Source organism: Oenanthe melanoleuca, unplaced genomic scaffold (genome assembly GCF_029582105.1).
Source record: "Oenanthe melanoleuca isolate GR-GAL-2019-014 unplaced genomic scaffold, OMel1.0 S024, whole genome shotgun sequence".
NCBI classification, from domain to species: domain Eukaryota; kingdom Metazoa; phylum Chordata; class Aves; order Passeriformes; family Muscicapidae; genus Oenanthe; species Oenanthe melanoleuca.
In genome coordinates this window covers 12372-84093 of record NW_026612673.1, presented here as the reverse complement: position 1 = coordinate 84093, position 71722 = coordinate 12372, and the positions used below count along the sequence as shown (strand labels likewise).

The following is a 71722-nucleotide window of genomic DNA, read 5'->3' as shown; positions in this document are numbered from 1 at the left end:
AACAAGAACATTTGCCCTTTTCCTTTTGACAAAAACACCCACCCTCCCAGTTTCCTAATAGCAGTTAGGAGAAAGTATTTGTCACTGCAAGGGTAGCCAGCGATCAAAGTGGTGGCAGCTGGGGTTTTGGAGAAATCCTGATTTGTTCCTACTTTAATCAGACACAGCCCATTCTCAGGCACAGGGCACTGCACTCAAACAGGGCTCTAGCTCTCTCTGAAATGAAACTCACTTAACCCGTACGGTAATGTCTATTTAGAGGAGGCTTTTGGCACTCAAAGAACAGCCGGGGCTCCAAGTGGTGCCAGTCTCCATTTGCGAGATATTCTTGAATGTTTGGAATTTTAGCTGGTAGAAACAGAGTCTCAGGACCAGGGCCATGGACGCAAACATTGGCCCTTTTCCTTTTGACAAAAACATTCAACCTCCCAGAGTCCTAATAGCAGTTAGGGGTAAGTATTTGTCACTGCAAAGGGTAGCCAGCGTTCCAAGTGGTGGCAGCTGGGGTTTTGGAGAAATCCTGATTTGTTCCTACTTTAAGCAGACACAGCCCATTCTCAGACACAGGGCCCTGGACAAAAGCAGGGCTCTATTCCTTTCTGGAATGAGAATCACTTAGCCTGGATTGTAATGTCTATGTAGAGGAGGCTTTTGGCACTCAAAGAACAGCCAAGGTCCCAAGTGGTGCCAGTTCGCATTTGCGAGATATTCTTGAATGTTTGGAATTTTAGCTGGTAGAAGCAGAGTCTCAGGCACAGGGCCATGGACGCAAACATTGGCCCTTTTCCTTTTGACAAAAACATTCACCCTCCCAGAGTCCTAATAGCAGTTAGGGGGAAGTATTTGTCAATGCAAAGGTAGCCAGTGTTCTAAATGGTGGCAGCTGGAGTTTTGGAGCAGTCCTGATTTGTTCCTCCTTTAAGCAGACAGAGCCCATTGTCAGGCACAGGGCCCTGCAAACAAACAGGGCTCTAGCCCTCGCTGAAATGAAACTCACTTAACCTGTATGGTAATGTCTATTTAGAGGAGGCTTTTGGCACTTAAAGAACAGCCAGGATTCTATGTGGTGCCAGTATGCATCTGCCAGATATCCTGCACTGTCTGTAATTTTAGATCAATTAAGCCAATATTCCGGCACATGGCCCTGGACGCAAACAGGGCTCTATTTCTCTCTGAAATGAAACACCCTTAACCTGTACAGTAATGTCTATTTCGAGGTGGCTTTTCGCACTCAATGAACAGCAAGGGTCCCAAGTGGTGCCAGTTTGCATTTGAGAGATATTCTTGAATGTTTGGAATTTTAGCTGGTAGAAGCAGAGTCTCAGGCACAGGGCCATGGACGCAAACATTGGCCCTTTTCCTTTTGACAAAAACATTCACCCTCCCAGAGTCCTAATAGCAGTTAGGGGGAAGTATTTGTCACTGCAAGGGTAGCCAGTGTTCTAAATGGTGGCAGCTGGAGTTTTGGAGCAGTCCTGATTTGTTCCTCCTTTAAGCAGACAGAGCCCATTCTCAGGCACATGGCCCTGGACACAAACAGGGCTCTATTTCCCTCTGAAATGAAACTCACTTCACATGTACTGTAATGTCTATTTAGAGGAGGCTAATGGTACTCAAAGAACATCCAGGGCTCTAAGTGGTGCCAGTCTGCATCAGAGAGATATCTTGCACTCTTTGGAATTTTAGCTCCAATAAGCCAATTCTCAGGCACAGGGCCATGGACATGAACATTGGCCCTTTTCCTTTTGAAAAAAAACACCCATCCTCCCAATTTCCTAATAGCAGCTTAGAGGAAGTATCTGTCACCACAATGTCAGCCAGCGTTCTAAGTCGAGGAGGCTGGAGCTTTGGAGAACTTCTGAATTGTTCCTGCTCTAAGAAGGCAGAGCCCATTAGCAGGCACAGAGCCCTGGACACAAACAGGGCTCTAGCTCTCTCTGAAATGAAACTCACTTAACCTGTATGGTAATGTCTATTTAGAGGAGGCTTTTGTCAATCAAAGAACAGCCAGGGCTTGTAGTGGTGCCAGTTGGCATCTGCAAGATATCCTGCACAGTTTGTAATTGCAGCTGGCAGAAGCAGAATCCCAGACACAAAGCAATGAATACGAACATTTCCCCTTTTCCTTTTGGAAAAAACACCCACCCTCCCAGTTTGCTAATAGCAGTTTAGAAGAAGTATTTGTCACTCCAAAGTTAGCCAGCGTTCTAAGTGCTGGAAGCTGGAGTTTTGCCAAAATCCTGATTTGTTCCTACTTAAACCAGACAGAGCCCATTCTCAGACACCGGGCCCTGCACACAAACAGGGTTCTATTTCTCTCTGAAATGAAACTCACTTCACATGTACTGAAATGTCTATTTAGAGGAGGCTTTTGGCACACAAAGGACAGCCAGGGTTCTTTGTGATGCCACTATGCATCTGCTAAACATCCAGCACTGTTTGGAATTTTAGCTGGCAGAAGCCAAGTCTTAGGCACAGGCTGTGAATAAGAACATTGGCCCTTTTCCTTTTGAAATAAAACACGCACCCTCCCAGTTTCCTAATAGCAGTTCAGAGGAAGTATTTGTCACTGCAAAGGTAGCCAGCAATCAAACTGGTGGCAGCTGGGGTTTTGGAGAAGTCCTGATTTGTTCCCACTTAAAGCAGATACATCCCATTCTTAGACGCAGGGCCCTGCACACAAACAGGGCTCTATTTCTCTCTGAAATGAAACTCACTTCACATGTACTGTAATGTCTATTTAGAGGAGGCTTTTGGCACTCAAAGAACAGCCAGGGTCCCAAGTGGTGCCAGTCTGCATTTGCGAGATATTCTTGAATGTTTGGAATTTTAGCTGGTAGAAGCAGAGTCTCAGGAACAGGGCCATGGACACAAACATTGGCCCTTTTCCTTTTGACAAAAACATTCACCCTCCCAGAGTCCTAATAGCAGTTAGGGGGAAGTATTTGTCACTGCAAAGGTAACCAGTGTTCTAAATGGTGGCAGCTGGAGTTTTGGAGTAGTCCTGATTTGTTTGTACTATAAGCAGACACAGCCCATTATCAGGCACAGGGCACTGCACACAAACAGGGCTCTAGCTCTCTCTGAAATGAAACTCACTTAACCTGTATGGTAATGTCTATTTAGAGGAGGCTTTTGGCACTCAAGGAACAGCCAGGATTCTATGTGGTGCCAGTATGCATCTGCAAGATATCCTGCAATGTCTGGAACTCTAGCTCAAAGAAGCCAAATTTCAGGCACATGGCCCTGGACATAAACAGGGCTCTATTCCTTTCTGAAATGTGAATCACTTCGCCTGGATTGTAATTTCTATTTAGAGGAGGCTTTTGGCACTCAAAGAACAGCCAGGGTCCCAAGTGGTGCCAGTTCGCATTTGCGAGATATTCTTGAATGTTTGGAATTTTAGCTGGTAGAAGCAGTCTCAGGAACAGGGCCATGGACGCAAACATTGGCCCTTTCCTTTTGACAAAAACATTCACCCTCCCAGAGTCCTAATAGCAGTTAGGGGGAAGTATTTGTCACTGCAAAGGTAGCCAGTGTTCTAAATGGTGGCAGCTAGAGTTTTGGAGCAGTCCTGATTTGTTCCTCCTTTAAGCAGACAGAGCCCATTGTCAGGCACAGGGCCCTGCACATAAACAGGGCTCTATCTCTCTCTGAAATGAAACTCACTTAACCTGTATGGTAATGTCTATTTAGAGGAGGCTTTTGGCACTCAAGGAACAGCCAGGATTCTATGTGGTGCCAGTATGCATCTGCTAAATATCCAGCACTGTTTGGAATTTTAGCTGGCAGAAGCCAAGTCTCAGGCACAGGGCCGTGAACAAGAACATTTGCCCTTTTCCTTTTGACAAAAACACCCACCCTCCCAGTTTCCTAATAGCAGTTAGGAGAAAGTATTTGTCACTGCAAGGGTAGCCAGCGATCAAAGTGGTGGCAGCTGGGGTTTTGGAGAAATCCTGATTTGTTCCTACTTTAATCAGACACAGCCCATTCTCAGGCACAGGGCACTGCACTCAAACAGGGCTCTAGCTCTCTCTGAAATGAAACTCACTTAACCCGTACGGTAATGTCTATTTAGAGGAGGCTTTTGGCACTCAAAGAACAGCCGGGGCTCCAAGTGGTGCCAGTCTCCATTTGCGAGATATTCTTGAATGTTTGGAATTTTAGCTGGTAGAAACAGAGTCTCAGGACCAGGGCCATGGACGCAAACATTGGCCCTTTTCCTTTTGACAAAAACATTCAACCTCCCAGAGTCCTAATAGCAGTTAGGGGTAAGTATTTGTCACTGCAAAGGGTAGCCAGCGTTCCAAGTGGTGGCAGCTGGGGTTTTGGAGAAATCCTGATTTGTTCCTACTTTAAGCAGACACAGCCCATTCTCAGACACAGGGCCCTGGACAAAAGCAGGGCTCTATTCCTTTCTGGAATGAGAATCACTTAGCCTGGATTGTAATGTCTATGTAGAGGAGGCTTTTGGCACTCAAAGAACAGCCAAGGTCCCAAGTGGTGCCAGTTCGCATTTGCGAGATATTCTTGAATGTTTGGAATTTTAGCTGGTAGAAGCAGAGTCTCAGGCACAGGGCCATGGACGCAAACATTGGCCCTTTTCCTTTTGACAAAAACATTCACCCTCCCAGAGTCCTAATAGCAGTTAGGGGGAAGTATTTGTCAATGCAAAGGTAGCCAGTGTTCTAAATGGTGGCAGCTGGAGTTTTGGAGCAGTCCTGATTTGTTCCTCCTTTAAGCAGACAGAGCCCATTGTCAGGCACAGGGCCCTGCAAACAAACAGGGCTCTAGCCCTCGCTGAAATGAAACTCACTTAACCTGTATGGTAATGTCTATTTAGAGGAGGCTTTTGGCACTTAAAGAACAGCCAGGATTCTATGTGGTGCCAGTATGCATCTGCCAGATATCCTGCACTGTCTGTAATTTTAGATCAATTAAGCCAATATTCCGGCACATGGCCCTGGACGCAAACAGGGCTCTATTTCTCTCTGAAATGAAACACCCTTAACCTGTACAGTAATGTCTATTTCGAGGTGGCTTTTCGCACTCAATGAACAGCAAGGGTCCCAAGTGGTGCCAGTTTGCATTTGAGAGATATTCTTGAATGTTTGGAATTTTAGCTGGTAGAAGCAGAGTCTCAGGCACAGGGCCATGGACGCAAACATTGGCCCTTTTCCTTTTGACAAAAACATTCACCCTCCCAGAGTCCTAATAGCAGTTAGGGGGAAGTATTTGTCACTGCAAGGGTAGCCAGTGTTCTAAATGGTGGCAGCTGGAGTTTTGGAGCAGTCCTGATTTGTTCCTCCTTTAAGCAGACAGAGCCCATTCTCAGGCACATGGCCCTGGACACAAACAGGGCTCTATTTCCCTCTGAAATGAAACTCACTTCACATGTACTGTAATGTCTATTTAGAGGAGGCTAATGGTACTCAAAGAACATCCAGGGCTCTAAGTGGTGCCAGTCTGCATCAGAGAGATATCTTGCACTCTTTGGAATTTTAGCTCCAATAAGCCAATTCTCAGGCACAGGGCCATGGACATGAACATTGGCCCTTTTCCTTTTGAAAAAAAACACCCATCCTCCCAATTTCCTAATAGCAGCTTAGAGGAAGTATCTGTCACCACAATGTCAGCCAGCGTTCTAAGTCGAGGAGGCTGGAGCTTTGGAGAACTTCTGAATTGTTCCTGCTCTAAGAAGGCAGAGCCCATTAGCAGGCACAGAGCCCTGGACACAAACAGGGCTCTAGCTCTCTCTGAAATGAAACTCACTTAACCTGTATGGTAATGTCTATTTAGAGGAGGCTTTTGTCAATCAAAGAACAGCCAGGGCTTGTAGTGGTGCCAGTTGGCATCTGCAAGATATCCTGCACAGTTTGTAATTGCAGCTGGCAGAAGCAGAATCCCAGACACAAAGCAATGAATACGAACATTTCCCCTTTTCCTTTTGGAAAAAACACCCACCCTCCCAGTTTGCTAATAGCAGTTTAGAAGAAGTATTTGTCACTCCAAAGTTAGCCAGCGTTCTAAGTGCTGGAAGCTGGAGTTTTGCCAAAATCCTGATTTGTTCCTACTTAAACCAGACAGAGCCCATTCTCAGACACCGGGCCCTGCACACAAACAGGGTTCTATTTCTCTCTGAAATGAACTCACTTCACATGTACTGAAATGTCTATTTAGAGGAGGCTTTTGGCACACAAAGGACAGCCAGGGTTCTTTGTGATGCCACTATGCATCTGCTAAACATCCAGCACTGTTTGGAATTTTTAGCTGGCAGAAGCCAAGTCTTAGGCACAGGCTGTGAATAAGAACATTGGCCCTTTTCCTTTTGAAAAAACACGCACCCTCCCAGTTTCCTAATAGCAGTTCAGAGGAAGTATTTGTCACTGCAAAGGTAGCCAGCAATCAAACTGGTGGCAGCTGGGGTTTTGGAGAAGTCCTGATTTGTTCCCACTTAAAGCAGATACATCCCATTCTTAGACGCAGGGCCCTGCACACAAACAGGGCTCTATTTCTCTCTGAAATGAAACTCACTTCACCGATGTTGTAATGTCTATTTAGAGGAGGCTTTTGGCACTCAAAGAACAGCCAGGGTCCCAAGTGGTGCCAGTCTGCATTTGCGAGATATTTTGAATGTTTGGAATTTTAGCTGGTAGAAGCAGAGTCTCAGGAACAGGGCCATGGACACAAACATTGGCCCTTTTCCTTTTGACAAAAACATTCACCCTCCCAGAGTCCTAATAGCAGTTAGGGGGAAGTATTTGTCACTGCAAAGGTAACCAGTGTTCTAAATGGTGGCAGCTGGAGTTTTGGAGTAGTCCTGATTTGTTTGTACTATAAGCAGACACAGCCCATTATCAGGCACAGGGCACTGCACACAAACAGGGCTCTAGCTCTCTCTGAAATGAAACTCACTTAACCTGTATGGTAATGTCTATTTAGAGGAGGCTTTTGGCACTCAAGGAACAGCCAGGATTCTATGTGGTGCCAGTATGCATCTGCAAGATATCCTGCAATGTCTGGAACTCTAGCTCAAAGAAGCCAAATTTCAGGCACATGGCCCTGGACATAAACAGGGCTCTATTCCTTTCTGAAATGTGAATCACTTCGCCTGGATTGTAATTTCTATTTAGAGGAGGCTTTTGGCACTCAAAGAACAGCCAGGGTCCCAAGTGGTGCCAGTTCGCATTTGCGAGATATTCTTGAATGTTTGGAATTTTAGCTGGTAGAAGCAGTCTCAGGAACAGGGCCATGGACGCAAACATTGGCCCTTTCCTTTTGACAAAAACATTCACCCTCCCAGAGTCCTAATAGCAGTTAGGGGGAAGTATTTGTCACTGCAAAGGTAGCCAGTGTTCTAAATGGTGGCAGCTAGAGTTTTGGAGCAGTCCTGATTTGTTCCTCCTTTAAGCAGACAGAGCCCATTGTCAGGCACAGGGCCCTGCACATAAACAGGGCTCTATCTCTCTCTGAAATGAAACTCACTTAACCTGTATGGTAATGTCTATTTAGAGGAGGCTTTTGGCACTCAAGGAACAGCCAGGATTCTATGTGGTGCCAGTATGCATCTGCTAAATATCCAGCACTGTTTGGAATTTTAGCTGGCAGAAGCCAAGTCTCAGGCACAGGGCCGTGAACAAGAACATTTGCCCTTTTCCTTTTGACAAAAACACCCACCCTCCCAGTTTCCTAATAGCAGTTAGGAGAAAGTATTTGTCACTGCAAGGGTAGCCAGCGATCAAAGTGGTGGCAGCTGGGGTTTTGGAGAAATCCTGATTTGTTCCTACTTTAATCAGACACAGCCCATTCTCAGGCACAGGGCACTGCACTCAAACAGGGCTCTAGCTCTCTCTGAAATGAAACTCACTTAACCCGTACGGTAATGTCTATTTAGAGGAGGCTTTTGGCACTCAAAGAACAGCCGGGGCTCCAAGTGGTGCCAGTCTCCATTTGCGAGATATTCTTGAATGTTTGGAATTTTAGCTGGTAGAAACAGAGTCTCAGGACCAGGGCCATGGACGCAAACATTGGCCCTTTTCCTTTTGACAAAAACATTCAACCTCCCAGAGTCCTAATAGCAGTTAGGGGTAAGTATTTGTCACTGCAAAGGGTAGCCAGCGTTCCAAGTGGTGGCAGCTGGGGTTTTGGAGAAATCCTGATTTGTTCCTACTTTAAGCAGACACAGCCCATTCTCAGACACAGGGCCCTGGACAAAAGCAGGGCTCTATTCCTTTCTGGAATGAGAATCACTTAGCCTGGATTGTAATGTCTATGTAGAGGAGGCTTTTGGCACTCAAAGAACAGCCAAGGTCCCAAGTGGTGCCAGTTCGCATTTGCGAGATATTCTTGAATGTTTGGAATTTTAGCTGGTAGAAGCAGAGTCTCAGGCACAGGGCCATGGACGCAAACATTGGCCCTTTTCCTTTTGACAAAAACATTCACCCTCCCAGAGTCCTAATAGCAGTTAGGGGGAAGTATTTGTCAATGCAAAGGTAGCCAGTGTTCTAAATGGTGGCAGCTGGAGTTTTGGAGCAGTCCTGATTTGTTCCTCCTTTAAGCAGACAGAGCCCATTGTCAGGCACAGGGCCCTGCAAACAAACAGGGCTCTAGCCCTCGCTGAAATGAAACTCACTTAACCTGTATGGTAATGTCTATTTAGAGGAGGCTTTTGGCACTTAAAGAACAGCCAGGATTCTATGTGGTGCCAGTATGCATCTGCCAGATATCCTGCACTGTCTGTAATTTTAGATCAATTAAGCCAATATTCCGGCACATGGCCCTGGACGCAAACAGGGCTCTATTTCTCTCTGAAATGAAACACCCTTAACCTGTACAGTAATGTCTATTTCGAGGTGGCTTTTCGCACTCAATGAACAGCAAGGGTCCCAAGTGGTGCCAGTTTGCATTTGAGAGATATTCTTGAATGTTTGGAATTTTAGCTGGTAGAAGCAGAGTCTCAGGCACAGGGCCATGGACGCAAACATTGGCCCTTTTCCTTTTGACAAAAACATTCACCCTCCCAGAGTCCTAATAGCAGTTAGGGGGAAGTATTTGTCACTGCAAGGGTAGCCAGTGTTCTAAATGGTGGCAGCTGGAGTTTTGGAGCAGTCCTGATTTGTTCCTCCTTTAAGCAGACAGAGCCCATTCTCAGGCACATGGCCCTGGACACAAACAGGGCTCTATTTCCCTCTGAAATGAAACTCACTTCACATGTACTGTAATGTCTATTTAGAGGAGGCTAATGGTACTCAAAGAACATCCAGGGCTCTAAGTGGTGCCAGTCTGCATCAGAGAGATATCTTGCACTCTTTGGAATTTTAGCTCCAATAAGCCAATTCTCAGGCACAGGGCCATGGACATGAACATTGGCCCTTTTCCTTTTGAAAAAAAACACCCATCCTCCCAATTTCCTAATAGCAGCTTAGAGGAAGTATCTGTCACCACAATGTCAGCCAGCGTTCTAAGTCGAGGAGGCTGGAGCTTTGGAGAACTTCTGAATTGTTCCTGCTCTAAGAAGGCAGAGCCCATTAGCAGGCACAGAGCCCTGGACACAAACAGGGCTCTAGCTCTCTCTGAAATGAAACTCACTTAACCTGTATGGTAATGTCTATTTAGAGGAGGCTTTTGTCAATCAAAGAACAGCCAGGGCTTGTAGTGGTGCCAGTTGGCATCTGCAAGATATCCTGCACAGTTTGTAATTGCAGCTGGCAGAAGCAGAATCCCAGACACAAAGCAATGAATACGAACATTTCCCCTTTTCCTTTTGGAAAAAACACCCACCCTCCCAGTTTGCTAATAGCAGTTTAGAAGAAGTATTTGTCACTCCAAAGTTAGCCAGCGTTCTAAGTGCTGGAAGCTGGAGTTTTGCCAAAATCCTGATTTGTTCCTACTTAAACCAGACAGAGCCCATTCTCAGACACCGGGCCCTGCACACAAACAGGGTTCTATTTCTCTCTGAAATGAAACTCACTTCACATGTACTGAAATGTCTATTTAGAGGAGGCTTTTGGCACACAAAGGACAGCCAGGGTTCTTTGTGATGCCACTATGCATCTGCTAAACATCCAGCACTGTTTGGAATTTTAGCTGGCAGAAGCCAAGTCTTAGGCACAGGCTGTGAATAAGAACATTGGCCCTTTTCCTTTTGAAATAAAACACGCACCCTCCCAGTTTCCTAATAGCAGTTCAGAGGAAGTATTTGTCACTGCAAAGGTAGCCAGCAATCAAACTGGTGGCAGCTGGGGTTTTGGAGAAGTCCTGATTTGTTCCCACTTAAAGCAGATACATCCCATTCTTAGACGCAGGGCCCTGCACACAAACAGGGCTCTATTTCTCTCTGAAATGAAACTCACTTCACATGTACTGTAATGTCTATTTAGAGGAGGCTTTTGGCACTCAAAGAACAGCCAGGGTCCCAAGTGGTGCCAGTCTGCATTTGCGAGATATTCTTGAATGTTTGGAATTTTAGCTGGTAGAAGCAGAGTCTCAGGAACAGGGCCATGGACACAAACATTGGCCCTTTTCCTTTTGACAAAAACATTCACCCTCCCAGAGTCCTAATAGCAGTTAGGGGGAAGTATTTGTCACTGCAAAGGTAACCAGTGTTCTAAATGGTGGCAGCTGGAGTTTTGGAGTAGTCCTGATTTGTTTGTACTATAAGCAGACACAGCCCATTATCAGGCACAGGGCACTGCACACAAACAGGGCTCTAGCTCTCTCTGAAATGAAACTCACTTAACCTGTATGGTAATGTCTATTTAGAGGAGGCTTTTGGCACTCAAGGAACAGCCAGGATTCTATGTGGTGCCAGTATGCATCTGCAAGATATCCTGCAATGTCTGGAACTCTAGCTCAAAGAAGCCAAATTTCAGGCACATGGCCCTGGACATAAACAGGGCTCTATTCCTTTCTGAAATGTGAATCACTTCGCCTGGATTGTAATTTCTATTTAGAGGAGGCTTTTGGCACTCAAAGAACAGCCAGGGTCCCAAGTGGTGCCAGTTCGCATTTGCGAGATATTCTTGAATGTTTGGAATTTTAGCTGGTAGAAGCAGTCTCAGGAACAGGGCCATGGACGCAAACATTGGCCCTTTCCTTTTGACAAAAACATTCACCCTCCCAGAGTCCTAATAGCAGTTAGGGGGAAGTATTTGTCACTGCAAAGGTAGCCAGTGTTCTAAATGGTGGCAGCTAGAGTTTTGGAGCAGTCCTGATTTGTTCCTCCTTTAAGCAGACAGAGCCCATTGTCAGGCACAGGGCCCTGCACATAAACAGGGCTCTATCTCTCTCTGAAATGAAACTCACTTAACCTGTATGGTAATGTCTATTTAGAGGAGGCTTTTGGCACTCAAGGAACAGCCAGGATTCTATGTGGTGCCAGTATGCATCTGCTAAATATCCAGCACTGTTTGGAATTTTAGCTGGCAGAAGCCAAGTCTCAGGCACAGGGCCGTGAACAAGAACATTTGCCCTTTTCCTTTTGACAAAAACACCCACCCTCCCAGTTTCCTAATAGCAGTTAGGAGAAAGTATTTGTCACTGCAAGGGTAGCCAGCGATCAAAGTGGTGGCAGCTGGGGTTTTGGAGAAATCCTGATTTGTTCCTACTTTAATCAGACACAGCCCATTCTCAGGCACAGGGCACTGCACTCAAACAGGGCTCTAGCTCTCTCTGAAATGAAACTCACTTAACCCGTACGGTAATGTCTATTTAGAGGAGGCTTTTGGCACTCAAAGAACAGCCGGGGCTCCAAGTGGTGCCAGTCTCCATTTGCGAGATATTCTTGAATGTTTGGAATTTTAGCTGGTAGAAACAGAGTCTCAGGACCAGGGCCATGGACGCAAACATTGGCCCTTTTCCTTTTGACAAAAACATTCAACCTCCCAGAGTCCTAATAGCAGTTAGGGGTAAGTATTTGTCACTGCAAAGGGTAGCCAGCGTTCCAAGTGGTGGCAGCTGGGGTTTTGGAGAAATCCTGATTTGTTCCTACTTTAAGCAGACACAGCCCATTCTCAGACACAGGGCCCTGGACAAAAGCAGGGCTCTATTCCTTTCTGGAATGAGAATCACTTAGCCTGGATTGTAATGTCTATGTAGAGGAGGCTTTTGGCACTCAAAGAACAGCCAAGGTCCCAAGTGGTGCCAGTTCGCATTTGCGAGATATTCTTGAATGTTTGGAATTTTAGCTGGTAGAAGCAGAGTCTCAGGCACAGGGCCATGGACGCAAACATTGGCCCTTTTCCTTTTGACAAAAACATTCACCCTCCCAGAGTCCTAATAGCAGTTAGGGGGAAGTATTTGTCAATGCAAAGGTAGCCAGTGTTCTAAATGGTGGCAGCTGGAGTTTTGGAGCAGTCCTGATTTGTTCCTCCTTTAAGCAGACAGAGCCCATTGTCAGGCACAGGGCCCTGCAAACAAACAGGGCTCTAGCCCTCGCTGAAATGAAACTCACTTAACCTGTATGGTAATGTCTATTTAGAGGAGGCTTTTGGCACTTAAAGAACAGCCAGGATTCTATGTGGTGCCAGTATGCATCTGCCAGATATCCTGCACTGTCTGTAATTTTAGATCAATTAAGCCAATATTCCGGCACATGGCCCTGGACGCAAACAGGGCTCTATTTCTCTCTGAAATGAAACACCCTTAACCTGTACAGTAATGTCTATTTCGAGGTGGCTTTTCGCACTCAATGAACAGCAAGGGTCCCAAGTGGTGCCAGTTTGCATTTGAGAGATATTCTTGAATGTTTGGAATTTTAGCTGGTAGAAGCAGAGTCTCAGGCACAGGGCCATGGACGCAAACATTGGCCCTTTTCCTTTTGACAAAAACATTCACCCTCCCAGAGTCCTAATAGCAGTTAGGGGGAAGTATTTGTCACTGCAAGGGTAGCCAGTGTTCTAAATGGTGGCAGCTGGAGTTTTGGAGCAGTCCTGATTTGTTCCTCCTTTAAGCAGACAGAGCCCATTCTCAGGCACATGGCCCTGGACACAAACAGGGCTCTATTTCCCTCTGAAATGAAACTCACTTCACATGTACTGTAATGTCTATTTAGAGGAGGCTAATGGTACTCAAAGAACATCCAGGGCTCTAAGTGGTGCCAGTCTGCATCAGAGAGATATCTTGCACTCTTTGGAATTTTAGCTCCAATAAGCCAATTCTCAGGCACAGGGCCATGGACATGAACATTGGCCCTTTTCCTTTTGAAAAAAACACCCATCCTCCCAATTTCCTAATAGCAGCTTAGAGGAAGTATCTGTCACCACAATGTCAGCCAGCGTTCTAAGTCGAGGAGGCTGGAGCTTTGGAGAACTTCTGAATTGTTCCTGCTCTAAGAAGGCAGAGCCCATTAGCAGGCACAGAGCCCTGGACACAAACAGGGCTCTAGCTCTCTCTGAAATGAAACTCACTTAACCTGTATGGTAATGTCTATTTAGAGGAGGCTTTTGTCAATCAAAGAACAGCCAGGGCTTGTAGTGGTGCCAGTTGGCATCTGCAAGATATCCTGCACAGTTTGTAATTGCAGCTGGCAGAAGCAGAATCCCAGACACAAAGCAATGAATACGAACATTTGCCCCTTTTCCTTTTGGAAAAAACACCCACCCTCCCAGTTTGCTAATAGCAGTTTAGAAGAAGTATTTGTCACTCCAAAGTTAGCCAGCGTTCTAAGTGCTGGAAGCTGGAGTTTTGCCAAAATCCTGATTTGTTCCTACTTAAACCAGACAGAGCCCATTCTCAGACACCGGGCCCTGCACACAAACAGGGTTCTATTTCTCTCTGAAATGAAACTCACTTCACATGTACTGAAATGTCTATTTAGAGGAGGCTTTTGGCACACAAAGGACAGCCAGGGTTCTTTGTGATGCCACTATGCATCTGCTAAACATCCAGCACTGTTTGGAATTTTAGCTGGCAGAAGCCAAGTCTTAGGCACAGGCTGTGAATAAGAACATTGGCCCTTTTCCTTTTGAAATAAAACACGCACCCTCCCAGTTTCCTAATAGCAGTTCAGAGGAAGTATTTGTCACTGCAAAGGTAGCCAGCAATCAAACTGGTGGCAGCTGGGGTTTTGGAGAAGTCCTGATTTGTTCCCACTTAAAGCAGATACATCCCATTCTTAGACGCAGGGCCCTGCACACAAACAGGGCTCTATTTCTCTCTGAAATGAAACTCACTTCACATGTACTGTAATGTCTATTTAGAGGAGGCTTTTGGCACTCAAAGAACAGCCAGGGTCCCAAGTGGTGCCAGTCTGCATTTGCGAGATATTCTTGAATGTTTGGAATTTTAGCTGGTAGAAGCAGAGTCTCAGGAACAGGGCCATGGACACAAACATTGGCCCTTTTCCTTTTGACAAAAACATTCACCCTCCCAGAGTCCTAATAGCAGTTAGGGGGAAGTATTTGTCACTGCAAAGGTAACCAGTGTTCTAAATGGTGGCAGCTGGAGTTTTGGAGTAGTCCTGATTTGTTTGTACTATAAGCAGACACAGCCCATTATCAGGCACAGGGCACTGCACACAAACAGGGCTCTAGCTCTCTCTGAAATGAAACTCACTTAACCTGTATGGTAATGTCTATTTAGAGGAGGCTTTTGGCACTCAAGGAACAGCCAGGATTCTATGTGGTGCCAGTATGCATCTGCAAGATATCCTGCAATGTCTGGAACTCTAGCTCAAAGAAGCCAAATTTCAGGCACATGGCCCTGGACATAAACAGGGCTCTATTCCTTTCTGAAATGTGAATCACTTCGCCTGGATTGTAATTTCTATTTAGAGGAGGCTTTTGGCACTCAAAGAACAGCCAGGGTCCCAAGTGGTGCCAGTTCGCATTTGCGAGATATTCTTGAATGTTTGGAATTTTAGCTGGTAGAAGCAGTCTCAGGAACAGGGCCATGGACGCAAACATTGGCCCTTTCCTTTTGACAAAAACATTCACCCTCCCAGAGTCCTAATAGCAGTTAGGGGGAAGTATTTGTCACTGCAAAGGTAGCCAGTGTTCTAAATGGTGGCAGCTAGAGTTTTGGAGCAGTCCTGATTTGTTCCTCCTTTAAGCAGACAGAGCCCATTGTCAGGCACAGGGCCCTGCACATAAACAGGGCTCTATCTCTCTCTGAAATGAAACTCACTTAACCTGTATGGTAATGTCTATTTAGAGGAGGCTTTTGGCACTCAAGGAACAGCCAGGATTCTATGTGGTGCCAGTATGCATCTGCTAAATATCCAGCACTGTTTGGAATTTTAGCTGGCAGAAGCCAAGTCTCAGGCACAGGGCCGTGAACAAGAACATTTGCCCTTTTCCTTTTGACAAAAACACCCACCCTCCCAGTTTCCTAATAGCAGTTAGGAGAAAGTATTTGTCACTGCAAGGGTAGCCAGCGATCAAAGTGGTGGCAGCTGGGGTTTTGGAGAAATCCTGATTTGTTCCTACTTTAATCAGACACAGCCCATTCTCAGGCACAGGGCACTGCACTCAAACAGGGCTCTAGCTCTCTCTGAAATGAAACTCACTTAACCCGTACGGTAATGTCTATTTAGAGGAGGCTTTTGGCACTCAAAGAACAGCCGGGGCTCCAAGTGGTGCCAGTCTCCATTTGCGAGATATTCTTGAATGTTTGGAATTTTAGCTGGTAGAAACAGAGTCTCAGGACCAGGGCCATGGACGCAAACATTGGCCCTTTTCCTTTTGACAAAAACATTCAACCTCCCAGAGTCCTAATAGCAGTTAGGGGTAAGTATTTGTCACTGCAAAGGGTAGCCAGCGTTCCAAGTGGTGGCAGCTGGGGTTTTGGAGAAATCCTGATTTGTTCCTACTTTAAGCAGACACAGCCCATTCTCAGACACAGGGCCCTGGACAAAAGCAGGGCTCTATTCCTTTCTGGAATGAGAATCACTTAGCCTGGATTGTAATGTCTATGTAGAGGAGGCTTTTGGCACTCAAAGAACAGCCAAGGTCCCAAGTGGTGCCAGTTCGCATTTGCGAGATATTCTTGAATGTTTGGAATTTTAGCTGGTAGAAGCAGAGTCTCAGGCACAGGGCCATGGACGCAAACATTGGCCCTTTTCCTTTTGACAAAAACATTCACCCTCCCAGAGTCCTAATAGCAGTTAGGGGGAAGTATTTGTCAATGCAAAGGTAGCCAGTGTTCTAAATGGTGGCAGCTGGAGTTTTGGAGCAGTCCTGATTTGTTCCTCCTTTAAGCAGACAGAGCCCATTGTCAGGCACAGGGCCCTGCAAACAAACAAGGCTCTAGCCCTCGCTGAAATGAAACTCACTTAACCTGTATGGTAATGTCTATTTAGAGGAGGCTTTTGGCACTTAAAGAACAGCCAGGATTCTATGTGGTGCCAGTATGCATCTGCCAGATATCCTGCACTGTCTGTAATTTTAGATCAATTAAGCCAATATTCCGGCACATGGCCCTGGACGCAAACAGGGCTCTATTTCTCTCTGAAATGAAACACCCTTAACCTGTACAGTAATGTCTATTTCGAGGTGGCTTTTCGCACTCAATGAACAGCAAGGGTCCCAAGTGGTGCCAGTTTGCATTTGAGAGATATTCTTGAATGTTTGGAATTTTAGCTGGTAGAAGCAGAGTCTCAGGCACAGGGCCATGGACGCAAACATTGGCCCTTTTCCTTTTGACAAAAACATTCACCCTCCCAGAGTCCTAATAGCAGTTAGGGGGAAGTATTTGTCACTGCAAGGGTAGCCAGTGTTCTAAATGGTGGCAGCTGGAGTTTTGGAGCAGTCCTGATTTGTTCCTCCTTTAAGCAGACAGAGCCCATTCTCAGGCACATGGCCCTGGACACAAACAGGGCTCTATTTCCCTCTGAAATGAAACTCACTTCACATGTACTGTAATGTCTATTTAGAGGAGGCTAATGGTACTCAAAGAACATCCAGGGCTCTAAGTGGTGCCAGTCTGCATCAGAGAGATATCTTGCACTCTTTGGAATTTTAGCTCCAATAAGCCAATTCTCAGGCACAGGGCCATGGACATGAACATTGGCCCTTTTCCTTTTGAAAAAAAACACCCATCCTCCCAATTTCCTAATAGCAGCTTAGAGGAAGTATCTGTCACCACAATGTCAGCCAGCGTTCTAAGTCAAGGAGGCTGGAGCTTTGGAGAACTTCTGAATTGTTCCTGCTCTAAGAAGGCAGAGCCCATTAGCAGGCACAGAGCCCTGGACACAAACAGGGCTCTAGCTCTCTCTGAAATGAAACTCACTTAACCTGTATGGTAATGTCTATTTAGAGGAGGCTTTTGTCAATCAAAGAACAGCCAGGGCTTGTAGTGGTGCCAGTTGGCATCTGCAAGATATCCTGCACAGTTTGTAATTGCAGCTGGCAGAAGCAGAATCCCAGACACAAAGCAATGAATACGAACATTTGCCCCTTTTCCTTTTGGAAAAAACACTCACCCTCCTAGTTTGCTAATAGCAGTTTAGAAGAAGTATTTGTCACTCCAAAGGTAGCCAGCGTTCCAAGTGGTGGCAGCTGGGGTTTTGGAGAAATCCTGATTTGTTCCTACTTAAAGCAGACAGCGCCCAATCTCAGACACCAGGCCCTGCACACAAACAGGGCTCTAGCTCTCTCTGAAATGAAACTCACTTAACCTGTATGGTAATGTCTATTTAGAGGAGGCTTTTGGCACTCAAGGAACAGCCAGGATTCTATGTGGTGCCAGTATGCATCTGCAAGATATCCTGCACTCTTTGGAATTCTAGCTCAAAGAAGCCAAATTTCAGGCACATGGCCCTGGACACAAACAGGGCTCTATTTCCCTCTGAAATGAAACTCGCTTCACATGTACTGTAATGTCTATTTAGAGGAGGCTTTTGGCACTCAAAGAACAGTCAGGGCTCTAAGTGGTGCCAGTTTGCATTTGCGACACATTCTTGAATGTTTGGAATTTTAGCTGGTAGAAGCAGAGTCTCAGGCACAGGGCCATGGACGCAAACATTGGCCCTTTTCCTTTTGACAAAAACATTCACCCTCCCAGAGTCCTAATAGCAGTTAGGGGGAAGTATTTGTCAATGCAAAGGTAGCCAGTGTTCTAAATGGCGGCAGCTGAAATTTTGGAGTGGTCCTGATTTGTTCCTCCTTTAAGCAGACAGAGCCCATTCTCAGGCACAGGGCCCTGCACTGAAACAGGGTTCTATTTCTCTCTGAAATGAAACTCGCTTCACATGTACTGTAATGTCTATTTAGAGGAGGCTTTTGGCACACAAAGGACAGCCAGGGTTCTTTGTGATGCCAGTATGCATCTGCTAAATATCCAGCACTGTTTGGAATTTTAGCTGGCAGAAGCCAAGTCTCAGGCACAGGGCCGTGAACAAGAACATTTGCCCTTTTCCTTTTGAAAAAAACACCCACCCTCCCAGTTTCCTAATACCAGTTAGGAGAAAGTATTTGTCACTGCAAGGGTAGCCAGCGATCAAAGTGGTGGCAGCTGGGGTTTTGGAAAAATCATGATTTGTTCCTACTTTAAGCAGACACAGCCCATTCTCAGGCACAGGGCCTGCACACAAACAGGGCTCTAGCTCTCTCTGAAATGAAACTCACTTAACCCGGATGGTAATGTCTATTTAGAGGAGGCTTTTGGCACTCAAGGAACAGCCAGGATTCTATGTGGTGCCAGTATGCATCTGCAAAATATCCTGCACTCTTTGGAATTCTAGTTCAAAGAAGCCAAATTTCAGGCACATGGCCCTGGACACAAACAGGGCTCTATTTCCCTCTGAAATGAAACTCACTTCACATGTACTGTAATGTCTATTTAGAGGAGGCTAATGGTACTCAAAGAACATCCAGAGCTCTAAGTGGTGCCAGTCTGCATCAGAGAGATATCTTGCACTCTTTGGAATTTTAGCTCCAATAAGCCAATTCTCAGGCACAGGGCCATGGACATGAACATTGGCCCTTTTCCTTTTGAAAAAAACACCCATCCTCCCAGTTTCCTAATAGCAGCTTAGAGGAAGTATCTGTCACCCCAATGTCAGCCAGCGTTCTAAGTCAAGGAGGCTGGAGCTTTGGAGAACTTCTGAATTGTTCCTGCTCTAAGAAGGCAGAGCCCATTAGCAGGCACAGAGCCCTGGACACAAACAGGGCTCTAGCTCTCTCTGAAATGAAACTCACTTAACCTGTATGGTAATGTCTATTTAGAGGAGGCTTTTGTCAATCAAAGAACAGCCAGGGCTTGTAGTGGTGCCAGTTGGCATCTGCAAGATATCCTGCACAGTTTGTAATTGCAGCTGGCAGAAGCAGAATCCCAGACACAAAGCAATGAATACGAACATTTCCCCTTTTCCTTTTGGAAAAAAACACCCACCCTCCCAGTTTCCTAATAGCAGTTAGGAGAAAGTATTTGTCACTGCAAAGGTAGCCAGTGATCAAAGTGGTGGGAGCTGGGGTTTTGGAGCAGTCCTGATTTGTTCCTACTTAAAGCAGACAGAGCCCAATCTCAGACACCAGGCCCTGCACACAAACAGGGCTCTAGCTCTCTCTGAAATGAAACTCACTTAACCTGTATGGTAATGTCTATTTAGAGGAGGCGAATGGCACTCAAAGAACAGCCAGGGCTCTAAGTGGTGCCAGTCTGCATCAGAGAGAGATCTTGCACTGTTTGGAATTTTAGCTCAAATAAGCCAATTCTCAGGCAAGGGGCCACGGATACGAACATTGGCCCTTTTTCTTTTGAAAAAAACTCTCACCCTCCCAGTTTCCTAATAGCAGTTAGGGGGAAGTATTTTTCACTCCAAAGGTAGCCAGCATTCCAAGCGGTGGCAGCTGGGGTTTTGGAGAAATCCTGATTTGTTCCTACTTTAAGCATACACAGCCCATTCTCAGGCACAGGGCACTGCACTCAAACAGGGCTCTAGCTCTCTCTGAAATGAAACTCACTTAACCCGTACGGTAATGTCTATTTAGAGGAGGCTTTTGGCACCCAAAGAACAGCCCGGGTCCCAAGTGGTGCCAGTCTGCATTTGCGAGATATTCTTGAATGTTTGGAATTTTAGCTGGTAGAAGCAGAGTCTCAGGCCCAGGGCCATGGACGCAAACATTGGTCCTTTTCCTTTTGACAAAAACATTCACCCTCCCAGAGTCCTAATAGCAGTTAGGGGGAAGTATTTGTCAATGCAAAGGTAGCCAGTGTTCTAAATGGTGGCAGCTGGAGTTTTGGAGTAGTCCTGATTTGTTTGTACTTTAAGCAGACAGAGCCCGGTCTCAGGCACAAACAGGGCTCTAGCTCTCTCTGAAATGAAACTCACTTAACCTGTATGGTAATGTCTATTTAGAGGAGGCTTTTGGCACTCAAAGAACAGCCAGGATTCTACGTGGTGCCAGTATGCATCTGCGAGAGAGCCTGCACTGTTTGGAATTTTAACTCAAATAAGCCAATTTTCAGGCACAGGGCCCTGGACACAAACAGGGCTCTATTTCTCTCTGAAATGAAACCCACATCGCTTGTGTCCTGGTTTGAAGGACGGGTGTCTGCCAATCAAGGCAGAAGTTTTCCTTTGATACAGAGACCTGAATTCCACTCCCCCCAAGTATTATAAACGTTTGAGTCAAGGACTCTGAGGCAGAGATATGGGGGTAGGAATAACAGCCCTTTTACTAATATATCTAACCGAACAAGCAGAAACAACAGCAGTTTTTAAAATTACCAACGATACGGAACAGATATATTCACCCGACCGAAATCGAGAGGAAATGTTTCTTGGGCTTTAAGACCCTGAAAGAACTTTAAAGTAAAATAAGTCACCTTTTTCTTCTGTTTTTTTCTTCTTTCAGGCACTGGCCTCGCCTCTGCAGATGCGTGCTGAGCTCTCGCTGCGTGCAGGGGACCGTCAGGCCTGAATGACTGTGATTCCGTATTCTCACTGGGCAATCAGAAATAATTATTAATTAGACCACAGAAATGCTTTCTGAAGCCTTTCCCCTTTGCTTCCCTTTGCCGATATGTCTTCTCTTTTTGCCTTTGAACTTACAGCTGTTCCCTGATGCTTTCCCCTGCCTCACTTCTGTGTAGCTCCTAACTGGGCAAAACTGGGTTAACTTAAAGGGGGGAAGACTTGACAATTTTAGCTGGATTTTTCTAAAATTTCTAATGATACTGAAATTATTTCCGGTTGTCCGGTGAGAAGAACGCAAACTCACGGCCGCTCAGGGCTGACGGTCGCTGAGGGAAATCTGACGCGGTATTAATAAGTAACCTTTCCTGGGGCCAGTCGTCGCCCCGGTCCTCCGCCTTTGGCAAATTTTTGCAGTGAATAGGTTAAGAGTTAGAACTTGGATCCAAATTTCTGACGGCTTTTCTTGGGGAGGGAATAGAGAAATTTTCTAAGTGCCTAGCAAGTAGTTCTGAAACAACAGATGAAATTGAGATGTTAGCCTATTTTTATATAGATGCTGAAAACAGTCAGGTTGAGGTTTGAGCCTTCTTTGTTTAGACAATACTAAATGCCACAAATACCAAAGAACTAACAGACATTTTGTCCTAAGCCTGGCAGCAAAGGTCTAAAGATAAGGGTTACAGATAAGAAAGCCATAAAACATAGTAATTTGGTAGTTTCTATAGATTGCGTGCAAATATGAGGAAATTAGTATATTGTATTAGATTGGTTATTGGAAAATTAGAATATTCATTATAGAAGAATACTTATTGTATTGTGAATGGAAAATTGCTCTCTCTTACCTCTTACCTCCGATTTCTAATCTCTCTCTCTCACCCCCTTATCTCTTACTCTCCATGCTCCACACTCTTTCTTACACCCACACCCTCATAATAAACTGCAAACCTGAAGAACAGAAAATAGTAAGCTCGTAAGTCTGTCCAGCAACCGTACAACAACCCGACTCCCATGGCTTTTTTTAGAAAGATACTGGACGGTGAATTGTACAACAATTAAAAATTGCACAAAGAATAACAGGCCTGCGCCAAACCTAACCACCCCCATCGTTGCTCCGTCCTAATTTTGGAAGAAATAGCGATAGAGTTGATAAATACTCTCCTTCCGTGCTATTCGGTCCTTTACTGCGCATCCCCGGAGAGCATTTACTCCGCCTTTTGTTCTTGACGGCACCTCTCTCTCCAGCACAAATCCCGCTGGTCGCGGACACAGACGGAGCAGACCTAAAGCAATGGTTCCGGCAGCGCCTGCAATTCCGAGCACCCCGTTCCCTGGAATGCTCGTCCGAGCGCTCGTGGCGGTCTCGCCTTGGCCCGGACTCTCTGTCCTCCGAGGGAGGACGCGGCTCTGGTGCCCCGTTTCCTCTTGCTCCTGCTGACCTGCAAGGCCACGGGTAAACGTAGTCCTTCGGACCTTGCGTCCCTGAACGCCAGGAGAGCTGGCGTTTCACCCGGATCCCAGATTCCCTAGGCGGCCACTCCCAGCAGGGAGGAAAAGAGGAACCCAGCATCTCTCTGACTTACCCCACAGTACGGGCAGGACCAGGAGCCCTCCAGCGCAGACCCCTGGTGCTGAAGCCTCTTGGCTTTGGCTGCTGAAACGCCACGTCTTTTGGCAAAGATGAGAGGACTGTAATGATTTTTCCTGTCCTAAAAGAGAGGAGGAAAAGAAAATTAAGTCCTCTGCAGGAGTCGCAGAATCCCGGCTTTCGCATTTCTGCTCTGATTGCTCGCTGTGGGGTTATATCCAGGTGACACCAATTCAAATACAAAAATGCCTTTTCCCAGCATTTTTATTCCAAACTATTTCAGACATTAAAAGGATGATAATTTTTCTTATTGCGTTCTTTGCTTAATTTTAACAGAACCATTTGAATCCCGACACCGCTTGTCAGTTATTCAATCCTTTACCGCTTGACTTTGCACAGAGGGACGCCCGGGATGCTGTGTCATGAGAAATCCCAACGCGTGATACGGAAAGGTTTCGAGGTGCTCCGGAACGCGGCCGATCGTACGTTTGTTAGGCCGCTCCAATTCTGTCGCATCAACCTGAGCTGTCCAGGTGAGGCAAAGGCTCTCCTTCGTCCTAGGGAATCGCTGTCTGAGATTACAGATGTCCATCTGGGGCAGCACCTGAAAACAATGTGGGAAAGGCAAAATGAGAATGTTTTCTGTCAGAAAATGAGTAATAATAATAATCAGAACTTCTGGACAGATTTAGTAACATCACTGCCTTTACCAAATAAAACCAATAAAATAGTTAAACTATAAAAAATATTTTAATATTTCTATTCCCATATTTATAATTTATATTCATACATTATACATTATATTTGCATTATTAATATTATACATTTAATATGAATTTATTACTTGTATTTGTTTATACTTAATATTTATATAATTTTATTTTTTTATTACACTTATTTTATATTTAGTTTATTAAAAAACCCTTCTCTAACCAAATAAAACCAATACAACATTTATTTAAGCTATAGTTAGGAAACGTATAAATATAAAAAAATACCTGTCTTCTACACCCAGCCATCCCTGTGAAGGATCTGGCACCCTTGTGTCCTCTGGGGGAGGGCACTCGGCAAGACCCCCCAATTCCCCACTCATCTGCTCCTTCACCGCAGCGTGGCTCCCTCTCCTCGGGACCTTGGGGTGCCCCAAATGACATGGGAGCCCCCGAGTCCCCATCCCCTCCCCCCTCAGCCTTTTTCCTCACCCCCAAAGAAGGCACAGAATGACTCCAACTGCCCCGAGCAGGAGCACGACACTTTATTTGAACCCTTCCCAGGGGTTCGTGACTTTTTTCAAGTAAGGTGAAGCCAAGGCGTAACACTCATCCGCCATGTGCAATTCTTACACCTTGTAAACGACTCACCGTCGCTTTGACCGCTTCCTTACGCCACAGGTCTCGGGGCTGCTCAGGAACGCGGTTCCTGAGAGCCTCGAAAAAATCCTCCTGCCTGACGAAAAGCCCGGGCCCTGGACAGTCTGCGCCCTAAATCGCAGACCGGCCGGGACAGAGGGGAAAAAAGCCCAGCCGGGAGGGGGAAAACAAAAGCCCTGGCTGGGGATTTTTAATTCTAAATGTAAAAATGAATTGGAAAACCTGAAAGGCAACAGTCATACACACAAGGTTAGAAACAGTCAGCACACGCACTCGCGCAGATTGATGCAAGCCGCGGGCGATGGATGCAAACTCTGACAGACAGACAAACAGTCACACGCTCTCTGGCTGACGGCAAACCTTACTTGAAACACTATACAAAAGAGGATGCTTGAACAAGTCTTGCAGCCGTTGGTCTTCAACTTCGAACAGTGGATTCCGGAAAAAGCAGTAGCATCTGTGGCTGCAGAGACGGATATCGGCCTCAGGGACTTATGACACAATGGGAGGACATCGACAAGTGTTTACTAGAGAGCTAGGAGATATCCCCACACATCAATACCCAAAATCCCACGGAAAGAGATCAAACACAAAGTTTACAGCTGTTCTACCTAAACCTGATTATGTGCCAGGGCAGGGCACCTCCACCGGTAAGCACGTAGGAGGCCTGTCCAAGTAAGCACACGTAGGAATTCTGTCAAACTAAGCACACATGAGAACCCTGTCAAAGTAAGAACACATAGAAACCCTGCCCAAGCAACCATATACAAGCCCTGTAAAGTAAGCACACACAGAAGCCCTATCAAATTAAGCGCATATTCAGGCTCTGTAAACACATACGAGCCCTGTCAAAATAAGCACGGATGGGAGACCTGTATAAGGAAGCACGTATAGGAGTCCTGTGAAACGAAGCACACATTGGAGCCCTGTCAAAGGACACACACAGAAGAGCCCTGTCAAATTAAGCACATATTCAGGCCCTGTAAAGTGAACACATACAAGCCCTGTCCAAGTAAACACAGAGTCCTGTCAAACTAAGCACACATAGGAGCCCTGACCAAAGAAGAACACATAAAAGCCCTGCCAAACTAAGCCCATATAAAAGCTATGTCTAAGTTAGCACATAGGAGCCCTGTCAAAGTAAGCATATATTCAAGCCCTGTAAAGCAAGCACATGCGAGCCCGGTCCAAGTTAGCGCACATAGGAGCCTGCACAAGTAAGCACATATTCAGGCCCGCTAAACTAAGCACACATTCAGCCCTGTAAACTAAGCACATATTCAGACCCTGTAAACTAAGCACATATTCAGGCCCTGTAAACTAAATACACACAGGAGCCTACCCATGTAAGCACATATTCAGACCCTGTAAAATAAGCACATATTCAGGCCCTGTAAACTAAGCACATATTCAGACCCTCTCCAAGTTAGCACACATAGAAGCCCTGTCAAATTAAGCACACACTCAGGCCCTGAGAACTCAGCACACACTGAGGCCCTGAGAACTGAGCACACACTCAGGCCCTGAGAACTCAGCACACACAGGAGCCTGCCCAAGTAAGCATATATTCAGGCCCTGTAAACTAAGCACATATTCAGGCCCTGTAAACTAAATACACACAGGAGCCTGCCCATGTAAGCACATATTCAGACCCTGTAAACTACGCACATATTCAGGCCCTGTAAACTAAATACACACAGGAGCCTACCCATGTAAGCACATATTCAGGCCCTGTAAACTAAGCACATATTCAGGCCCTGTAAACTAAGCACATATTCAGGCCCTGTAAACTAAATACACACAGGAGCCTGCCCATGTAAGCACATATCCAGGCCCTATAAACTAAATACACACAAGAGCCTGCCCATGTAAGCACATATTCAGGCCCTGTAAACTAAGCACATATTCAGGCCCTGTAAACTAAATACACACAGGAGCCTGCCCATGTAAGCACATATTCAGGCCCTCTAAACTAAGCACATATTCAGGCCCTGTAAACCAAATACACACAGGAGCCTGCCCATGTAAGCACATATTCAGGCCCTGTAAACTAAGCACATATTCAGGCCCTGTAAACTAAATACACACAGGAGCCTGCCCATGTAAGCACATATTCAGGCCCTGTAAACTAAGCACATATTCAGGCCCTGTAAACTAAATACACACAGGAGCCTGCCCATGTAAGCACACATTCAGACCCTGTAAACTAAGCACACATTCAGACCCTGTAAACTAAGCACATATTCAGGCCCTGTAAACTAAGCACATATTCAGGCCCTGTAAACTAAGCACATATTCAGGCCCTGTAAACTAAATACACACAGGAGCCTGCCCATGTAAGCACATCTCCAGGCCCTGAAAACTAAATACACACAAAAGCCTGCCCATGTAAGCACATATTCAGGCCCTGTAAACTAAATACACCAGGAGCCTGCCCATGTAAGCACATCTCCAGGCCCTGAAAACTAAATAACACAGGAGCCTGCCCATGTAAGCACATATTCAGGCCCTGTAAACTAAGCACATATTCAGGCCCTGTAAACTAAATACACGCAGGAGCCTGCCCATGTAAGCACATATTCAGGCCTGTAAACTAAGCACATATTCAGGCCCTGTAAACTAAATACACACAGGAGCCTGCCCATGTAAGCACATATTCAGGCCCTGTAAACTAAGCACATATTCAGGCCCTGTAAACTAAGCACATATTCAGGCCCTGTAAACTAAGCACATATTCAGGCCCTGTAAACTATGCACATATTCAGGCCCTGTAAACTAAATACACACAGGAGCCTGCCCATGTAAGCACATATTCAGGCCCTGTAAACTAAGCACATATTCAGGCCCTGTAAACTAAGCACATATTCAGGCCCTGTAAACTAAATACACACAGGAGCCTGCCCATGTAAGCACATATTCAGGCCTGTAAACTAAGCACATATTCAGGCCCTGTAAACTAAATATACACAGGAGCCTGCCCATATAAGCACATATTCAGGCCCTGTAAACTAAGCACATATTCAGGCCCTGTAAACTAAGCACATATTCAGGCCCTGTAAACTAAATACACACAGGAGCCTGCCCATGTAAGCACATATTCAGGCCCTGTAAACTAAATACACACAGGAGCCTACCCATGTAAGCACATATTCAGGCCCTGTAAACTAAGCACATATTCAGGCCCTGTAAACTAAATACACACAGGAGCCTGCCCATGTAAGCACATATTCAGGCCCTGTAAACTAAGCACATATTCAGGCCCTGTAACCTAAGCACATATTCAGGCCCTGTAACCTAAATACACACAGGAGCCTGCCCATGTAAGCACATATTCAGGCCCTGTAAACTAAGCACATATTCAGGCCCTGTAAACTAAATACACACAGGAGCCTGCCCATGTAAGCACATATTCAGGCCCTGTAAACTAAGCACATATTCAGGCCCTGTAACCTAAGCACATATTCAGGCCCTGTAACCTAAATACACACAGGAGCCTGCCCATGTAAGCACATATTCAGGCCCTGTAAACTAAGCACATATTCAGGCCCTGTAAACTAAGCACATATTCAGGCCCTGTAAACTAAATACACACAGGAGCCTGCCCATGTAAGCACATATTCAGGCCCTGTAAACTAAGCACATATTCAGGCCCTGTAAACTAAATACACACAGGAGCCTGCCCATGTAAGCACATATTCAGGCCCTGTAAACTAAGCACATATTCAGGCCCTGTAAACTAAGCACATATTCAGGCCCTGTAAACTAAGCACATATTCAGGCCCTGTAAACTAAATACACACAGGAGCCTGCCCATGTAAGCACATCTCCAGGCCCTGTAAACTAAGCACATATTCAGGCCCTGTAAACTAAGCACATATTCAGGCCCTGTAAACTAAATACACACAGGATCCTGCCCATGTAAGCACATATTCAGGCCCTGTAAACTAAATACACACAGGATCCTGCCCATGTAAGCACATATTCAGGCCCTGTAAACTAAATACACACAGGATCCTGCCCATGTAAGCACATATTCAGGCCCTGTAAACTAAGCACATATTCAGGCCCTGTAAACCAAGCACATATTCAGGCCCTGTAAACTAAATACACACAGGAGCCTGCCCATGTAAGCACATATCCAGGCCCTGTAAACTAAATACACACAGGAGCCTGCCCATGGAAGCACATATTCAGACCCTGTAAACTAAGCACATAATCAGGCCCTGTAAACTAAGCACATATTCAGGCCCTGTAAACTAAGCACATATTCAGGCCCTGTAAGCTAAATACACACAGGAGCCTGCCCATGTAAGCACATATCCAGGCCCTGTAAACTAAATACACACAGGAGCCTGCCCATGAAAGCACATATTCAGGCCCTGTAAACTAAATACATACAGGAGCCTGCCCATGTAAGCACATATTCAGGCCCTGTAAACTAAGCACATATTCAGGCCCTGTAAACTAAATACACACAGGAGCCTGCCCATGTAAGCACATATTCAGGCCCTGTAAACTAAGCACATATTCAGGCCCTGTAAACTAAATACACACAGGAGCCTGCCCATGTAAGCACATATTCAGGCCCTGTAAACTAAGCACATATTCAGGCCCTGTAAACTAAGCACATATTCAGGCCCTGTAAACTAAATACACACAGGAGCCTGCCCATGTAAGCACATATTCAGGCCCTGTAAACTAAGCACATATTCAGGCCCTGTAAACTAAATACACACAGGAGCCTGCCCATGTAAGCACATATTCAGGCCCTGTAAACTAAGCACATATTCAGGCCCTGTAAACTAAGCACATATTCAGGCCCTGTAAACTAAATACACACAGGAGCCTGCCCATGTAAGCACATATTCAGGCCCTGTAAACTAAGCACATATTCAGGCCCTGTAAACTAAATACACACAGGAGCCTGCCCATGTAAGCACATATTCAGGCCCTGTAAACTAAGCACATATTCAGGCCCTGTAAACTAAATACACACAGGAGCCTGCCCATGTAAGCACATATTCAGGCCCTGTAAACTAAGCACATATTCAGGCCCTGTAAACTAAATACACACAGGATCCTGCCCATGTAAGCACATATTCAGGCCCTGTAAACTAAATACACACAGGATCCTGCCCATGTAAGCACATTTTCAGGCCCTGTAAACTAAATACACACAGGATCCTGCCCATGTAAGCACATTTTCAGGCCCTGTAAACTAAGCACATATTCAGGCCCTGTAAACCAGCACATATTCAGGCCCTGTAAACCAAGCACATATTCAGGCCCTGTAAACTAAATACACACAGGAGCCTGCCCATGTAAGCACATATTCAGGCCCTGTAAACTAAATACACACAGGAGCCTGCCCATGGAAGCACATATTCAGGCCCTGTAAACTAAGCACATATTCAGGCCCTGTAAACTAAGCACATATTCAGGCCCTGTAAACTAAGCACATATTCAGGCCCTGTAAACTAAATACACACAGCAGCCTGCCCATGTAAGCACATATTCAGACCCTGTAAACTAAGCACATAATCAGGCCCTGTAAACTAAGCACATATTCAGGCCCTGTAAACTAAGCACATATTCAGGCCCTGTAAGCTAAATACACACAGGAGCCTGCCCATGTAAGCACATATCCAGGCCCTGTAAACTAAATACACACAGGAGCCTGCCCATGAAAGCACATATTCAGGCCCTATAAACTAAGCACATATTCAGGCCCTGTAAACTAAATACACACAGGACCCTGCCATGTAAGCACATATTGAGACCCTGTAAACTAAGCACATATTCAGGCCCTGTAAACTAGGCACATATTCAGGCCCTGTAAACTAAGCACATATTCAGGCCCTGTAAACTAAATACATACAGGAGCCTGCCCATGTAAGCACATATTCAGGCCCTGTAAACTAAGCACATATTCAGGCCCTGTAAACTAAATACACAGGAGCCTACCCATGTAAGCACATATTCAGGCCCTGTAAACTAAGCACATATTCAGGCCCTGTAAACTAAGCACATATTCAGGCCCTGTAAATTAAATACACACAGGAGCCTGCCCATTTAAGCACATATTCAGGCCCTGTAAACTAAATACACACAGGAGCCTGCCCATGTAAGCACATATTCAGGCCCTGTAAACTAAGGACATATTCAGGCCCTGTAAACTAAATACACACAGGAGCCTGCCCATGTAAGCACATATTCAGGCCCTGTAAACTAAGCACATATTCAGGCCCTGTAAACTAAGCACATATTCAGGCCCTGTAAACTAAATACACACAGGAGCCTGCCCATGTAAGGACATATTCAGGCCCTGTAAACTAAGCACATATTCAGGCCCAGTAAACTAAGCACATATTCAGGCCCAGTAAACTAAGCACATATTCAGGCCCTGTAAACTAAGCACATATTCAGGCCCTGTAAACTAAATACACACAGGAGCCTGCCCATGTAAGCACATATTCAGGCCCTGTAAACTAAGCACATATTCAGGCCCTGTAAACTAAACACACACAGGAGCCTGCCCATGTAAGCACATATTCAGGCCCTGTAAACTAAGCACATATTCAGGCCCAGTAAACTAAGCACATATTCAGGCCCAGGAAACTAAATATACACAGGAGCCTGCCCATGTAAGCACATATTCAGGCCCTGTAAACTAAGCACATATTCAGGCCCTGTAAACTAAGCACATATTCAGGCCCTGTAAACTAAATACACACAGGAGCCTGCCCATGTAAGCACATATTCAGGCCCTGTAACCTAAGCACATATTCAGGCCCTGTAACCTAAGCACATATTCAGGCCCAGTAAACTAAGCACATATTCAGGCCCTGTAAACTAAGCACATATTCAGGCCCTGTAAACTAAGCACATATTCAGGCCCTGTAAACTAAATACACACAGGAGCCTACCCATGTAAGCACATATTCAGGCCCTGTAACCTAAGCACATATTCAGGCCCTGTAACCTAAGCACATATTCAGGCCCTGTAACCTAAGCACATATTCAGGCCCTGTAACCTAAGCACATATTCAGGCCCTGTAACCTAAGCACATATTCAGGCCCTGCAAACTAAATACACACAGGAGCCTGCCCATGTAAGCACATATTCAGGCCCTGTAAACTATGGTCAGATCCACTGCCGTTTATATGAATACACACAGGAGCCTGCCCATGTAAGCACATATTCAGGCCCTGTAAACTAAGCACATATTCAGGCCCTGTAAACTAAATACACACAGCAGCCTGCCCATGTAAGCACATATTCAGGCCCTGTAAACTAAGCACGTATTCAGGCCCTGTAAACTAAGCACATATTCAGGCCCTGTAAACTAAATACACACAGGAGCCTGCCCATGTAAGCACATATTCAGGCCCTGTAAACTAAGCACATATTCAGGCCCTGTAAACTAAGCACATATTCAGGCCCTGTAAACCAAGCACATATTCAGGCCCTGTAAACCAAGCACATATTCAGGCCCTGTAAACTAAATACACACAGGAGCCTGCCCATGTAAGCACATATCCAGGCCCTGTAAACTAAATACACACAGGAGCCTGCTCATGTAAGCACATATTCAGGCCCTGTAAACTAAGCACATATTCAGGCCCTGTAAACTAAGCACATATTCAGGCCCTGTAAACTAAATACACACAGGAGCCTGCCCATGTAAGCACATATTCAGGCCCTGTAAACTAAGCACATATTCAGGCCCTGTAAACTAAATACACACAGGAGCCTACCCATGTAAGCACATATTCAGGCCCTGTAAACTAAGCACATATTCAGGCCCTGTAAACTAAGCACATATTCAGGCCCTGTAAACTAAGCACATATTCAGGCCCTGTAAACTAAATACACACAGGAGCCTGCCCATGTAAGCACATATTCAGGCCCTGTAAACTATGCACATATTCAGGCCCTGTAAACTAAATACACACAGGAGCCTGCCCATGTAAGCACATATTCAGGCCCTGTAAACTAAGCACATATTCAGGCCCTGTAAACTAAGCACATATTCAGGCCCTGTAAACTAAATACACACAGGAGCCTGCCCATGTAAGCACATATTCAGGCCCTGTAACCTAAGCACATATTCAGGCCCTGTAACCTAAGCACATCTCCAGGCCCTGTAACCTAAGCACATATTCAGGCCCTGTAACCTAAGCACATATTCAGGCCCTGTAAACTAAATACACACAGGAGCCTGCCCATGTAAGCACATATTCAGGCCCTGTAAACTAAATACACACAGGATCCTGCCCATGTAAGCACATATTCAGGCCCTGTAAACTAAATACACACAGGAGCCTGCCCATGTAAGCACATATTCAGGCCCTGTAAACTAAGCACATATTCAGGCCCTGTAAACTAAATACACACAGGAGCCTGCCCATGTAAGCACATATTCAGGCCCTGTAAACTAAGCACATATTCAGGCCCTGTAAACTAAATACACACAGGAGCCTGCCCATTTAAGCACATATTCAGGCCCTGTAAACTAAGCACATATTCAGGCCCTGTAAACTAAATACACACAGGAGCCTGCCCATGTAAGCACATATTCAGGCCCTGTAAACTAAGCACATATTCAGGCCCTGTAAACTAAATACACACAGGAGCCTGCCCATGTAAGCACATATTCAGGCCCTGTAAACTAAGCACATATTCAGGCCCTGTAAACTAAGCACATATTCAGGCCCTGTAAACTAAATACACACAGGAGCCTGCCCATTTAAGCACATATTCAGGCCCTGTAAACTAAATACACACAGGAGCCTGCCCATGTAAGCACATATTCAGGCCCTGTAAACTAAGCACATATTCAGGCCCTGTAAACTAAATACACACAGGAGCCTGCCCATGTAAGCACATATTCAGGCCCTGTAAACTAAGCACATATTCAGGCCCTGTAAACTAAATACACACAGGAGCCTGCCCATGTAAGCACATATTCAGGCCCTGTAAACTAAGCACATATTCAGGCCCTGTAAACTAAATACACACAGGAGCCTGCCCATGTAAGCACATATTCAGGCCCTGTAAACTAAGCACATATTCAGGCCCTGTAAACTAAGCACATATTCAGGCCCTGTAAACTAAATACACACAGGAGCCTGCCCATGTAAGCACATATTCAGGCCCTGTAAACTAAGCACATATTCAGGCCCTGTAAACTAAGCACATATTCAGGCCCTGTAAACTAAGCACATATTCAGGCCCTGAAAACTAAGCACATACTCAGGCCCTGAAAACTAAGCACATACTCAGGCCCTGAAAACTAAGCACATACTCAGGCCCTGAAAACTAGGCACGCATAGGAGCCTGCCCAGGTAAGCACACATAGAAGCCCTGTCAATGAAAAAACACATAGGAGCTCTCTCAAATTAGGCACATATTCAGGCCCTGTAAAGTAAACACATATAAGCCCTGACCAAGTTAGCACATATAGCAGCCCTGTCCAAGTAAGCACAGAGTCCTGTCAAACTAAGCACCACATAGGAGTCTGCCCAGGTAAGCACACATAGGAGTCTGCCCAGGTAAGCACACATAGGACCCCTGTCATGCTAAATACATTGGAGCCCTGTCAAAGCTGCCTCAAAAATCCCTCCTTACAAATCCAGACCCAGCATCCCATTCTCATCCCTCTGTGGGTTGGAATCCTTCACTTACCTGTCAGACATCGGGGTGCAGAGAATGCCACCTTGTCAACTGGGAAACTGCTGCCATCACCTGGCCGTTTTCTCTTAGTCAGCTGCAATAAAGAAAACCAAACATCAGTACATGCTCTTAGCAGCACATCGGCCAAAACCGGATAATTCCCCTATTCACCACCGCCCAAGAATGCCCGGGTACTCAGGGCGCATGCTTCGGCCACCCTCTGAGGCTCTGCACCGTTTGCACCCACACGACTCTGCCAGTCCCCTTAAAATCACAGGTGGAGGGGCATTCCCCGCAGTTTAAACACACACAATAACAGAAGAGCAGTTACTTTCCTCAATTAAAATTTTTTTTGTCCTCATAGCCCCCAATTTTTTCTGGGGGCACCAGGGAGGGTCGGCAAGATGAAACTGAAAAGGGAAAATACACTAGTTCCCACTAAAAAGTCACATGGGCTCACCTGTTCAGAAGCTGCTTCCTCTCAGAAAGATTTGTTCCTCGGCACCTTCCTGAAGCCATGCTCTGCATGCCAGCGCTCCACCAGATCCTGTGAGGTGCTCTCACCTCTGTTCTGGGAGGTACCCCCGGGAGCCCACCATAAGCTCCTCTCCTCCAGCAGCTTTATATCAAAGAGAGCAGGGAAACCCTCCCCCTAAAACAGCCCCCAGCAGGACCTGCCCCCTCGTCATGCTCACTGCAAACACCTGGGACTGCTCACGCTAAGTAGTCACACCTGGGGCTGCTCTGGTCCCTCTCATCACCCTGAGTGCTCCCAGCTAGGGCTCCTGAGGGGCACAGCCCGGCACAGCACGGCGGGGGCGGAGTCCGGTCGGAGCAGGGGAGGGGCGGTGCCTGGCGGGGGGCAGGCAGCCCAAAAACGGCCCGGGGTTCTTCATTTCCCGCCCTTTCTGCCGCCCTCTTTGGAAGGTCAGTCGAAGAACGACCGAGGTGCCATCATGGGAGTGGCATGAAGTGACTTCCCCCCTTCCTCGTCGCCGTTTTTGTTGTGGCCGAAGCCGCTTTCGGTCCGCCGCCGTCTTTGCTGCCGCGGGGTGGCGGCAGGCAGCGACCGGGACGCCTGCTTGTTTCCACCCCGCTCGCCCACCCGCTGTCCCCTGCCCCGGTGCGATCGCGCCTCCATCCCCGCGCCGAAACCGGCCCCGCCGCTGACATCCCTCTCATCCATCGCTCCCTTTGCACCGCGAACTGCCCTTCTCCCCTGCCCTCTAGGTACGGACACCGCGCCGCTCTGTAGCCGCAGAGCGCCCCACGACCCGACAGCTGCGCTGCCCCGAGGAACGGCTGCAGCACCGGGCTGTGCTCCAGGACAAGACGGCAGCACTGCCGCAGAACGCAGCCCGGGGCTACTGGGCGTTGGGGACAGGGACGCGAAAGCACAAAGCAACGAATCCCATCCCTTCCAAAAACCCCCTAAATGAGTGCCCCAAACCTATTCGTATTTATAATCTATACGTAGTTTATTAATTCAATTAATGTTGCACTATAACACATCTACAATATTATTTTTATTAATTATATACATAATCTTTATGTTGGTAACATCTATTTCTATTCAATGCACATCTAAATCTTTATATATATTTGTATTTTTTAAATTTAGTATTATTTATTTAAAAGCTCCACCTCTAAGGAAATACAAACACAAAACCCTTTATTTTAAACGATATTTAAATATATGTTTTTATTTCTATTTTTCATATTTATATCTATAATTCATATACCTATATAAGAATATTTTATTGATATATAAGAATATAAGAATATATTTTATTGATATCCTATATATTTATCTATTTATTTATACATATCCTTACATGTATTTATATATGCAGATATACTTCTAATTTTATATGTCTTTGTATGCTTATTGTATATTTGGATATTTATTTTGCTTATATTATTAAAAAAAAAAACCCTGCCTTTAGCAAATAAAACCAATAATATATTTCACCCATACAAAATATTTTTGTATTTCTATTCTCATATTTATAATTTATATTCATACATTATACATTATATTGCATTATTATTATACATTTAATATAAATTTGTTACTTGTTCATATTTTATATTTATATCGTTTTATTTTTCTATAATACTTATTTTATATTTAGATTATGTATTAAAAAAAACTTCTCTAACCAAATAAAACAAATAAAACATTTATTTAAGCTATAGTTAGGTAGTTTTTATATTTATATTTTCCTTCTACACCCAGCTCTACCTGTGAAGGATGGCACCCAGCACCACCCCCCCATTCCCCACTCACCTGCTCCTTCACCGCAGCATGGCTCCCTCTCCTTGGGACCTTGGGGTGCCCCAAAGGACACGGGAGGCCCCGAATCTCCACCCCCTGTCCCCCTCAGCCTTTTTTCCTCACCCTCCAAAGAAGGCACAGAACGACTACAACTGCCTCGGGCAGGAGCACGGCACTTTATTCGAACCCTTCCCATGGTCCATCCCCCCAAAAAGGGACTCTGCTCACGCAAGGAAGTGGGGGACAGCCCCCCAGAAGGGCTGAAGTTCCTTCTCAGCCCCGCAGACACAGGCAACAAGGGGCAGAAGAAGAAGACGACCAGCAGAGAGGACACAGCAAGAAAACTAAGATCAAGGCGCAGAATGAAATGGAAAAAAACAAAAAATCCAAAAACACCTGGGATGGTGAATGGGCCGCACAGAGAGGGATTAAAAAAGAACAGGGACAGCAAATGGGACACACCCATGGGAACCACCGGCACGGGGAGCTCCACAGAGCCACACAGAATAAAACAGGAACACGAGCGAGGCATGGAGAAGGACGCAGAATGAAACACGGTGCCAAATACGCAGCAAGGACTGAGGGATACAAAGAGGGAAACAAGAACCCGCAGAGGAATCGACCGCGGCACGTGCCGGGGCGGGCAAACGCGGCCAAGGAGCAGCACAGAGAGAGAGCATGGAGACAGAGAGGCATGGCCAGCAGGACAGAGGCTCACCAAGAGAGGGGACGGTCAGGGAGGAGCACTGGGCAGCAGGTGCACACAGGTACAGGCAAAGGGACAGTGACAGGGACAAAGAAACACAGTCACGGTGCAGGACTGAGGGACAAGGAGAGGAAGAAAGGAGAAATAAAGATGCAGGCAGCAAGTGAGACAGAGAGAGAGGCAAAAAGTAGGACAGAACAGGGAGAGGGATTGAATAAGAGATATTACATAAATATTGAGTATTCATTTCAAAAAAGAAAAAGAAGAACAAGAGAGAGAGAAGCAGTGAAAGGGAATGGGATGGGGAGCACACAGGCCAAGAAAGGAACACCAAAGACACAGCGGACAGAGAGGAGAGAAGGGGTGGAAAATTGAATATAAAGCAGGAAGAGGAACAGCAGCAGACCCAGGAATATTTATTACAGAGTGTGGCTGCTGAACCTGTCAGGAAAGCACCAGCTCCGACAGAACAGGGCACGGGCACGGCTCGGCCTGGGACTCATCGATTCACATCTGTCTCATAAAGGCCGTGATAAAACATGAGGTGAAAGCTGAATGGTTGATGTGCTGCAGCTTGGGTCCTGCTCAGCCCTCATCCCAGCCCGTGATGCCAGTGAACACACTGATGCTCTTCTCAGCATCCAAATTCCTTCTTCAAGTTTCTTCAAGCTAGGGGAAGGAAAACAAACAAACAAAAAAAAACAAAAAAACAAAAAAACAAAAAAACAAAAAAAAAAACAAAAAAAAAAAAAAAAAAACACAAAAACCAAAAAAAAAGCACCACACCAAAAACAACAACAAAAAATCCCAAAAGAAAACAAACAAACAAAAAAACCACAAATAACAATCCAAAACAAATCCGCAGCACCTTCAGCACCTTATTGCATAATAAACTTGTACAATTATAACTTTTAAATTCTCTTCTTTGTATCTGAAGTTCCCCATATTCCCTAAAGCAGAGTAACAAACCAGGCATCTGTAAAGAAGCTGTCTGGGTTAAAAGACACTGAGCCTCCTGCCAACAAAACTATTTAGTGTTCACCTCTGCTACATCCAGCTGTAGCTAATTGTATACTTATGATTATAGTGCCCGCCACAGGAATTTGGAAGGAATTATGCTACTCAGAGCTAATACAAATGATGCACTCTAAAAATGAGTGCAACAGGAAAATGTAATGCTATTAAAATGATAAAATACTTGAACCTCAGGGGGAAAAAAAAAATCTCAGTATCAAAGCTCTTTGTATTTTGCATGCACATTTCCATCTAAGAAAAGCATTTGCTGGTTACAATAGGCTTCTTCATAGCCTAATAGCAAACATGAAGTTTGCCTAACTCCATTTGAATCAGGGATATAAAAGCAGATCAAGCAAGTGACAAATGAGAGAGCTATTCCTAGACTGCAGCAGACACCAACAATGAATTATGAGCGGGTTCCAGCCTCAGCCTGGCATGGCTGGGTTTTTCCTTGGACCTACCTCAATTAAACGAGTTTTAAGCTTTTGATGCCTGCAAGTTGGTGTTCTTCTCACTGGGGCAATTGGAAATAATTTCAGTATCATTAGAAAATTTTAGAAAAATCCAGCTAAAAGTTTCACCTCTGTCCCCTCTAAGTTATCCCAGTTTTCCCCAGCTAGGAGCTGCACAGAAGTGAGACAGGGGAAATGACATCAGGGAACAGCTGTAAAGTTAAAGGCAGAAAGAGAAGACTTACCAGCAAAGGGCAGGAAAAGAGAAAGGTTTCAGAAAAGATTTTGGTGGTCTAATTAATGATCATTTCTGATTCGCCAGTGAGAAGAACACGAACACCCAGCCAGTCAGGCCTCACAGTCCCCTGCAGTGAGAGCTCAGCGCACATCCACAGAGGCAAGTCCAGCACCTGAAAGAAAAAAAAAAAAAAAAAAAGAATAAATAACCAGAAGAAAAAGGTGACAGGGCAGCACAAAGATTGTTCTCTGTGCAGTGCCCAGACTCGGGGCTCGCTCTCAGCTTTGCTAGTTCCCGTGAATTATCCCACAGCCCCCAATTATCTGCTCAGTTCCTGCTGCCATAACCTCACAGTGCCTCACGGAGGGTGGATATTCCCGTGCAGAGCTGCCCCTTGAACGCCAGCTGTGCCAGGAACGGGCAGAGCGTCCAAGGAAGCTCAGCAGCAGGGACAGGGACAGGCATCTGTTCCAAAGAATTGGCTATTTAAAGCCCTCATCCCCCAGCCCCACCCATGTCCCTGGGGGCACTTGACAGAGCTGCCTGGAGTCCAGCTGATTTAGCCCCCCTGAGCCGGGGCTCCAGGTGATATTTTCAAGCAGGAGAAGGCAGGGCCGGGGGTGCTCCCGTCCCGTGCCAAGGCAGCTCCCCGTGCCCACGGGAGGACATCTCTCCCTGCAGCAGCTCAGCTCCTTTCAGGGCCTCAGCAGTGGCCTCTGCAAGTTCTTTTCCCTCAGCAAAGGGTGCACATCCCTGCCTTCAGCACACCTCCAGTGGGACCCACCTGGGAAAGCTTTCCATCCCTTCTGCACTTCCAGCTGGCTCCCTGGAAACTCCCACCTTCGTCCAAACAAAACTTCATCCCACCTGAACCTTTGATTTGAAGGCATCTCTGCAGGCTGTCGGTTGGCATTTAATAGCTGTGAGGCAAGATTGCCTTGGCTTTAGTGCTGCTGCTGCTGAACGAGGCCTCAGGCAGGAAGGGAAGGGAAGGCAATTGGGGTGGACAGGACATACCTGGCAGCTGCCTGGGAGCTCTGGGAGGCTGGAACCAGGAATTGCTGTCTGAGCCCCTCTGCACGCAGCCCGTGCCACCATCACCAGGACACGCCAGCTGCTCCTTGGGCTGCTTTTGGGCTGTCAGTGGCCTGTATCCAGGCTGAAGCATCTCCAGGAGCCTGTTCAGAGCAGCCCCTGGCCCAGGAGCCACGGGCATCCATGCGGACAAAACCCTGGTACTGGGACTGTCCATGCCTCAAAACCCATCCTGCTGACAAAACCCTGGTACTGGGACTGTCCATGCCTCAAAAACCATCGTGCTGAGTAAACCGTGGTACTGGGACTGTCCATGCCCCAAAAACCATCCTGCTGACAAAACCCTGGTACTGGGACTGTCCATGCCCAACCTCTGTGGATGAATGTCATCTTGTTGGCTGGGACCAAGGAAAAAAATCCAGCTGGGGGGAAAAAAAAACCCAAACTCTTGGCTGGGGACTCTTTATTCTAAATTTAAAAATGAGTTGAGAAAGGTAAAAGGTAAAAACCATATGCACAAGGTTAGAAGCAGTCAGCACACACACTGGCACAGGCAGACATAAGCAGACAGACACAGACACAGACTCTCCAGACAGACACAGACTCTCCCAGACACACGCTCCCCCTGTCACACTCTGCAGCTGACAGGCTGACTGCAACCCTCACTTGGAACGCTGCATGAAGAGGATGCTTCAACACATCCCCCGGCTGCTGCTCTTCAACACCCAACGGGAGATTCCAGGGAAATCAGCATAATTGGTGACTGCAGAGATGGGAATCCACCTCAGGGACCTGAGAGACAGCAGGAGCTGGTCAGGTAGAGGTTATCCCCACACATTTCCTACCCAAAACCCCACAGAAAAGAGAGGAACAATAAAGTTCTGTAACTATTCTACCCAAGCGGGTGCCAGGGCAGCTCCGAGCTAAGGGGCACAATAAAGGCCCATACAGTAGAGATGCACACAGTAAAGGTACATGCAACATAAACCAAGACAGCTACATACAGTATAAGCCAAGGTAGGTACGTACACCATGGATGAGGACTGGAGATAACTCTCTGGAGGATTAAGTCTCAAGCCCAAGATAGAACCTATGGAACTAGTGAGGGCACATAAGGAGGGTCTAACACACTCCCTACAGAAGGCCAAGAGAATGGCACGTGAAAAGCAGGCACTACCAAAGCTGAGAAGGAAGATGGATGAGAAGATCTTGTGTACTTCTTTCCGTCTCAAAAAGCAAAAAGGTAAATGTGCTGGAATAAGCACAATGCAGGAAAGTACACGAGTAGAGTCTGGCTACCATGGCTTGGAAGGATGCTGATAAAGCATGGAGATGTGACAAAGGTAACACAGATGGACACAAAGGACAGACCAAGGACACAGATTACACAAGAGACACCAGTTATTTACCCAGAGCTGGAAGGAACTGGAGCAGCCATCAAGTGCAGCATCTCAGAGCCAGAGCTGGAATGAAGAACGTGCCACAGAGCTGGAGGCTCAGCGAGCTGGACTGGGAAACATCTGCAAGTGAAACAAGCAGAAGGAACAGAAATCATCTGGGCCCTGAGATATCCTGGGCTGTATCCCTTGAGATGGGGAGAGAAAGGGGAAAAAGTAAAGGAGTTCAGGGAGAAGGAAGGAGGGGCAGGGGGGAGAGGAGAGGAGGTTTTGGGAGGCACAAGGGGGGAAAGAAGAGGAATACGCAGAGAAGGAAGGAGGGCTAGAGCGGGGGAGAGGGGTAGAAGCCAAAGCCCCACAGCTCACCTGGGAGCCCGAACAAGCAGCTCCTCCTCTCACCCTACTCGGCGTCAGCAAACGGTGGCCGGGTGGTTTCCAGGCATTAAATCACCTCGGCCCCAGCCCCGGGCCCGCCCTGCTTCATCCCGGTTCCTCCCGGGCTCTGCCTTCTGGGACTGCCCGGTCCCGCCCCTGTCCTGCCCCGTTCATGGGCACGCGGGACGTCCCGGTCACGAACTGCAGCAGCCGGATCCGCTTCTCAGCGTCCATCAGCAGCACAGCCTGGGGGCAGAGACACCCTCAGCACTGCAGGAGCCCCTCTGTGCCAGCAGCCTCAGGGCACTATGGGCTGCCTCTGCTCCATCTGAGCAGGAGCTGCACCTGCCCTCACCTGAGCCAGGAGGGAGCAGCTCTGGCCCCAGCACAACCACCCACCCTGAGCAGTTCTCATACAGAAAAATGATTGCAAAAAAGGGCAGGGACTTTCACCTACAGGACCAGCGAGGGCTGGTGCCCAGTCTTACCTTCCAGAACCACCGGATAACAGGGTGATTTGGGCAGTAACCATTTTTGTAGATGGTGTGTTGTCTCCAGACGCTGACATCCACGCCACCAAGGCCACACATCAGTAACTGCAGGCAAGCAGAAGGGTGGGATGTGTCCCTGACCTCACAGGGTACAAGGTGCCACTGCCCCTCAGGGCTCTGACCTTCAGGCACTTATGCACACCCAGGGGAGAGTCCGAGCATCCCCAGAGTATCCCAGCTGCTGCAGAAGGGCTGCACACTGCCACAGTGTGACACAACTTCCACGTCTTTGGCTCAGATGGGACTGGCAGAGGGTGGCACTGATCCACTAGGCTGCTTCCAGGCTTCCAGAGGCACACCCCCCACCACCCTCCTGAGTGCAGCTCTTCTCATGTCATGAACAGATTTATTAATTAGGAAGAAACATCTGATTTCCAGCCGTGTCCGCACGTTCCCCCAGGGAGAGAGACAGATGACTGAAAAGCCCAGAACATGGCACATCTGTCAGAGAGCTGCCAGCTTGGGGCACCAAATTGACTCACCTCCAGCTCATTTTCATCAAAAATTTTAATCGGGTCGATAGGAAGCAGTTCTGTGAATCCCTAAAAAGAAGAGCAAAGTTAAAACTCTCATCCCACATAAATCCTAATTTAAAAAATCAATGACCAAATTACTTCAAGCTCAAATAATTAAACTTGAACGAGAATGACCTTATTCCCATAAGGGAAAGATGATATATTCTCACACAAGATAAAACTGTCAAATCACAAAACATCATGTATTCTATTTGCATTCCCTGCCAAGCTCCCCACTCCCTTTACACAGACACCAGTGGGTAAGAAATCTGTGTTAAAAACAATCCCTGGTTTTGGGAAAGAAAGGAGCTAAAGAGCCTCGCCTCCAGAAAGGCATTCATTTCTTTCTGCACTCTGTTGACAAATCGCCACTGGATGACCAGGCTGCAGAAAGAAACAAAACCCCACCAGAAAAACAAACTCATTAGCAGGTCTCAGCCAAGGGCTCAAAGGTTTCAGCAACCCCAAATGCTTTCAAGTTTGTCATTTACAACTTCAGGTAACTAAGCAGCTTCCACCAGCTACTCCAATTTATTGGCTGGTGACTGATGGAATTTTGAAGAGACAAACCAAAAAGCCCAGTGACTTTGACCAAATCACAGTGGGAATTTTTTCACTCCTGTAGGTACCTACGTGAGCAGACATTTTATTCTTCCAGAGCAATGAGCAATTAAAAATTCCCAGCAAAGTCTGCAAGCTCTGAGGAGAGCTGTCAGGACACAGCACCTCGCCTATAAAGAAAGAAATAAACTGCAGCATCAAAGGGACACCTTGCTTTCAGCACCAGCCACCCGCAGCACAAACACCTCACAGGTGCAGGCATCAAAAGTCAATTCCAGGCATGGAATTGCTCCAGGTCCAGGCACTGGAAATGAATTCCCAGTTTGCATGAATGTAGCAATTGTAACCATCTTTCACTTTGGAAAAGGCCCTGATTTAAAATGCCAGCAGGTATTAATGAATTCAGCATTTTACATCCTGGTAGGTAGAAGAACTGAGAAATCTGAAAATGAAACCTAATTTCAGATCTGGCCAGTTTTGGTAGGATTGCTGGCACTGGACTCCTGGCTCTGGTCTGTGACTGGCAGAGGAGGACACTGGGATGAGGGCCAGGCTGGAGAGCACCTTCTGGCTCATCTCGGCTTGAGCCAGGTGTTGGAGAAGGACGTTTCCATGGGGGGAATTTCAGGAGATCAAAGCACGTCATTTAATTTACTCCTTGTTCTTGTACCTGACGGGATATAACCAATGTTAACAGTAAGGTTTTTCCCCAATGATCCCTGATGCTCTTGTGCAGTACAAGCTCCAGGGATTGCAGCAGGGCCAATTCTAACCCAGCTGCTCTTTCTTCCCCCCCAGGCACATTCCATCACGGTACTTACTCAATGTATTCCCGCTTGTTTTCATTTGTTACCATGATTTCGGACCCGTTGGGCTTCAGGTCCACTTGATATGTCTGCCTTTCAAAAGACCAAAGGCTGTTATTTGAGGACATCTTTCTCCCAGAACCCACTCTCCCTGAGCAGTGTTTCACAAGCAGGATCAGGCAATCATGAGCAAATTGATTTACACTTTTGAACAAACCTGCGCTGACAGAAGGGAAAACTGGCAGAGAGGGGCTGGCTATTTACTGATCATTTTATTACAATTATTATTTATAATAATGAAATTATATATTTATATAAAATAGAACCACAAAATAGGTACTTTATATACACAAAATTATAATAGCTATTATTTGTAATACAAGAAGATAAATCACATACTGGAACTGCCCAAAGCCAACCAGTGGGTTACAAAACCTCTCTATTCTGTGGCTCCTAGTTCTCCATGAAATCCATAACCTTCGGGTGCTTCAGGAAAAAGGCAGCACTGGAAAGTGGATCAGAATATTTTTGACAGGACACTGAATGCATGGTTTGAAATGCTGAAGTCAGTTTTTATAAAAGGCCCTACAGTCCCCAGCTCCAGTTCTATCTGGAGCCAGGATCTAGGGCTCAGAAGTAAACAAAGGGACAATGCAAAAAAAGGTCATAAAAACCTCTAAGCAAACTAATTAAATTTAATGTCTACAACACTTTCATTTGTCATGGAGAAAGAGCCCCATAGGCTGTGACCCTTTTCAACCTGGCAGCTTCCCCCTGGCACACCAGCTGTGACAGGCACTACAGAGAGGACCTGGTGTCCTTCTGCTGCTCTCTCCTGACAGCACCTTCAGCTTCAGGAACCAGAGAGTCCCTGAGCATGTCCCAGCTGGACTGTGGGACACCTTCATCCCTCCTTCACTGCGAGTATTTCACTCAGCTGCATATCCAGCTTGTCCCAGAGGTGCCACAGCTCCCTGACAGGAGCTGGCAGCCCCGCTCCCAGCTGGGAACACAGCCAGCTGAGCTCGTTGCTGCTTTCACCACCACCAGACTGTCAGCACTGAGCTACTTGTTGGCAACCACCAGTCCTAAGATGCAAGTAACCTTTACGTACCTGCCCAAAGTTTTCCTCATCTATGCAAAACGTGAGATCCAGCTCGGTGGGGTCATTTTCCAGGATCCACTTCAGAGAGTTGTAGTATTCACTATCCTAGGGCAGATCACAGGCAGTTTGAAAATGGGCAATTAGTGCAGAGCTGTGGAAAGCCAGGGGCCTGTGAGCACTGGCACAGGTTCAATGGGCTCTTACCACTGACTCCATGTCCTTCAGGGTTATGGGCTTCCCCAGCATCATCTTGTAGAAAGGTCTGATGAAGAAGCCTGGGAGAGAGAGGACAGATTACCTGCCCTGCCCTGCACCGCACATTCCAGAAAGGTGGAATGCTTGAGGGCACCACCCCTGGCATTTCCTGTTACCTCCTGACTGTAACAGTCCTGCAGCTGCAACGGCATCAGAGCAGCTCAGCTTTATTTTATTATGGCACAGAAAGTCCAATTTTTCAGTTTCAACAATTATCCACTACCTGCCATACTCCACTGACCACCCTAACATTAATGGCAGAGAGAGACAAAAGCTGGGGAATTAAGCCCAGGGTACTCTATCCCATTTAAAATCACTACTTCACTCTCCAAGGAGTTGCCTAAAAATCAGGCTAGTGACCTTCCTCTGCTCAGGACTCTGATTTAATGAGAAGGTGAAGGGGGCAGAACTGTCCTGTTTTGGTGCAAGAGAACCACCCAGCAAGGAGCAGTGGAGATGCTGGCAGTGGCACAGCACAGCCCACTTCTTTCCATCTACAGCTCTGAGGAGCACCAGGAGGATGACAGGAAAGCTTCTACAGGACCATGCTGGGACTGCCCTTCCCTGCCTCCAGACAGCTGCTCCTCCCAGGATCCTGAACACCGGATCACAACAAAACAACGGGGTTGCAACCAGAAGACAACGCTCCAAACCCACCCGGGTGCCACCTGCAATGGCAAGGTGCTGGTCACCCTGGGCTGCCACCCTCTGCTGCTACGGACACTCCTCTGGGTCAGGACTGGGCAGCAGCAATCAGACTGCATTTTCCTTGTTCCTACAACTGGAAAAGCCCTCTAAGTTTGAGCATCCCAAGCTGCTTTAAGGGGGACTGGGATCTGAAAGGTGTCATTCAGCAAATGTTACCTGGAGAAAATTCTGAAGGACTGCGAGCACATTGCAAGACATTTGATCTATTAGTTAATTTAACGGTAAAATACTACTTTATTCCCCTTCACACATTAAAGTGATTTATCCCTTGTGGAAAAGCTGAGGAGGGCTGCCAGCCTGAGACCCCAGAGCTGCTGCCAAGGTGGGGCACCCAGCACAGCCCTTTGCCTTTCCAACCCCTCCACTGGAATCCCCTTCTACAGACTTCTTGGTCACCTTGACACCAGCAGCCACAAATCACAGCGCCAGTTCTGTGTGAAATCACAGGTAACACAGCTGGAAATGACTGACAGTGGGTCAGCTCTTGGCCCTCTCTACCTCAGAGTGTGCAGCGACACCAACAAATCTCCGTCTGAGTTTCTTCTCAGAGTCTTACAGGGACTTCATGTCAAAAATGCTGTTCCAGGGCTACAAGGGTCTGGCATGAACCACTCCACCTGGAACTGCAGCTCAGGATTCTCTGCCTGATCCCAAGTGCACGTGGATAACAAGTTCATTCTTTTTGAAGAGTATTTTCAAAAGTCTCAACACCTTCAAAAATTTCAGAACTTTGAGTCTTCCCACCACTACAGTTCTCTGTCAGAAACCAGGCTCTCAGGCCTTTGAGGATTCCCTCTCCTGCCTTTCCAAGAGCCCCACTATTTCCCTGAAGTTGGGACCCCCTGCCACACAGAGAACTCTCAGAGCCAGACATTCCCAATGCTGATGGCATCACAAGGGTTACTCCAGCTGGGATTTGGGCACTCCTGTCAATACATCACAGAGTGAAATACCTCTTGTCCAGGTGAGGGTATTTTTCATGCCCTTTCCAACCAAAACTCTACTAGTAACTGCCATTCGGAGTTACACTTTGCCATTCTCCTTGCACAGCCTCTCCCTGCACACTGCAGGGGCCATTTGCCAGGCTCAGTGAGCCTCTCTGCCCTCTCCTGCCCTGCTGCTTCCTGCTGAACTAAGGAGTTCTCCTCCCTAACTCCCTGTGCGTGTCACTGATGCAGATGGTGAATAGCACCGTGTGCTGCTGGATGTGGACAGACTTTGAGGGGAACCCACTGATGGTATCCACGCCCCTTGTGCGTGAATCACTGCCAGCTGCCCAGAAAATGGCTGCAGAAGGGCTGTTTTCCCTCCTGATCCTGTCCAACACGTGGCTGGTAGGTGCCTGGGAGCTGCCAGGAAGGCAGAAGTGTGTGTGTGCTGCAGGGAGCAGTGTGCCCATGGGGTGAGGTGACAGGGCAGCTGGGGCACACAGAGCCAGGGAAGGGCTCAGGGGCACCCCACAGAGCCGGGGAAGGGCTCAGGGGCGTGCCAGAATTGTTTTCCCAGGGGCCTTTGGCCCTCTGCTGTGAGACAGTTGGGCTGTACTAAAATGGCACTGCCATACGAGGTGGAGGTGCCACTCTTTGTGGAGCTGTGAGGTGCATTGTCCCACCCATGTTGTGTTTGTTTCTACAGGGGTATCAGAGCACTTATTAAAGGGAAATGGGGCACACTGAGTAATTCAAGATAAACACACAGTAGCATTGTCACAGGAACTTCACCCTGTGCCTTAGATTTTGCCTATTTATGTATCCTTAACACAGCAGGACTAAATCAATTGATAAATGCATATCTTTGTAGCCTGCAGTGCTCAAGGCTTCCCTCCCCTATTCCTGCTCCTCCTGCACCCCTCACCACGCTTCCTAACTAGTGAAATTAAGTTCTGGTGAAAGTTTTGGAAAAAGAAGCGTAGAAACAAGTGCTTACTTGTTACAAGCTCTACTATGAGTTTTCCCCAGCTAGGAGCAGCACAGAAGTGAGACAGGGGAAATGACATCAGGGAACAGCTGTAGAGTTAAAGGCAGAAAGAAAAGACTTACCAGCAAAGGGCAGGAAAGGAGAAAGGTTTCAGAAAAGATTTGGTGGTCTAATTAATGATCATTTCTGATTCTCCTGTGAGAAGAACACAAACTCACAGCCAGTCAGGCCTCACAGTCCTCTGTAGTGAGAGTTCAGCACACATCCCAGAGGCAAGTCCAGCACCTGAAACAAAAAAAAAAAAAAAGAAAAAATAACCAGAAGAAAAAGGTGACAGGGCAGCACAAAGATTGTTCTCTGTGCAGTGCCCAGACTCGGGGCTCGCTCTCAGCTTTGCTAGTTCCCGTGAATTATCCCACAGCCCCCAATTATCTGCTCAGTTCCTGCTGCCATAACCTCACAGTGCCTCACGGAGGGTGGATATTCCTGTGCAGAGCTGCCCCTTGAACGCCAGCTGTGCCAGGAACGGGCAGAGCGTCCAAGGAAGCTCAGCAGCATCGGGACAGGGACAGGCATCTGTTCCAAAGAATTGGCTATTTAAAGCCCTCATCCCCCAGCCCCGCCCATGTCCCTGGGGGCACTTGACAGAGCTGCCTGGAGTCCAGCTGATTTAGCCCCCCTGAGCCGGGGCTCCAGGTGATATTTTCAAGCAGGAGAAGGCAGGGCCGGGGGCGCTCCCGTCCCGTGCCAAGGCAGCTCCCCGTGCCCACGGGAGGACATCTCTCCCTGCAGCAGCTCAGCTCCTTTCAGAGCCTCTGCAAGTTCTTTTCCCTCAGCAAAGGGTGCACATCCCTGCCTTCAGCACACCTCCAGTGGGACCCACCTGGGAAAGCTTTCCATCCCTTCTGCACTTCCAGCTGGCTCCCTGGAAACTCCCACCTTCGTCCAAACAAAACTTCATCCCACCTGAACCTTTGATTTGAAGGCATCTCTGCAGGCTGTCGGTTGGCATTTAATAGCTGTGAGGGAAGACTGCCTTGGCTTTAGTGCTGCTGCTGCTGCTGAACGAGGCCTCAGGCGGGAAGGGAAGGGAAGGCAATTGGGGTGGACAGGACATACCTGGCAGCTGCCTGAGAGCTCTGGGAGGCTGGAACCAGGAATTGCTGTCTGAGCCCCTCTGCACGCAGCCCGTGCCACCATCACCAGGACACGCCAGCTGTTCCTTGGGCTGCTTTTGGGCTGTCAGTGGCCTGTATCCAGGCTGAAGCATCTCCAGGAGCCTGCTCCGAGCAGCCCCTGGCCCGGGAGCCACGGGCAGCCCTTGAGCCGTGTCCGTGCCAGCGCCGGTCGGGCACCCAGCGCCCATCCCGGGCCGTGTGCTCGGCACGGGCAGGACGCTGCAGGCACAGCCCCTGCCCCGAGGGCCCATGGACAAGAGGTGCTGGATGCCTTTCGGGGACTCCTGGCCTCCTCCTGCCCCCTGTTCCCCGCAGCTGGGACACACAGAAACAACAAGGAGCATTGCTGGCAGTGAGTGGGAAGCACTGAGACCTCTGTGCAGCTTGCTGGAGCCAAGGATTCCCATCCTTGGGAGTTTCATACCTGTGATGCAGAGGGCTCAGTCAGTCGGAGCACAGTCCAGGTAGTGCCAAGGTTGTGAGTTCAATTCTCCCACGGGCCGTGTCCTCGAGAGTCGGATTTTAGGAACCCTCTCAATCCCAGTATATCCGGTGACCTGGAAGTAAAGAGGAAAAGCCGCAGCCGAATTTTAATAAAAGAGGCTTTGCCATTGCAGAGCTTCTTGGAGTTGCAAAACAAGGGAGAGGGGGAGCGTCGCACCTAGCAGGTGATAGAGAAGCAGCCCGAGCGGAACCGTGCCCGGCCCCGCCGAGCGGCTCGTCCCGCGCCCCAGCCCCGCTCGTTCCGCAGGGGTGCGCGGGCAGCAGCCCCGGGGCTGTGCGCGCACGGGAACGGGGAGCCGGGCGCTGCTCCGCGCTCAGGGCTGCGGGGCCTCTGCGGGACGGGGGCACCGGGAGCGCCGGGATTTGGGGCTCCCAGGGCTGGCACGGCGCTCCCCGCGCCCCGGCCGGGTCCAGCCGCGATGCAGCGTCTACACGGGGAGATCCCGCCGCCGTTCTTCCGGGCGCGGTTACCGGCAGAGCCCAGGCTCCCCGCGGCCGCAGCGGGACCGTGTCCAGAGTGCCGCGGCCGCCGGAACGGAATGGGAGCGGCAGCGCCGGGCTCAGCCCCAGCGCCCGTCCGGGGCGGCTGCTGCTGCTGCCTGCAGCGATCCCGATCCCGGCCCCGCTACCCGCACCCTGCCTGCCCGGGGAGAGGCGGCACCGCCTGGAACCCCCAGCCAATACCGCCAAAACCTAGACCCGACCCTGGTCCTACCTGAGCGCCCCAGGATTCGCGCAGAACCGGGAGCTGTCCCTGGCACAGCGCTCCGACGAGGATCCCGCCGCATCCCAGCACGAGTGTTCCCGAACGGAACGGGCCGGGAGCGGATCGGCCGCATAGAAATAGGCCCCGGCCCGCGCAGCCGCACTGAGACCCCGTGCACCTGTGCCGGGCCCGGCCCCGCCCCTGAATCACCGCCCGGCCCCGCCCCTCAATCCCCGCCCGGTACCGCCCGCGGTACCGCCTTCGGTGCCGCCTCCGGTATCGTCCCCGGTACCGCCCTCGGTACCGCCCCAAGTAACGCCCTCGGCCCCACCCCCGATACCGCCCCCGGCAGTACAGGACCCCGACAGAGAAAGGCGCCCGCCCGTTTCCCGCGCGCCCGCGGCGCCGCTGAGCCCACAGCCCGTGTCCGCACTCTCGGAAACCCCCCCGCAGAAAATCGCGCCGCGGGGATCGGTGTCGGCGTCGCGGGCAGGCAGCCCACAAAACAGACTGGGGTCCTTGATTTTCCCGCCCTTTCTGCCGCCAGATATAGAAGGTCAGGCGAGTACCGGCCGAGCCGCCATCTTGAGAGTGGCAAGACGTCACTTCCGCTTTTCCTGCTGCCATCTTTAGTACTGGCAGAGGCCACTTCCGGCCCGGCTGCCATCTTTGTTGTGGTACCCTTAACGCCCCTCACCATGTCAATTTCTAAGTCGCCTGCCTGAATCCGGCAACGACGCCGAAAAGAGCTCCGGCCGACGCTCGAGCGGCGGCAGGCACGGGCGGGGATGCTTGTCTCGGCCGGGCTCCTGCCGCAAGCGGCATCCGCAGCGTGGCGGAAGTCCTACAGGGCAGCGTCCCGGCACGCGCTCGCTCCCATCATCAGAAGGGCACGCGCGCAGCACCGCGCTGTGCCCACAGGACGGCAGCGCTGCCAGGGCGCCGGAGCGGCGGCGGCTGCAGTACCGCGCTGTGCCCACAAGGCGGCGTTAGCGGCGGGTGCGCAGCCAGGGCTGGGGCGCGGGGCAGGGGCGGGGCTGGGGCGCGGGGCAGGGGCGGGGCTGGGGCGCGGGGCAGGGGCGGGGCTGGGGGAGCGTCCCAGGGGGACGGACACGGAAGGGACAGGATCAGCGCTGGGGATGGCCTCAGGGTCTCTCGGGAGGGACGGGATCAGCGCTGGGGATGGCCTCAGGGTCCCTCGGGAAGGACGGGATCAGCGCTGGGGATGGCCTCAGGGTCCCTCGGGAGGGACGGGATCAGCGCTGGGGATGGCCTCAGGGTCCCTCGGGAAGGACGGGATCAGCGCTGGGGATGGCCTCAGGGTCCCTCGGGAGGGACGGGATCAGCGCTGGGGATGGTCTCAGGGTCCCTCCGGAGGCGCTCGGGCACAGGAGATGCCGTGATGTGCAGGTGACACCCTGGGGCCCCCACGTGTCGAGGGACCGGGGCTGGGGTTGTGACGGGCTGGGCTTGTGTGAGAAGTGGATCTTTGGGTGAGTGACAGGCGTGGTGGTGCACCGAGAAATTGGCTAGTTAGCTAAATATTGAATTAACTGCCCAACTAACTAATAACTACTTTCATTAGTACTCCAGAGTAGGCATGTAATGTTCAATCAAGGTAATTATTAGTCACTGCCATCTGGAGTATTAATGAGGGGCCCTAACCTGGCATATATGAAAAAGGAGAAAAAAATATGTGTGTCTGGTGCAGCAGTAGAAAATTTCAGGCTCCTGAGGTGTAAATAATTTTATTTAAATAATAACATAAGGTTTTTTGGTGTTTTGGGTTTTTTTTTTTACTTGCAAGGAGCCTGAAAATTTGTACTGCTGTTTTTTAAATTGTACAGCTAGAAAGGAAAAGAAAGTTAGAAAAAGGTTAGAGAGAAAAAAAAAGAAAAAGAAAGAGTGAAAAAGAAAAAAACCAGAGTTAGAGACTACTAGAAACAGGGAAAGAGAAATAGAATCAGACAGAAATAGAGAGAAAAAGAAATCCAGAGAAAAAGAAAAGAAATAGAGAGAAAAAGAAATAGAGTTAATGCTACAGCGAATATGAAAAAGAAAGACAGGAGCCAAGGGGAAGACGTGGGGTATCTTGACTAGGGGCGACTTAACTTTATTGAATGAATGTTTTTATTCACAGCAAAAGACAGCAAGGTGTACAAAGGCAAGTACAGGTACCAATTTAATTACAGATACGCTCCGTGGACACGCTGCTAAAGGTGAATTTACACACAGAGCCTTTTTTTCCCCACTTTGAATCCACATGGGCCCACCTCTCTCCTCCCAAGTGCAAACAGCTCTTTATGGTCCAGAGATCCTCAAATAAATAGAACAATGTGCCAGCCCAGTGAAATGCTACTGCCAGGAATGACCCAGGTAAGGCAAACAGGGGCACTTCCCCTTAGGCATCCCCAAACCCTGAGCAAGCAGGGAGGCTGCCCAGAGCCTGCTGTGACATCCCCAGCTTCCTCTGCCTTAGATGTGGGCAGAGAGCTCCTGCTTCCCAGGCTGCCCACCCCTGAGCCCAGGAGCAGGCAGGGGCTGCTGCTCCTCCAGCTGTGCCCCAGTCAGGCATTTCCTGCAGGATCCCGCAGCTCTACTTACTGGGCCTGTGGTGATGGCTGGGTTCTGCAGCCTGGGCTCTTCCCACTGGGTCATTTTCTTATCTGCAAATAACAAAAGAAATGATCCCATGGCTTCTCTGCTACCACACCGTCAATTTCTCTTGGTTTTTCTCTCCCTAGCACTGCTCAGCTCTGTCAGGGTTAGCAAAGGCTTGTGTCTCCCCACCCTCCCCAGCCCCAACACACTGTTAAGCTGAAAACATCCACTCAAAAACACAGAAGCACCCCAGAACCCAGGGAATCTGCACTGCTTTGATGGCAACGTCTGCAGGAGTGAGTGACACGTTCATTGGAACGTGGGCTGGGATTGGAGACACGGCCTGGTGGGTAAAGGAACCCAAAGTTTTTGGCAATGACACCCCAAGTTACTGTTTGGAAATTCTGCACAGACAGCTGAGGTATCACACTTCTAAATCTGGAAGGAGTAACATTTTTCCTAGACTCTGATTTAATGAGAAGGTGAAGGGGGCAGAACTGTCCTGTTTTGGTGCAAGAGAACCACCCAGCAAGGAGCAGTGGAGATGCTGGCAGTGGCACAGCACAGCCCACTTCTTTCCATCTACAGCTCTGAGGAGCACCAGGAGGATGACAGGAAAGCTTCTACAGGACCATGCTGGGACTGCCCTTCCCTGCCTCCAGACAGCTGCTCCTCCCAGGATCCTGAACACCGGATCACAACAAAACAACGGGGTTGCAACCAGAAGACAACGCTCCAAACCCACCCGGGTGCCACCTGCAATGGCAAGGTGCTGGTCACCCTGGGCTGCCACCCTCTGCTGCTACAGACACTCCTCTGCGCCAGGAGCTGGGCAGCAGCAGTCAGACTGCATTTTCCTTGCTCCTACAACTGGAAAAGCCCTCTAAGTTTGAGCACCCCAAGCTGCTTTAAGGGGGACTGGGATCTGAAAGGTGTCATTCAGCAAATGTTACCTGGAGAAAATTCTGAAGGACTGCAAGCACATTGCAAGACATTTGATCTATTAGTTAATTTAACAGTAAAATACTACTTTATTTCCCTTCACACATTAAAGTGATTTATCCCTTGTGGAAAAGCTGAGGAGGGCTGCCAGCCTGAGACCCCAGAGCTGCTGCCAAGGTGGGGCACCCAGCACAGCCCTTTGCCTTTCCAATCCCTCCACTGGAATCCCCTTCTACAGACTTCTTGGTCACCTTGACACCAGCAGCCACAAATCACAGCGCCAGTTCTGTGTGAAATCACAGGTAACACAGCTGGAAATGACTGACAGTGGGTCAGCTCTTGGCCCTCTCTACCTCGGAGTGTGCAGCGACACCAACAAATCTCCATCTGAGTTTCTTCTCAGAGTCTTACAGGGACTTCACGTCAAAAATGCTGTTCCAGGGCTACAAGGGTCTGGCATGAACCACTCCACCTGGAACTGCAGCTCAGGATTCTCTGCCTGATCCCAAGTGCACATGGATAACAAGTTCATTCTTTTTGAAGAGTATTTTCAAAAGTCTCAACACTCTCAAAAATTTCAGAACTTTGAGTCTTCCCACCACTACAGTTCTCTGTCAGAAACCAGGCTCTCAGGCCTTTGAGGAGTCCCTCTCCTGCCTTTCCAAGGGCCCCACTATTTCCCTGAAGTTGGGACCCCCTGCCACACAGAGAACTCTCAGAGCCAGACATTCCCAATGCTGATGGCATCACAAGGGTTACTCCAGCTGGGATTTGGGCACTCCTGTCAATACAGCACAGAGTGAAATAACTCTTGTCCAGGTGAGAGTATTTTTCATGCCCTTTCCAACCAAAACTCTACTAATAATTGCCATTCTGAGTTACACTTTGCCATTCTGAGTTACACTTTGCCATTCTCCTTGCACAGCCTCTCCCTGCACACTGCAGGGGCCATTTGCCAGGCTCACTGTGACTTCCCATCCCATCCCAGTGAGCCCCTCTCCTGCCCTGCTGCTTCCTGCTGAACTAAGGAGTTCTCCTCCCTAACTCCCTGTGCGTGTCACTGATGCAGATGGTGAATAGCACCGTGTGCTGCTGGATGTGGACAGACTTTGAGGGGAACCCACTGATGGTATCCACGCCCCTTGTGCGTGAATCACTGCCAGCTGCCCAGAAAATGGCTGCAGAAGGGCTGTTTTCCCTCCTGATCCCGTCCAACACGTGGCTGGTAGGTGCCTGGGAGCTGCCAGGAAGGCAGAAGTGTGTGTGTGCTGCAGGGAGCAGTGTGCCCATGGGGTGAGGTGACAGGGCAGCTGGGGCACCCCACAGAGCCGGGGAAGGGCTCAGGGGCGTGCCAGAATTGTTTTCCCAGGGGCCTTTGGCCCTCTGCTGTGAGACAGTTGGGCTGTACTAAAATGGCACTGCCATACGAGGTGGAGGTGCCACTCTTTGTGGAGCTGTGAGGTGCATTGTCCCACCCATGTTGTGTTTGTTTCTACAGGGGTATCAGAGCACTTATTAAAGGGAAATGGGGCACACTGAGTAATTCAAGATAAACACACAGTAGCATTGTCACAGGAACTTCACCCTGTGCCTTAGATTTTGCCTATTTATGTATCCTTAACACAGCAGGACTAAATCAATTGATAAATGCATATCTTTGTAGCCTGCAGTGCTCAAGGCTTCCCTCCCCTATTCCTGCTCCTCCTGCACCCCTCACCACGCTTCCTAACTAGTGAAATTAAGTTCTGGTGAAAGTTTTGGAAAAAGAAGCGTAGAAACAAGTGCTTACTTGTTACAAGCTCTACTATGAGTTTTCCCCAGCTAGGAGCAGCACAGAAGTGAGACAGGGGCAATGACATCAGGGAACAGCTGTAGAGTTAAAGGCAGAAAGAAAAGACTTACCAGCAAAGGGCAGGAAAGGAGAAAGGTTTCAGAAAAGATTTTGGTGGTCTAATTAATGATCATTTCTGATTCTCCTGTGAGAAGAACACAAACTCACAGCCAGTCAGGCCTCACAGTCCTCTGTAGTGAGAGTTCAGCACACATCCCAGAGGCAAGTCCAGCACCTGAAACAAAAAAAAAAAAAAAAAAAAAAAAAAAAAAAAAAAAAGAAAAAATAACCAGAAGAAAAAGGTGACAGGGCAGCACAAAGATTGTTCTCTGTGCAGCGCCCAGACTCGGGGCTCGCTCTCAGCTTTGCTAGTTCCCGTGAATTATCCCACAGCCCCCAATTATCTGCTCAGTTCCTGCTGCCATACCCTCACAGTGCCTCACGGAGGGTGGATATTCCCGTGCAGAGCTGCCCCTTGAACGCCAGCTGTGCCAGGAACGGGCAGAGCGTCCAAGGAAGCTCAGCAGCATCGGGACAGGGACAGGCATCTGTTCCAAAGAATTGGCTATTTAAAGCCCTCATCCCCCAGCCCCGCCCATGTCCCTGGGGGCACTTGACAGAGCTGCCTGGAGTCCAGCTGATTTAGCCCCCCTGAGCCGGGGCTCCAGGTGATATTTTCAAGCAGGAGAAGGCAGGGCCGGGGGCACTCCCGTCCCGTGCCAAGGCAGCTCCCCGTGCCCACGGGAGGACATCTCTCCCTGCAGAAGCTCAGCTCCTTTCAGAGCCTCTGCAAGTTCTTTTCCCTCAGCAAAGGGTGCACATCCCTGCCTTCAGCACACCTCCAGTGGGACCCACCTGGGAAAGCTTTCCATCCCTTCTGCACTTCCAGCTGGCTCCCTGGAAACTCCCACCTTCGTCCAAACAAAACTTCATCCCACCTGAACCTTTGATTTGAAGGCATCTCTGCAGGCTGTCGGTTGGCATTTAATAGCTGTGAGGGAAGACTGCCTTGGCTTTAGTGCTGCTGCTGCTGAACGAGGCCTCAGGCAGGAAGGGAAGGGAAGGCAATTGGGGTGGACAGGACATACCTGGCAGCTGCCTGGGAGCTCTGGGAGGCTGGAACCAGGAATTGCTGTCTGAGCCCCTCTGCACGCAGCCCGTGCCACCATCACCAGGACACGCCAGCTGCTCCTTGGGCTGCTTTTGGGCTGTCAGTGGCCTGTATCCAGGCTGAAGCATCTCCAGGAGCCTGCTCCGAGCAGCCCCTGGCCCGGGAGCCACGGGCAGCCCTTGAGCCGTGTCCGTGCCAGCGCCGGTCGGGCACCCAGCGCCCATCCCGGGCCGTGTGCTCGGCACGGGCAGGACGCTGCAGGCACAGCCCCTGCCCCGAGGGCCCATGGACAAGAGGTGCTGGATGCCTTTCGGGGACTCCTGGCCTCCTCCTGCCCCCTGTTCCCCGCAGCTGGGACACACAGAAACAACAAGGAGCATTGCTGGCAGTGAGTGGGAAGCACTGAGACCTCTGTGCAGCTTGCTGGAGCCAAGGATTCCCATCCTTGGGAGTTTCATACCTGTGATGCAGAGGGCTCAGTCAGTCGGAGCACAGTCCAGGTAGTGCCAAGGTTGTGAGTTCAATTCTCCCACAGACCGTGTCCTCGAGAGTCGGATTTTAGGAACCCTCTCAATCCCAGTATATCCTGTGACCTGGAAGCAAAGGGGAAAAGCCGCAGCCGAGTTTTAATAAAAGAGGTTTTGCCACTGCAGAGCTTCTTGGAGTTGCAAAGCAAGGGAGAGGGGGAGCGTCGCACCTAGCAGGTGATGGAGAAGCAGCCCGAGCAGAACCGTGCCCGGCCCCGCCGAGCGGCTCGTCCCGCGCCCCAGCCCCGCTCGTTCTGCAGGGGTGCGCGGGCAGCAGCCCCGGGGCTGTGCGCGCACGGGAACGGAGAGCCGGGCGCTGCTCCGCGCTCAGGGCTGCGGGGCCTCTGCGGGACAGGGGCACCGGGAGCGCCGGGATTTGGGGCTCCCAGGGCTGGCACGGCACTCCCCGCGCCCCGGCCGGGTCCAGCCGCGATGCAGCGTCTACACGGGGAGATCCCGCCGCCGTTCTTCCGAGCGCGGTTACCGGCAGAGCCCCGGCTCCCCGCGGCCGCAGCGGGACCGTGTCCAGAGTGCCGCGGCCGCCGGAACGGAATGGGAGCGGCAGCGCCGGGCTCAGCCCCAGCGCCCGTCCGGGGCGGCTGCTGCTGCTGCCTGCGGCGATCCCGATCCCGGCCCCGCTACCCGCACCCTGCCTGCCCGGGGGAGAGGCGGCACCGCCTGGAACCCCCAGCCAATACCGCCAAAACCTAGACCCGACCCTAGTCCTACCTGAGCGCCCCAGGATTCGCGCAGAACCGGGAGCTGTCCCTGGCACAGCGCTCCGACGAGGATCCCGCCGCATCCCAGCACGAGTGTTCCCGAACGGAACGGGCCGGGAGCGGATCGGCCGCATAGAAATAGGCCCCGGCCCGCGCAGCCGCACTGAGACCCCGCGCACCTGTGCCGGGCCCGGCCCCGCCCCTGAATCACCTCACGGCCCGGCACCTGGATCCTCGCCCGGTACCGCCCCCGGTACCGCCGTGGGTACCGCCGTCGCTGCCGCCCTTGGTACCGCCCCTGGTTCCGCCCTTGGTACCGCCCCCGGGACCGCCTTCGGTACCGCCCCCGGCAGTACAGGACCCCGGCAGAGAAAGGCGTCTGCCCGTAGCCGCCTGCCTGCGCCTGCCCGTTTCCCGCGCGCCCCCGGCGCCTTTGAGCCCACAGCCCGTGTCCGCGCTCTCTTAAACGCCGCAGAAAATCGCGCCGCGGGGATCGGTGTCGGCGTCGCGGGCAGGCAGCCCACAAAACAGACTGGGGTCCTTGATTTTCCCGCCCTTTCTGCCGCCATATATAGAAGGTCAAACGAGTGCCGGCCAAACCGCCATCTTGAGAGTGGCAAGACGTCACTTCCGCCCTTCTCTGCCGCCATCTCTAGTACTGGCAGAGGCCACTTCCGGCCCGGCTGCCATCTTTGTTGTGGTACCCGGAACTGACGCCATATATAGAAGGTCAAACGAGTGCCGTCCAAACCGCCATCTTGAGAGTGGCAAATCGTCACTTCCGCTCTTCTCGGCCGCCATCTCTAGTACTGGCAGAGGTCACTTCCGGCCCGCCTGCCATCTTTGTTGTGGTACACGGAACTGCCGCCATATATAGAAGGTCAAACGAGTGCCAGCCAAACCGCCATCTTGAGAGTGGCAGGACGTCACTTCCGCCCTTCTCGTCCGCCATCTCTAGTACTGGCAGAGGCCACTTCCGCAGCGTGGCGGCAGTCCTACAGGGCAGCGTCCCGGCACGCGCTCGCTCCCATCATCGGAAGGGCACGCGCGCAGCACCGCGCTGTGCCCACAGGACGGCAGCGCTGCCAGGGCGCCGGAGCGGCGGCGGCTGCAGTACCGCGCTGTGCCCACAAGGCGGCAGCACTGCCATTGCCGGCTCGGGGGCAGCTGCAGTACCGCGCTGTGCCCACAAGGCGGCAGCACTGCCATTGCCGGCTCGGGGGCAGCTGCAGTACCGCGCTGTGCCCACAAGGCGGCAGCGCTGCCATTGCCGGCTCGGGGCTGGCTGCAGTACCGCGCTGTGCCCACAAGGCGGCAGCGCTGTCATTGCCGGCTCGGGGGCAGCTGCAGTACCGCGCTGTACCCACAAGGCGGCAGCGCTGCCATTGCCGGCTCGGGGCTGGCTGCAGTACCGCGCTGTGCCCACAAGGCGGCAGCGCTGCCATTGCCGGCTCGGGGCTGGCTGCAGTACCGCGCTGTGCCGACAAGGCGGCAGCACTGCCATTGCCGGCTCGGGGCTGGCTGCAGTACCGCGCTGTGCCCACAAGGCGGCAGCGCTGCCATTGCCGGCTCGGGGCTGGCTGCAGTACCGCGCTGTGCCCACAAGGCGGCAGCACTGCCATTGCCGGGGTCGGGGGCAGCTGCAGTACCGCGCTGTGCCCACAAGGCGGCAGCACTGCCATTGCCGGCTCGGGGGCAGCTGCAGTACCGCGCTGTGCCCACAAGGCGGCAGCGCTGCCATTGCCGGCTCGGGGCTGGCTGCAGTACCGCGCTGTGCCCACAAGGCGGCAGCGCTGCCATTGCCGGCTCGGGGGCAGCTGCAGTACCGCGCTGTACCCACAAGGCGGCAGCGCTGCCATTGCCGGCTCGGGGCTGGCTGCAGTACCGCGCTGTGCCCACAAGGCGGCAGCGCTGCCATTGCCGGCTCGGGGGCAGCTGCAGTACCGCGCTGTGCCCACAAGGCGGCAGCGCTGCCATTGCCGGCTCGGGGCTGGCTGCAGTACCGCGCTGTGCCCACAAGGCGGCAGCACTGCCATTGCCGGGGTCGGGGGCAGCTGCAGTACCGCGCTGTACCCACAAGGCGGCAGCGCTGCCATTGCCGGCTCGGGGCTGGCTGCAGTACCGCGCTGTGCCCACAAGGCGGCAGCACTGCGCCGAGCTCAGCCCGGGGCTGCGGCGCTTTGGGGACAGAGAGAGAAGCGAAGGCAAAAAGCAACGAGTCCCATCCCTTCAAAAAATCCTCCTAAAAGAATGCCCCCAAAACACCCCGACCAAAACTAAAAGCAAATAATAAAAAAACCCCTTTAAATAAAAATCTATTAATATTTAATTTATATTCACATTCACAATCTATACACATTTTATATTTTCAATTAAGGTTGCATTGTAACATATATACAATATTCTTTTTATTATTTATTGTACACATAATATTTATACTGTTAAAATTCATTTCTATTTTATGCATATATCTTTATATATTATATATGTGTATGTTTCAAATTTTATTTAAAAGCCCCACCTTTACCCAAATACAAACAAAAAAACCCTTTATTTTAAACTATATTTAAATGTTTCTATTTATATTTTTCATTTTTATGTCTGCAATCAATGTATCTCTATTATAAATATATTACACCAGAAGTATATATTATTTATATCCTACATTTATATTGATCTATATATTTATGTATTTACTTACATATATTCATGTATGCACAAATACTTCTACTTTTATGTCTTTATAAACTTATTGTATATTTGTGTATTTATTTTGCGTACATTAATTATAAAAAAACCTGCCTTTACCAAATAAAACAAAAAAAACCCATTTATTTTAAACTATATTATTTGCGTATTTCTATATACGTATTTCTATATATAATTTATATTCATACACTATATATTTGCATTATTTATATATTTAATATAAAGTTGTTACTTCTATTTGTATATATTTTATATTTATATAAATATATTTTTATTTTTCTATTATTTTTATTTTATATTTAGATTATCTATTAAAAAACCCTTCTCTAACCAAATAAAACATTTATTTAAGCTGTAGTTAGGTATTTTTTATATTTATATTTTGCTGTCTTCTACACCCAGCCCTCCCTGTGAATGTTCTGGCACTCTTGGGTCCCTCTGGGGGACAGCACCCGGCACCACCCCCCCACTCCCCACTCAGCTGCTCCTTCACCGCAGCGTGGCTCCCTCTCCTCGGGACCTTTGGGTGCCCCAAAGGACACGGGAGCCCCCGAGTCTCCACCCCCTGTCCCCCTCAGCCTTTTTTCCTCACCCCCAAAGAGGGCACACAACAACTACAACTGCCTCGGGCAGGAGCACGGCACTTTATTCGAACCCTTCCCACGGTCCATCCCCTCAAAAAGGGACTCTGCTCACGCAAGGAAGTGGGGGACAGCCCCCAGAAGGGCTGAAGTTCCTTCTCAGCCCCGCAGACACAGGCAACAAGGGGCAGAAGAGGAAGCACCAGCAGAGAGGACACAGCAAGAAAACTAAGATCAAGGCGCAGGATGAAATGGAAAAAAACAAAAAAATCCAAAAACACCTGGGATGGTGAATGGGCCGCACACAGAGAGGGATTAAAAAAGAACAGGGACAGCAAATGGGACACACCTGTGGGAACCACCGGCACGGGGAGCTCCACAGAGCCACACAGAATAAAACAGGAACACGAGCGAGGCACGGAGAAGGACGCAGAATGAAACACGGTGCCAAACACGCAGCGAGGACTGAGGGATACAAAGAGGGAAACAAGAACCCGCAGAGGAATCGACCGCGGCACGTGCCGGGGCGGGCAAACGCGGCCAAGGAGCAGCACAGGGACGGAGACAGAGAGGCACGGCCAGCAGGACAGAGGCTCACCAAGAGAGGGGACGGTCAGGGAGGAGCACTGGGCAGCAGGTGCACACAGGTACAGGCAAAGGGACAGTGACAGGGACAAAGAAACACAGTCACGGTGCAGGACTGAGGGACAAGGAGAGGAAGAAAGGAGAAATAAAGATGCAGGCAGCAAGTGAGACAGAGAGAGAGGCAAAAAGTAGGACAGAACAGGGAGAGGGACTGAGTAAGAGATATTACATAAATTTTGAGTATTCATTTCAAAAAAGAAAAAGAAGAACAAGAGAAAGTGAAGCAGTGAAAGGGAATGGGATGGGGAGCACACAGGCCAAGAAAGGAACACAAAAGACACAGCGGACAGAGAGGAGAGAAGGGGTGGAAAATTGAATATAAAGCTGGAAGAGGAACAGCAGCAGACCCAGGAGTATTTATTACAGAGCGTGGCTGCTGAACCTGTCAGGAAAGCACCAGCTCCGACAGAACAGGGCACGGGCACGGCTCGGCCTGGGACTCATCGATTCACATCTGTCTCATAAAGGCCGTGATAAAACAGGAGGTGAAAGCTGAATGGTTGAAGTGCTGCAGCTTGGGTCCTGCTCAGCCCTCATCCCAGCCCGTGCTGCCAGTGAACACACTGATGCTCTTCTCAGCATCCAAATTCCTTCTTCAAGTTTCTTCAAGCTAGGGGAAGGAAAACAAACAAACAAACAAAAAAAAAACCCTAAAAAAAAAAAAAACAAAAAAAACAAAAAAAAAACCACACCAAAAACAAACACAAAAAATCCCAAAAGAAAACAAACAAACAAAAAACCCACAAATAACAATCCAAAACAAATCCACAGCACCTTCAGCACCTTTTTGCATAACAAACTTGTACAATTATAACTTTTAAATTCTCTTCTTTGTATCTGAAGTTCCCCATACTCCCTAAAGCAGAGTAACAAACCAGGCATCAGTAAAGAAGGTGTCTGGGTTAAAAGACACTGAGCTTCCTGCCAACAAAATTATTTAGTGTTCACCTCTGCTACATCCAGCTGTAGCTAATTGTGTAGTTATGGTAATAGTGCCACAGGAATTTGGAAGGAATTATGGTACTCAGAGCTAATACAAAAGATGCACTCTAAAAATGAGTGCAACAGGAAAATGAAATACTATTAAAATGATAAAATACTTGAACCTCAGGGGGGGGGAAAAAAATCTCAGTATCAAAGCTCTTTGTATTTTGCATGCACATTTCCATCTAAGAAAAGCATTTGCTGGTTACAATAGGCTTCTTCATAGCCTAATAGCAAACATGAAGTTTGCCTAACTCCATTTGAATCAGGGATATAAAAGCAGATCAAGCAAGTGACAAATGAGAGAACTATTCCTAGACTGCAGCAGACACCAATAATGAATTATGAGCGGGTTCCAGCCTCAGCCTGGCATGGCTGGGTTTTTCCTTGGACCTGCCTCAATTAAACGAGTTTGGAGCTTTTGATGCCTGCAAGTTGGTGTTCTTCTCACTGGGGCAATTGGAAATAATTTCAGTATCATTAGAAAATTTTAGAAAAATCCAGCTAAAAGTTTCACCTCTGTCCCCTCTAAGTTATCCCAGTTTTCCCCAGCTAGGAGCTGCACAGAAGTGAGGCAGGGGAAATCACGTCAGGGAACAGCTGTAGAGTTAAAGGCAGAAAGAGAAGACTTATCAGCAAAGGGCAGGAAAGGGGAAAGGTTTCAGAAAAGATTTCGGTGGTCTAATTAATGATCATTTCTGATTCCCAGTGAGAAGAACACAAACTCACAGCCAGTCAGAACTGACAGTCCCCTGCAGTGAGAGCTCAGTGCACATCCACAGAGGCAAGTCCAGCACCTGGAAGAAAAAAAAAAAAAAAAAAAAAAGGACCAGAAGAAAAAGGTGAATTATTTTGTTTCCAAGTTATTTCCAGTTCTTAAAGCCCTACCAGCATTTGCTCTTGGTTTTGGTTGGGTGAATCCCAGGCAGTGGGCACAGGCCATGCCATCTGTTCACCCTGGCACAAGTGGTGTTTGCACAAAGTGGGACCAGAGGTGAAGGTCAGAGCCAGCCCTGCTTCTGAATTCCAGGATAAGTTTTACCAGCTGCCAAATGAGGGATTAAAAATACATAAGAATGAAACCAAAAGCATTAATGAGGCTCGTGGGATTCCATTACATTGCTGTCATAAAATTCATAAACAAGCGTTTTGAGCTTCTGATGAGAACAGTGCAGTTCTTCATTCGTATTAGTCACTGTGTGGGATTTGGGGTCTGTCTGGATTTCAAAGCCCTCATGGTGGCCCTGACACTGCTCACGAGCTGGTAGGAAAGGAAAAGCACAGTCAGAGCTCCTGGCAGGCACAGGGCCACCATGAGGGCTTTAAAATCCCGAGATTGGATTGTGGAGGAATCAACTGGGACTTGGATTGTCCCTCTGGGTGATCACAGCCCAGTTACTGTGATTTGTAAAATTCCATACATTTGACTCCCAAAACTTCCCAGCCCGGGGGTTGAGCTGACAGGGCAGCACAAAGATTGTTCTCTGTGCAGCGCCCAGACTCGGGGCTCACTCTCAGCTTTGCTAGTTCCCGTGAATTATCCCACAGCCCCCAATTATCTGCTCAGTTCCTGCTGCCATACCCTCACAGTGCCTCACGGAGGGTGGATATTCCCGTGCAGAGCTGCCCCTTGAACGCCAGCTGTGCCAGGAATGGGCAGAGCGTCCAAGGAAGCTCAGCAGCATCGGGACAGGGACAGGCATCTGTTCCAAAGAATTGGCTATTTAAAGCCCTCATCCCCCAGCCCCGCCCATGTCTCTGGGGGCACTTGACAGAGCTGCCTGGAGTCCAGCTGATTTAGCCCCCCCTGAGCCGGGGCTCCAGGTGATATTTTCAAGCAGGAGAAGGCAGGGCCGGGGGCGCTCCCGTCCCGTGCCAAGGCAGCTCCCCGTGCCCACGGGAGGACATCTCTCCCTGCAGCAGCTCAGCTCCTTTCAGGGCCTCAGCAGTGGCCTCTGCAAGTTCTTTTCCCTCAGCAAAGGGTGCACATCCCTGCCTCCAGCACACCTCCAGTGGGACCCACCTGGGAAAGCTTTCCATCCCTTCTGCACTTCCAGCTGGCTCCCTGGAAACTCCCACCTTCGTCCAAACAAAACTTCATCCCACCTGAACCTTTGATTTGAAGGCATCTCTGCAGGCTGTCGGTTGGCATTTAATAGCTGTGAGGCAAGATTGCCTTGGCTTTAGTGCTGCTGCTGCTGAATGAGGCCTCAGGCAGGAAGGGAAGGGAAGGCAATTGGGGTGGACAGGACATACCTGGCAGCTGCCTGGGAGCTCTGGGAGGCTGGAACCAGGAATTGCTGTCTGAGCCCCTCTGCACGCAGCCCGTGCCACCATCACCAGGACACGCCAGCTGCTCCTTGGGCTGCTTTTGGGCTGTCAGTGGCCTGTATCCAGGCTGGAGCATCTCCAGGAGCCTGCTCCCTGGCCCGGGAGCCACGGGCAGCCCTTGAGCCGTGTCCGTGCCAGCGCCGGCCGGGCACCCAGCGCCCATCACGGGCCGTGCGCTTGGCAGGGGCAGGATACTGCAGGCACAGCCCCTGCCCCGAGGGCCCAAGGACAAGAGGTGCTGGATGCCTTTCAGGGACTCCTGGCCTCGTCCTGCCCCCCGTTCCCCGCAGCTGGGACACACAGAAACACCAAGGAGTATTGCTGGCAGTGAGTGGGAGGCACTGAGGCCTCTGTGCAGCTTGCTGGAGCCAAGGATTCCCATCCTTGGGAGTTTCATACCTGGGATGCAGAGGGCTCAGTCAGTTGGAGCACAGTCCAGGTAGTGCCAAGGTTGTGAGTTCAATTCTCCCACGGGCCGTGTCCTCGAGAGTCGGATTTTAGGAACCCTCTCAATCCCAGCATATCCTGTGACCTGGAAGTAAAGAGGAAAAGCCGCAGCCGAATTTTAATAAAAGAGGCTTTGCCATTGCAGAGCTTCTTGGAGTTGCAAAGCAAGGGAGAGGGGGAGCGTCGCACCTAGCAGGTGATGGAGAAGCAGCCCGAGCAGAACCGTGCCCGGCCCCGCCGAGCGGCTCGTCCCGCGCCCCAGCCCCGCTCGTTCTGCAGGGGTGCGCGGGCAGCAGCCCCGGGGCTGTGCGCGCACGGGAACGGGGAGCCGGGCGCTGCTCCGCGCTCAGGGCTGCGGGGCCTCTGCGGGACGGGGGCACCGGGAGCGCCGGGATTTGGGGCTCCCAGGGCTGGCACGGCACTCCCCGCGCCCCGGCCGGGTCCAGCCGCGATGCAGCGTCTACACGGGGAGATCCCGCCGCCGTTCTTCCGGGCGCGGTTACCGGCAGAGCCCCGGCTCCCCGCGGCCGCAGCGGGACCGTGTCCAGAGTGCCGCGGCCGCCGGAACGGAATGGGAGCGGCAGCGCCGGGCTCAGCCCCAGCGCCCGTCCGGGGCGGCTGCTGCTGCCTGCGGCGATCCCGATCCCGGCCCCGCTACCCGCACCCTGCCTGCCCGGGGAGAGGCGGCACCGCCTGGAACCCCCAGCCAATACCGCCAAAACCTAGACCCGACCCTAGTCCTACCTGAGCGCCCCAGGATTCGCGCAGAACCGGGAGCTGTCCCTGGCACAGCGCTCCGACGAGGATCCCGCCGCATCCCAGCACGAGTGTTCCCGAACGGAACGGGCCGGGAGCGGATCGGCCGCATAGAAATAGGCCCCGGCCCGCGCAGCCGCACTGAGACCCCGCGCACCTGTGCCGGGCCCGGCCCCGCCCCTGAATCACCTCACGGCCCGGCACCTGGATCCTCGCCCGGTACCGCCCCCGGTACCGCCGTGGGTACCGCCGTCGCTGCCGCCCTTGGTACCGCCCCTGGTACCGCCCCCGGGACCGCCTTCGGTACCGCCCCCGGCAGTACAGGACCCCGGCAGAGAAAGGCGTCTGCCCGTAGCCGCCTGTCTGCGCCTGCCCGTTTCCCGCGCGCCCGCGGCGCTGCTGAGCCCACAGCCCGTGTCCGCGCTCTCGGAAACGCGGCAGAAAATCGCGCCGCGGGGATCGGTGTCGGCGTCGCGGGCAGGCAGCCCACAAAACAGACTGGGGTCCTTGATTTTCCCGCCCTTTCTGCCGCCAGATATAGAAGGTCAGGCGAGTGCCGGCCGAGCCGCCATCTTGAGAGTGACAAGCACTAACTTCCGCTCTTCTCGGCTGCCATCTTTAGTACTGGAAGAGGCTACTTCCGGCCCCGCTGCCATCTTTGTTGTGGTACTCTTAACGCCCCTCACCATGTCAATTTCTAAGTCGCCTGCCTGAATCCGGCAACGACGCCGAAAAGAGCTCCGGCCGACGCTCGAGCGGCGGCAGGCACGGGCGGGGATGCTTGTCTCGGCCGGGCTCCTGCCGCAAGCGGCATCCGCAGCGTGGCGGCAGTCCTACAGGGCAGGGTCCCGGCACGCGCTCGCTCCCATCATCGGAAGGGCACGCGCGCAGCACCGCGCTGTGCCCACAGGACGGCAGCGCTGCCAGGGCGCCGGAGCGGCGGCGGCTGCAGTACCGCGCTGTGCCCACAAGGCGGCGTTAGCGGCGGGTGCGCAGCCAGGGCTGGGGCGCGGGGCAGGGGCGGGGCTGGGACGCGGGGCAGGGGCGGGGCTGGGGGAGCGTCCCAGGGGGACGGACACGGGAGGGACAGGATCAGCGCTGGGGATGGCCTCAGGGTCTCTTGGGAGGGACGGGATCAGCGCTGGGGATGGCCTCAGGGTCCCACGGGAGGGACGGGATCAGCGCTGGGGATGGCCTCAGGGTCTCTCGGGAGGGACGGGATCAGCGCTGGGGATGGCCTCAGGGTCCCTCGGGAAGGACAGGATCAGCGCTGGGGATGGCCTCAGGGTCCCTCGGGAGGGACGGGATCAGCGCTGGGGATGGCCTCAGGGTCCCTCGGGAGGGACGGGATCAGCGCTGGGGATGGTCTCAGGGTCCCTCCGGAGGCGCTCGGGCACAGGAGATGCCGTGATGTGCAGGTGACACCCTGGGGCCCCCACGTGTCGAGGGACCGGGGCTGGGGTTGTGACGGGCTGGGCTTGTGTGAGAAGTGGATCTTTGGGTGAGTGACAGGCGTGGTGGTGCACCGAGAAATTGGCTAGTTAGCTAAATATTGAATTAACTGCCCAACTAACTAATAACTACTTTCATTAGTACTCCAGAGTAGGCATGTAATGTTCAATCAAGGTAATTATTAGTCACTGCCATCTGGAGTATTAATGAGGGGCCCTAACCTGGCATATATGAAAAAGGAGAAAAAAATATGTGTGTCTGGTGCAGCAGTAGAAAATTTCAGGCTCCTGAGGTGTAAATAATTTTATTTAAATAATAACATAAGGTTTTTTGGTGTTTTGGGTTTTTTTTTTACTTGCAAGGAGCCTGAAAATTTGTACTGCTGTTTTTTAAATTGTACAGCTAGAAAGGAAAAGAAAGTTAGAAAAAGGTTAGAGAGAAAAAAAAAGAAAAAGAAAGAGTGAAAAAGAAAAAAACCAGAGTTAGAGACTACTAGAAACAGGGAAAGAGAAATAGAGTCAGACAGAAATAGAGAGAAAAAGAAATCCAGAGAAAAAGAAAAGAAATAGAGAGAAAAAGAAATAGAGTTAATGCTACAGCAAATATGAAAAAGAAAGACAGGAGCCAAGGGGAAGACGTGGGGTATCTTGACTAGGGGCGACTTAACTTTATTGAATGAATGTTTTTATTCACAGCAAAAGACAGCAAGGTGTACAAAGGCAAGTACAGGTACCAATTTAATTACAGATACGCTCCGTGGACACGCTGCTAAAGGTGAATTTACACACAGAGCCTTTTTTTCCCCACTTTGAATCCACATGGGCCCACCTCTCTCCTCCCAAGTGCAAACAGCTCTTTATGGTCCAGAGATCCTCAAATAAATAGAACAATGTGCCAGCCCAGTGAAATGCTACTGCCAGGAATGACCCAGGTAAGGCAAACAGGGGCACTTCCCCTTAGGCATCCCCAAACCCTGAGCAAGCAGGGAGGCTGCCCAGAGCCTGCTGTGACATCCCCAGCTTCCTCTGCCTTAGATGTGGGCAGAGAGCTCCTGCTTCCCAGGCTGCCCACCCCTGAGCCCAGGAGCAGGCAGGGGCTGCTGCTCCTCCAGCTGTGCCCCAGTCAGGCATTTCCTGCAGGATCCTGCAGCTCTACTTACTGGGCCTGTGGTGATGGCTGGGTTCTGCAGCCTGGGCTCTTCCCACTGGGTCATTTTCTTATCTGCAAATAACAAAAGAAATGATCCCATGGCTTCTCTGCTACCACACCGTCAATTTCTCTTGGTTTTTCTCTCCCTAGCACTGCTCAGCTCTGTCAGGGTTAGCAAAGGCTTGTGTCTCCCCACCCTCCCCAGCCCCAACACACTGTTAAGCTGAAAACATCCACTCAAAAACACAGAAGCACCCCAGAACCCAGGGAATCTGCACTGCTTTGATGGCAACGTCTGCAGGAGTGAGTGACACGTTCATTGGAACGTGGGCTGGGATTGGAGACACGGCCTGGTGGGTAAAGGAACCCAAAGTTTTTGGCAATGACACCCCAAGTTACTGTTTGGAAATTCTGCACAGACAGCTGAGGTATCACACTTCTAAATCTGGAAGGAGTAACATTTTTCCTAGACTCTGATTTAATGAGAAGGTGAAGGGGGCAGAACTGTCCTGTTTTGGTGCAAGAGAACCACCCAGCAAGGAGCAGTGGAGATGCTGGCAGTGGCACAGCACAGCCCACTTCTTTCCATCTACAGCTCTGAGGAGCACCAGGAGGATGACAGGAAAGCTTCTACAGGACCATGCTGGGACTGCCCTTCCCTGCCTCCAGACAGCTGCTCCTCCCAGGATCCTGAACACCGGATCACAACAAAACAACGGGGTTGCAACCAGAAGACAACGCTCCAAACCCACCCGGGTGCCACCTGCAATGGCAAGGTGCTGGTCACCCTGGGCTGCCACCCTCTGCTGCTACAGACACTCCTCTGCGCCAGGAGCTGGGCAGCAGCAGTCAGACTGCATTTTCCTTGTTCCTACAACTGGAAAAGCCCTCTAAGTTTGAGCATCCCAAGCTGCTTTAAGGGGGACTGGGATCTGAAAGGTGTCATTCAGCAAATGTTACCTGGAGAAAATTCTGAAGGACTGCAAGCACATTGCAAGACATTTGATCTATTAGTTAATTTAACAGTAAAATACTACTTTATTTCCCTTCACACATTAAAGTGATTTATCCCTTGTGGAAAAGCTGAGGAGGGCTGCCAGCCTGAGACCCCAGAGCTGCTGCCAAGGTGGGGCACCCAGCACAGCCCTTTGCCTTTCCAATCCCTCCACTGGAATCCCCTTCTACAGACTTCTTGGTCACCTTGACACCAGCAGCCACAAATCACAGCGCCAGTTCTGTGTGAAATCACAGGTAACACAGCTGGAAATGACTGACAGTGGGTCAGCTCTTGGCCCTCTCTACCTCGGAGTGTGCAGCGACACCAACAAATCTCCGTCTGAGTTTCTTCTCAGAGTCTTACAGGGACTTCACGTCAAAAATGCTGTTCCAGGGCTACAAGGGTCTGGCATGAACCACTCCACCTGGAACTGCAGCTCAGGATTCTCTGCCTGATCCCAAGTGCACATGGATAACAAGTTCATTCTTTTTGAAGAGTATTTTCAAAAGTCTCAACACTCTCAAAAATTTCAGAACTTTGAGTCTTCCCACCACTACAGTTCTCTGTCAGAAACCAGGCTCTCAGGCCTTTGAGGAGTCCCTCTCCTGCCTTTCCAAGGGCCCCACTATTTCCCTGAAGTTGGGACCCCCTGCCACACAGAGAACTCTCAGAGCCAGACATTCCCAATGCTGATGGCATCACAAGGGTTACTCCAGCTGGGATTTGGGCACTCCTGTCAATACAGCACAGAGTGAAATAACTCTTGTCCAGGTGAGAGTATTTTTCATGCCCTTTCCAACCAAAACTCTACTAATAATTGCCATTCTGAGTTACACTTTGCCATTCTCCTTGCACAGCCTCTCCCTGCACACTGCAGGGGCCATTTGCCAGGCTCACTGTGACTTCCCATCCCATCCCAGTGAGCCCCTCTGCCCTCTCCTGCCCTGCTGCTTCCTGCTGAACTAAGGAGTTCTCCTCCCTAACTCCCTGTGCGTGTCACTGATGCAGATGGTGAATAGCACCGTGTGCTGCTGGATGTGGACAGACTTTGAGGGGAACCCACTGATGGTATCCACGCCCCTTGTGCGTGAATCACTGCCAGCTGCCCAGAAAATGGCTGCAGAAGGGCTGTTTTCCCTCCTGATCCCGTCCAACACGTGGCTGGTAGGTGCCTGGGAGCTGCCAGGAAGGCAGAAGTGTGTGTGTGCTGCAGGGAGCAGTGTGCCCATGGGGTGAGGTGACAGGGCAGCTGGGGCACCCCACAGAGCCGGGGAAGGGCTCAGGGGCGTGCCAGAATTGTTTTCCCAGGGGCCTTTGGCCCTCTGCTGTGAGACAGTTGGGCTGTACTAAAATGGCACTGCCATACGAGGTGGAGGTGCCACTCTTTGTGGAGCTGTGAGGTGCATTGTCCCACCCATGTTGTGTTTGTTTCTACAGGGGTATCAGAGCACTTATTAAAGGGAAATGGGGCACACTGAGTAATTCAAGATAAACACACAGTAGCATTGTCACAGGAACTTCACCCTGTGCCTTAGATTTTGCCTATTTATGTATCCTTAACACAGCAGGACTAAATCAATTGATAAATGCATATCTTTGTAGCCTGCAGTGCTCAAGGCTTCCCTCCCCTATTCCTGCTCCTCCTGCACCCCTCACCACGCTTCCTAACTAGTGAAATTAAGTTCTGGTGAAAGTTTTGGAAAAAGAAGCGTAGAAACAAGTGCTTACTTGTTACAAGCTCTACTATGAGTTTTCCCCAGCTAGGAGCAGCACAGAAGTGAGACAGGGGCAATGACATCAGGGAACAGCTGTAGAGTTAAAGGCAGAAAGAAAAGACTTACCAGCAAAGGGCAGGAAAGGAGAAAGGTTTCAGAAAAGATTTTGGTGGTCTAATTAATGATCATTTCTGATTCTCCTGTGAGAAGAACACAAACTCACAGCCAGTCAGGCCTCACAGTCCTCTGTAGTGAGAGTTCAGCACACATCCCAGAGGCAAGTCCAGCACCTGAAACAAAAAAAAAAAAAAACAAAAAAAAAAAAAAAAAAAAAAAAAAAAAAGAAAAAAACCAGAAGAAAAAGGTGACAGGGCAGCACAAAGATTGTTCTCTGTGCAGCGCCCAGACTCGGGGCTCGCTCTCAGCTTTGCTA

The 71722-nt window shown here is 49.6% G+C and overlaps 1 protein-coding gene and 1 long non-coding RNA gene across 2 annotated transcripts; both read right to left on the bottom strand.

Moving 5' to 3' along the window:
• Positions 1 to 41091: 41091 nt before the first annotated feature.
• Positions 41092 to 44803, bottom strand: LOC130266356 (E3 ubiquitin-protein ligase NEDD4-like; the record flags this gene model as incomplete). Its single annotated transcript, XM_056515651.1, has 7 exons — positions 41092 to 41232; positions 41475 to 41582; positions 42020 to 42079; positions 42376 to 42436; positions 43435 to 43508; positions 44534 to 44629; positions 44729 to 44803. Coding segments are annotated over 7 exons (615 nt in total), but the record flags the coding sequence as incomplete, so codon positions are not given.
• Positions 44804 to 60854: 16051 nt separating this feature from the next.
• On the bottom strand, positions 60855 to 66257 carry LOC130266357 (uncharacterized). The gene is made up of 6 exons (XR_008842846.1): positions 65965 to 66257; positions 65173 to 65305; positions 64699 to 65063; positions 64466 to 64601; positions 63172 to 63239; positions 60855 to 62068 (listed from the first exon to the last, which is right to left on the bottom strand). It is a non-coding gene; the product is annotated as an uncharacterized LOC130266357 (long non-coding RNA).
• Positions 66258 to 71722: the final 5465 nt, after the last annotated feature.